This window comes from Neoarius graeffei, chromosome 2 (assembly GCF_027579695.1).
Source record: "Neoarius graeffei isolate fNeoGra1 chromosome 2, fNeoGra1.pri, whole genome shotgun sequence".
NCBI lineage: Eukaryota > Metazoa > Chordata > Actinopteri > Siluriformes > Ariidae > Neoarius > Neoarius graeffei.
The window spans coordinates 79,668,154-79,725,604 of record NC_083570.1 but is presented as its reverse complement, the minus strand read 5'-3'; the positions used below and the strand labels follow the sequence as shown (position 1 = coordinate 79,725,604).

Genomic DNA, 57,451 nt, shown 5'->3' with positions numbered 1-57,451 from the left:
TTATTAATCAATCAGATATGGTTCACTAGATATGTTCATTACAGTTAAAAAACAATTTTATCCTTTGTATTATGCAATTTAAACCTTGACCTTAGTGACCTTTGGTCTGGTGCACCAAGAAGCACGATCAAAAGAGGCATGTGGCATGGTCATCTCTGACATCATCCTGTTGACCTCCACATGCAAAGGTCATGAACTTTCATCCCACTCTGAGGCGACAGAGTCACTGATATTTATAGAAGAATTTTTAATAAACTGCTATGAAATACTAACCTTACCAGACTATTGTCTCCCAGCCTTTCAATAAATGGCTACAATATACCACATATGTTAATGTATAAGGGCGGCACGATGATGTAGTGGTTAGCACTGTCGCCTCACAGTAAGAAGGTCCTGGGTTTGAGCCCAGTGGCCGGCGAGGGCCTTTCTGCGTGGAGTTTGCATGTTCTCCCCGTGTCTGTGTGGGTTTCCTCCGGGTGCTCCGGTTTCCCCCAAAGACATGCAGGTTAGGCTAATTGGTGGCTCTAAACTGACCGTAGGTGTGAATGTGAGTGTGAATGGTTGTTTGTCTCTGTGTCAGCCCTGCGATAACCTGGCGATTTGTCCAGGGCGTACCCCACCTCTCACCCATACTCAGCTGGGATAGGCTCCAGCTTGCCCGTGACCCTGTAGAACAGGATAAGCAGCTACAGATAATGGATGGATGGATGTTAATGTATTATGTGCATGGTTAAACCATTAAGCATACCGTTTTCTCTAGCATTTTAAGAGCTTCCTGAAAGTACATATTTCTGTTGAAATATAAACATCTGTCCTTCGCTATTTAACTATACATTCTGCCTGCATAGATGATTTGCTTTGATATTACACTTAATCTAAAAAATACAATGAAATGAATGCATTTTTTCATAAACGATCTTCTCACTATTTTAAATATAATGGCAAATAAAAATTGACATCACATTTCAATAAGAACTTTTATTTATAAAACCATGGATATGAGTCAAGGCAGACGCAAACTGTACTTTGCTGTTAAGGAAAATGCTAGAGAAACAGATTTGTATGATTAAACTGAAATCAGTTTCATGATTAGAACATGAATAATATACTCAAAACAAATTGATTATAAATTAAAGTTAAAATTAAACTGATTATTCTTCACTGAATTATATACATCTTTTTTTTTAATAGGGAATGGAAATGTAAAGAAATTTCTGGTGTTGTAATTGCATCAATGTTTAGCCTTCGAAGAATATTTGGAGTGATGTAACGTCAGTTGTATAATTCTATTGCATTCTTTTAGCCTGGAATGTTTTCTATCCTGCTCTCATATGGGCAGGTACACAAGACTAGTCTAAAACTATAGTTTAAAAAGTTGGATACCTATTGATCTACTGAATTTCTTTTAAACTATCATTTGAAAGTTTGAATGATGGTTAGCTAGGTCAAACAAATTAGAGCTTTTCTGGTTTTGTAAGTCTAAATATATAAATGTATTTTATTTCAACATATCCATGGCTACTGTTTAATATACATGAAAAGAAATCTCACCGCTTGCTAAGCATTAAAAAGACAGTCAGATTCAACCCCTCAAAATCAATACCATGAAAAACAGAGACAGTATTTTAGTACAAACATTTGCAGTTTCTCTTAAAAACTGGTTAGTAAGAAGGAAAGTGAGAATGAAATACTGAAATGGGGCAACTCTTCCTTTTGGCTGTGACCCCCCTTCTGTGTAGGAAATAACATGTTAAAACACTTCCATTTCCAACACTGCTGCACGTCAGAGTTTGATGGGAAACTCTGGGTGTGATGCAAAACAAAAACCATATGAACAGAACAGGTGATTTACTGTAGGCTACACACACGTAATCTATGGTCAGTATAATAAAATGTTATTACAACAAATTACATAAATATCTATGCATAATGTTATTTGGAGAAAGAAAGCATGGTCACGGGATTCGCAGAGTCAAGGCTGATAGCTCGCTGCTCTTCCAGGATTAGCTCTGTTCCACAGTGAAGCGGGTTTCTATCCTGTGAAATGCAGACAAACTGTAGGTCGCTTTCCATAAGGAGCTCTGTCTAGTCACAGTGGTATTTTTGCGCCACCTTGTGACCATTAGCCTTTAGGCTACTACATACTAGGGCTTATTACACAAATTTTCTTAAATTAAAATTTTGTCAATCAGCTGATACTGGTGCACAACTTAGTCATAAACTTCTCATAAACATCTAAAAAAGTAAACAAATTTAAGTTACAGTTACACAGCTGTCATTATAAAAGGAGGAAACAAAACTCAACACAAAATTCATTTCATTTCAAGGCTTCAATAAAAAAAGTCAGACTTGTTTTTAGTAACCTAGTTTCATTGATATTGTGCAGAAAATGATTGCAGGGTTGTTTAGGTTTTTTTTTTTAATGACCATGACAGGTATGGAAATATACTTGAGTAATTGTACTTTTGTTGTTTGTTATTGTTTTGGTGTTATTATTATACTTAAGTATTATTTTGGTGCATTTATAGGCTATTTTTTGTGAGTGTTACTGAAATTGAATCCTTGGTCTCTTACTTACATTTCTTAGAAAAAAAAAAACCTCCCAAACATAACTTTTACTCCTTACACTTTTATTTAGACCTGCAAAGTAGACCTACGTTAGAAACCTCGATGGTCTGTTCCTCCCTTATCCAGCCAGTAACTTTAAAAAGAAATTAATGTTATAGCAGGTTTAGGTAAGTAAAAAAAAAAAAGAAAAGCTAATTTAAATGCGAAAACATGACATTACCATAACTTTATCACTTAAAAACATTTAACTTTTACTTTCTAATATTTGAGTACAATAAAAAGAAGCAACTTTTTAAACTTGAGCACATTTTTCACTGGATACTTCCACTTTTAATTAAGTAAGCTTTTGACACACTATCAATGCTTTCGACGGGAAACCACTACTGTAATGCTCCCTAGACACTTTGATGGCTGAAGCCGTCAGAGTGGCCATGTCACTGTAGTGATATGCCAAAATGGATGGATGGATCAATGCTTTCACTTAAGTAGAATTTCTCAGTACCTTTTCCACTTCTGCCCATGATGCCTTATTGGCCTCTCCAAAACCAGTCATAACTAATTGTGGTGTTGGAAATACGGGTGCTGTCTCAGCATTTTGCAGTATAAAGAAATATTATGCAATTATGCTTCTAAATAAGTTTTTTTTTTTTTATCTATCAAGCAAGCATAATAAAGAGAAGCTTAAGATAGGCGTTAAGACAACACAGGCTTTGGCACAGGATACTATTTTATGCTATCTTGACAAACTGGAATGCTTTTGCAATTGTTTTCCCCATTTAAAATTAAGATAATTAGCCTCATTTTATTTTTGTAATAGTTATTGTCTGAAATGAACCCGTCACTAAACGTTTCATTACTAAAGTGATAAGAACTTTGCATTTAAAATGATTCTGTACGATGTCCCCAGGAAAATGGACATTCTCAAACACTCTTTAGCTAACACATTTAATAAAATCATGTCCACATCTTCATTTTTTGCTTAATCTAACATTTTTTTTTTTTTTTTTAAACTCACACGTCTGCATTCTTGTTGGTTGTCATGTGTTTGTTATACTCTGGAACAGGAGGGACAGGTTCCTCCTCTTCAGGCACCTAAACATGATATAGAGATTAATTTAAACTAGTACAAATATTACAGACATACACGTAACTAAATGTGGCTTTGAGTTGTGTTCTCCCTCAGCTTCCTCACCCTCATGTTTCAAGGAATCATAGAGTTTAAACATGTTGATATTTCATAAGCAATTAAAAAAAAAAAGTAATATACATCAGACACATCTCATGAGAGCCATGTGGGTATGTACACAGATAAAACACTGAGCTAATGGCCCTTTTCCACTACCCTTTTTCAGCTCACTTCAGCTCACTTCAGCCCGACACAGCTCGCGTTTCGACTACCTCAGAACAGCACGACTCAGCTCGCTTCAGCCCTGCTCAGCCCCCAAAACTCGCACGGTTTTGGAGTAGGGCTGAAGCGAGCCAAACCGAGCCGAGTGGGGCTAGGGGCGTGAGGAGACACTCCCCTGTGCACTGATTGGTGAGGAGGAGTGTCCTCACATGCCCACACACGCCCCGCGAGCACGCTGGGATCTGTAAACACCGCAAACCCGGAAGAAGAAGAATTACGAATTATGAGAATTTCTGAAGCCTTATGAGCCTCACCTCATCTATACGCTCTTGCCAGTATCTGTTGGCATTGTCGGTGACAACAAGCCACAGCACCAAGACCAGCAACACGAACGACTCCATGTTTATTGTTTTACTATCTGGGTCGTGAGACTACCGCTTAAAAGGTCACTGATGTCACTGTTTGCGCCGCTTAACGACATCACGTGACGTCCACCCACTTTCGCTAACTCCACCCAATGTGTCCACCCACTTCCAGCCAGCACGGTTCAGCGCGGTTGTAATCGAAATGCAACTCCAACAGCCCCGCTCAGCTCGACTCAGCCCAACTCAGCACGGCACGGCTCAGCCCAACTCAGCCGCGTTTGTAGTGGAAAAGCGGCATAAGTTAACCTTCACTGTGGGTGCTGTTCATCACTATGGAAAGGTGAAAAGTGAGTTCCATTCAAGCAACGAATCACTGAAATCAAATTGCAAGTTCAGTAGATAATCTGTAATGTTTGACTTTTCCGGTGCAGTAGCATTTTTGTGGATGAATGACGTAAACTCTCACCTCCCAGTAGACTTCATCCTCAAAGCAGTTATCATCTGCCACAGACCCCCAGATAGGCAGCCTCAGGATCAGACCTGTAAAGAGAGGAAACCCTGTTCTCTCCTATGCACCATGCAAAAGATTCAGATCAGACATTTACGTTCAGATATATCTGGGTACTCAGAATGTTAAACTCAAGTGACTGGCAAATAAAATTAAGTGCAAAATAAAAGAAGACAAATGAAGGTAATTCATAGCAACAATACATTTAATACAAGTCCTTCCTCTGCACCTGTCTTTATCCATTTTTCTTGACATGATATCTATTTATTATAAACTCTGGAGACCAAGATGATCATTCTAAAAAACTATTTTCTAACCATGTTTTTGTCGAATCTGCCTTGTAGTTTGGATTGTTGTTTTTGTGCAAGATAAATTTCATGTTTTGCCTTTGTTGTTGATAAATTGTACAATAAATGAATATTTAACTTTCTATAAGAAGCGTTAATTGATGTCACCCCTCGTCATTTTTAGCCTTTACCCCCTTTACTCAAGAGGCTTTGCCTTTTGCCAGCTTGCTACTGTAAATCAGAATCTTCTTCTTAGTGACTTGCCTGGTTAAATAAAGGCTAAATAACTGTCTCCTAGAATATATAAAAAATGTAAACCGTTTCAGGCTGTAAGTGAAATCTCATCGCAAGTGTTCATTTCTTTAAAACATACACAATGGTTCATAAAGTCAGTCTCAACAAATTCAACCAGTTATAACCCTGGCACAGTTGCACATTTGTCTCTCTTGACCTTGATTCTACATAATGTTTAAGTTACATAATTCTGTTATACTTTGACATACCCACAAGTATTCCACCTCCTATTCCAAAGCACACAGCGACAAACATTGCAGCTGCCTGGTAGCCACCTTGGACAGCTGGAGATCTGTTTCTGAATGACCCCTCAAAATCAAATGTGTTTATCAACCTTTAAAAAAAAAAGGAAAAAGAGGGCTTTTAATGCAAAAAAAGAAGTCCTTGTGCTACAATAAAAAATAAAACATACCACAACCGTCAAAGAAACAAAGAAAATGGAGGAAAAGATACTTCAGTATGTATGCATGTATAGTTTAGTCAAATAAACATTGGAAGGAAATCTCACTACCAAAATTAAATAGTTAATCTGTTCATAAGGAAATGTATAATATACTCCATATAAAGTGTGTAATCTATTGGATCATGTGACCTGGACATACCCCTCTTTGCCATATACAGGTTCAGTAGCAGCAGCAGCTGTGATGGCTCCCACAATTCCCCCTATGACCCCAGGCATTGCATGCAGGTTATGGATACCACATGTGTCCTGGATCTTTAATGTTTTCTCCAGAAAGGGCTAGGAGATAACATGATAGAGTTAATCTCCATTTTGACTGTATGAGGCCAAGCTGACTTTGTAAAAGGAACACCACCATTCTTAATTAGATTCTTAAATATTTTTTTTCAACAGTGATTGCACATTGCTATATTAGTAGCACCATCAGTCATATTATTTTACTTTAAGTTATTTTAAAATGTGTAAGCAACTCTTACTGTGAGGTAAATGTAGCCCAGTGTGGAGATGAGGCCACAGCAGAATCCTACTATCAAAGAGCCATACGGCATTAGCATGAACTCAGCAGCTGTTCCTACAGCAACACCACCAGCCAAGGTAGAATTCTGGATGTGCACCTGGAGACAAAGCAAAACTACGGTGTAGATTTACTGTACAATGATATTACATTAGATTTTAAGATAGTAGACTGAGATCAAAACTGCCATTTCTGTATCAATGTTCAAAAACATAAAACATTTTCCAAAACAGTAGAATAAGTCAGTTCTTCTGCCAGGGTGGGCTCCCTTGGAAGAGTTGGGAGATTCTTGTGTGGTTTCTTAAGGCCAATTTATGCTGACAACCCAGTCCTCGCAGACGGCGCCGCAGATAGTGTCTGCGTAGCCCCCCCACCTTCGCAGACGCTCTGCGCGCACCTCCCAAAAATTGTGACCACCGCAGAAGCCTCGCAGACAGCGTCGCAGACAAGAGGGCTCTGATTGGTCCACTCTACATCCGCTGTACACGCACTTCCGCTTCCCTACTTTCCCGGTTTGTTTTGTTTTCACGACCGGCATTTTTAAAAACACGAGCGAAGATGGAGCAGCACGAAGAGCGGTTGATTGAGGAAGTACGTACATCTATACGACTCCAGTTCTAGTCATTATAAAAAAAAAAAGTTCTAGTCATTATAAGTAACCGGAGGATAAACACTCCACTAACCACACCCACCAACTACTCCTAGCGACTTCGCGCCCCCTTGCGTTGTGCCGGTGAATAACATCGCGCACACCTATTACTCCCCGCTCAACAATAAATTACAACTGTCTGCGAAAAGCTATCTGCGAAAGCCTTGTCGCAAGAGCATGCAGAGGCCTTTACAGAGTAAAAACTGAATTTGATGCCTAGTGAGAAGGGTGTAGGTCAGCTAATTGAGAAAACCTATGGAAGAATGGAAGTTGATTGGTTTGCAGACAGACAATTCACTGTCCAATATGGTTAACGATCTGCAAACTCCCTTGGTCATTTGGGTTAGCAAGAATAGCCAGAAGACCCACGTGGATCACCACTAGGCACTGATGACATTACTATTTGCACTTGGCAAGGAATCAAAGTCAGAGGAATCTCCATCTTTCCTACACTTAATTGTAGAACCATGGTTACATGCTGTATGTAATATTCTGTTTGTATGGAAGATCTCATCTCATCTCATTATCTCTAGCCGCTTCATCCTTCTACAGGGTCGCAGGCAAGCTGGAGCCTATCCCAGCTGACTACGGGCGAAAGGCGGGGTACACCCTGGACAAGTCGCCAGGTCTGTATGGAAGATGTTTTTTTAAATAGTTATTCATAATAACCCATCCATCCATCATCCATAACCACTTATCCTGTGCAGGGTTGCAGGCAAGTTGGAGCCTATCCCAGGTGACTATGGGCAAGAGGTGGGGTACACCCTGGACAAGTTGCCAGATCATTGCAGAGCTGACACAAAGACGAACAACAATTCACACTCAGTCAATTTAAAACTACCAATTAGCCTAACCTGCATGTCTTTGGACTGTAGGGGAAACCAGAGCACCCAGAGGAAACCCATGCAAACTCCACACAGAAAGGCCTCCATTGGCCACTGGGCTCGAACCCAGAACATTCTTGCTGTGAGGCGACAGTGCTAACCACTACACCACCGTACTGCCCATTTAGTCATAATAATGCATTTTCTAATGTTTTTGTACCGTATGCATGAAAATGGCACATTATTTGCATTGATGAACTTTCTCCAGGCCCTCCTCATCAAACTGGCACAGGTTCTGAATGACTGTAGTGCACAACGGCATCCTATCCCAGTGTGATGTCTACTGGGTGCTTGATCCTGTGTAGACAAATTGTGAATGGGCCCACCAAAGAGAAGTACTTGACCTTGTCCTGCCATGATCATTGATCTAGTTGACCTTCACTATGTTTTCTGAGTGGACCAATATGTGGCAATGTCTTACAATCAGCAAGAAGAGCTTCAAAGCTTGATGAACCACCATCAATTCTAGTTGGTTGATGTGCAATGACCATAGCCCTGTAGTACCACACCACTGCCCAGACTATAGAGGGCTACCGCATGACATCACCGCGCCGCGAGATTTTGTTAGGCGCCATATTGGAAGACCAAGTACATGCACTCAATATAAAACAAAGTACGAGCGAGAGTAAAGTGACACGATGGATGATAATTCGGGTTATGTGAGTACATTACCAGCTGCAGAAAGGGCACGGTATGTGGAGAAACTGGCTGTGATTGATGGGTTTGACCCATATGATAAGACTCGGGGCAAGGGAGAATGGAAACATAAGGAGGACCTGACACCAATTCTGCCATCTGTTTGCTACCCAGACATTGTAAACTATTTGTTGTTTACACCCAGTGCCTACACTCAGTGTTCGAACTATTCCGATATTTTCGGGGGGGTCCCCTTTTTTTCCCTTGGGGGGGGGGGGGGGGGGGGGGGGTGGTGCTTGCGCTTGTCTCAGAGCGCGGATCTCCAAACACATGAGAAGCCTATCTTACGCACATATCACGCGGACTCCACACACGCATCGCGTCTGAAGTCATAGCTTATCAGGGGATATCATGTCCGCATTGGCATGTTCAAAAAACAACCTCGCGTCAACAATGATACCACACGCAAGAAAAAAAAAACAAAACAACAGTCAGGCTACTCAACAACCAACCTGGCAGCAGCAGTCGTTGTCATATCGGTTTATTTTATCTTTGATGTAAACACAACACTTCGGATATGCAAATACTTCCCGTTACACACGATTGCTATGTCAATAAACATCATTTTGCCAATATTTTAGAGACCCCCCAACATTTCCCAAATCATGTTTTCAAGGGATCTCATGTCTGTTTCAGGGGATCTCGGATCCCCCGAGTACCCCCGTAGTTCGAACACTGCCTACACTGCTGATGACTTGAAAGCCTACAAAGGGCTACAGGCTTACAATTATGTTGTTAGTGGCTTGGTTCGTGATATTACAGCTGTTATTAAGAATAACCTACACATAGTTATGGCCAAGGTAATCTTGTTGATATTTATCTTTTAATAATATATCTTTTCAGTTGAAAAATTAATACTTTTTGTTACTATTAAGGTATCCATAATTTAGGTTAATTTATCCAAATTATACATATGTATTTATGATATATGCCTACACAATAACTATGCTTTATTTATATAATAGGAGGGAGAGCAAGCCCCAAACCATTCTAAATTATTATTATTATTATTAAATTGTAGAAGTCTGGGAGGCTTGCTCCTCATACAGTTATCAACTTGAGGCCAATTTAGCATGTTTTAAATCTGAATTTCTTGCGTTTGCTTACCTCAAAGTGTCCGCAGATCATGCACAGACTTATCCATTATATCCACAGTTTTTTGCCAAGTCTCACACAGGTTTCTTTCAAGTCTACTGCTGGGCCAATAAATCATAAATAAAACAGCTCAGATTTGTTTGTTTAAGTCGTTTGCCACTCTACTTTATTCTCGTGGGTTCACATATCGCTGCCGTTATTTCCCCCTAATCACAAGTTTGTTGGTCTTCCAAAATGGCGCAGGGTCTGTTTACTTCCGGTTTCGGGTGACGTCAGTGAAAGGGGTCTATAGGGGAGCTGTGTGTGGTGATTATCAATCTCTGCATGGGCACCACTCCCAGGAAGAATTCTCCAAGTCATGCCTTGTGATTGTGCTCCTTTCATGGAGACAAGGACATATTCCTGTCTGTGGCATTTGGGGTCCAGCCATAGGCAGATAACGCACTTCAGTTCCCAAAATGCCTCTTCTCTGAGCAAGGTTAATGGATGTATTCTGAATGGCCTGCTTCTTGGTGAGGGCACAGAGGTGTCTGTCCTCCAAACACAGCAGTATCATGATGTTCCTAGCCACCAGGCTAGACATGTCTGTCTACATACATTTTGAAAACATCCCCATGGTGCTAGGGAAAGGCAGAAGTGCAAGACTCTGAATTTGATTGCCTATCCTTAGAAGCCCAGCCTTGAAAACAACCATGTTATGGGGTTATGGGAACATGAAAAGAAGTGTCATACAAATCACCAGGAAAGAACCGGTCCTGTGGATGTATGGCTTAAAGCACTGTACATCTAGCATGATAAAATCTTTTTAACCAGTTCAACCTTATCAAATATAGAACTAGTGATCAAGGGATAAGATCAAGGGATAAGCTGATCATTGGTAAGTGCCATTCACTGAACAGGGAGTAAAACTGCACAGCACAGGTGATGCTCATAGGAACCAAGTCAGACACTATGGAGACAATATAACAGACATTATGGAGGTCCACAGTAGTCTATGAGAAATGCTCATAATATCGAAGAAAAACTCACAGGAGGTAGAAAGTAAGACAGGCCACCTGTAGCACCAACCTTGGTCACAAGCTACTCAATGGATAGCATATTCAGTGACCATCAAGTCACATGATTACAAAGAGTGAACAATTTTGTGTGCATTGGGTTCCTTTTCTTTCAGCTGCACCCATTAGGGGTTGCTACAGTGGATCATCATGATCCACATATTTGATTTGGCATAGGTTTACCCTTCCTGATGTAACCCTCTCTACTGTATCTGGGCTTGGGACCAGCATGAAGTATGCACTGGCTTGTGCAACCCCAGTGGCTGGGTATTTTCACCTAATCTGCATGTCTTTGAACTGTGGGAGTAAACCGATGCAGACATGAGGAGAACATGCAAACGCCACACAGAAAGGCCCCGGTCAACTGTGAGGTTCGAACCCAGTACCTTCTTGCTGTGAGGCGACAGTGCTAACCACCATGCCGCCCTTTGTGCATATTGGGTTGTTGATCGATATTAGATTTTAGCCCTGCTAAAAACATGATCAGCTGCCACAATTTATGAACATTAATCCACCTAAAATCTTGGTTAAAGGAACAGTCCACCGTATTTCCATAATGAAATATGCTCTTATCTGAATTGAGACGAGCTGCTCCGTACCTCTCCGAGCTTTGCGCGACCTCCCAGTCAGTCAGACGCGCTGTCACTCCTGTTAGCAATGTAGCTAGGCTCAGCATGGCCAATGGTATTTTTTGGGGCTGTAGTTAGATGCGACCAAACTCTTCCGCGTTTTTCCTGTTTACATAGGTTTATATGACCAGTGATATGAAACAAGTTCAGTTACACAAATTGAAACGTAGCGATTTTCTGTGCTATGGAAAGTCCGCACTATAATGACAGGCGTACTAACACCTTCTGCGCGCTTCGGCAGCGCACTGATACGGAGCTCAGGTATCAATGCGCTGTCGAAGCGCGCAGAAGGTGTTAGTACGCCTGTCATTATAGTGCGGACTTTCCATAGCACAGAAAATCGCTACGTTTCAATTTGTGTAACTGAACTTGTTTCATATCACTGGTCATATAAACCTATGTAAACAAGAAAAACGCGGAAGAGTTTGGTCGCATCTAACTACAGCCCCAAAAAATACCATTGGCCATGCTGAGGCTAGCTACATTGCTAACAGGAGTGACAGCGCGTCTGACTGACTGGGAGGTCGCGCAAAGCTCGGAGAGGTACGGAGCAGCTCGTCTCAATTCAGATAAGAGCATATTTCATTATGGAAGTACGGTGGACTGTTCCTTTAAGACCATGATTGCCACAGCTGTAGATACCAAAACACAAAAGGCCCATTACCATGTCCAATTTTCCATGCTTCTGAAACAGGCTGGAGATGGCAAAGGTGGTGAGGACAGTGGCAGCCAGAGACAGGTAGGTGTTAATGGCTGCTCTATGCTGACCATCTCCATGGTCACAAATGGCAGAATTAAAACTGGGCCAGAACATCCACAGAAACAGAGTTCCTATGGGAAAAGCATAAAGCATAAAACTTTAATGTCTATATACTGTAGTATACGAGTTGTTCCCAAGACATGGAAAGACATTAGGAGGTTGAGACTGGTACTCTGACACCCATTATCATGCGTGCTATAAAGGGAACTTACCAATCATTGCAAACAAGTCGGAGTGGTAGACTGAGCCATTCAAGTGACTGCTATCCTTCAAGTTTGGCCGATAGAGGACCCATGAGATAGCCAGTCCATAATAGCCTCCAAATGTATGGATCACCATAGAACCTCCAGCATCTCTGGCCTATTGGATAGAGTAGCTCATTTTGTAAGTCACAATCGAGATAGTTTAACCTCTTCAAAACACTGCTATTTACAGGGCATGCTTTTGTTGTTTTTGCTTTTTTGCATTTTGCCCTTACTATTCATTTGTCAAGCTATAATTGAATTAAATATTTATGTTATTTAACCATACAATACATTCTAATGAATAAATTTCTTAATATTCATTGCTGTGATTTGCTACATCTAATAGTGTTTCGTTTTGACACACATGCATTAAATAAATCTTTTTTTGTTCATTGCATAGACTCACATGAAGGAGGCTAATTATGATAAATTCTTCTACAGCAAACAGGGTAATGCCAAACAGGGTCAACACCATGAGCTGCACAGGACTGACTTTCCCTAGAAGTGCTCCATAGGCAATCAAACAGCCAGCCACACAAAAGTCTGCATTGATCATGCTGGACATCAAAAAAAAAAAAAAAGGCAAAAGGACATTTTAAATGTATGTTCCTACAGTTTAGAAATGTATATGTAATCGATTCATGTAGATAAAATTTGTAATTGCTCGATGTGCACAACTCATTTTAATATAGATTACACCTGTACTGTAATAAATGTTTCAATTTAACTTAAATAACTTTAACCTTGTATTCAGATGTCATGTAAGAAGCATAGTTACAATTTAGACAGCTACATTTCATCATAAAATTTATGATGCTAGAGTGATTATTGTACTGATGTAGAATATGGGATGATAGTAATTGGGTACAAATACTGCTGAACATTTCATAGTTAACTGTTAATTAAGAAGAAACACTGTAAAGCCACTTCTGCATGAAAGAAACATACACTATGAAAACTGATTCATCACTAAATCAAAAAATGTTTGACATAAGCCTACTTTTCCACGCCAATTTTGATAAGGCCGTCAGCTGGGTCCAGAGAGTGGAACCAGCCTTGCATTAACAGCGCCCACTGAAGTCCAAATGCCGCAATGATGAAGTTGAAACCAACAGCACCAAAACCATAGCGCTTCAAAAATGTCATGAGGAATCCAAAGCCCACAAAAATCATAACATGGACATCCTGAAAACCTAAGGGAACAGAGGAAACGTATAATTCATGAAGTGTAGATATTTGCTCATAATAAACGTTTTAACAAATCACAGTATTAAAAGGAAATTTTCAAAAATAGGAGTTAAGCTGGAAATTAGCATGTCAGTTACTCAGAATTTGTGTTATAATAATTAAAAAGAGAAACACTAAAATCATAAATGTCTGTCCTTGTATTGAAATCATTTAACCAGGGAAAAAATCTAAACATAAACTGTAAGGTTTGATGAACTGGATGAAGTGTGTTTCGGGTTAACAAGAAAGCAAGTTGGCAGTTACGTTTTACAGTCACTGTAACAAGAATGTTGGGTTGATATAAGAAGTTATATTTCACTACAGTCACCTGTATACCTTACTGTGCATGTACCTACACATGGTGAGACCATTCAACAAAGTCACAAGGTGGCATATGACAGTATTTGCTATAAATGCCACTGCCATAAAGCCATGTTGCCCTTTCATCTTCTTGCCTTTTAGACACATGTACACAGTATGGAACTCTGATTAAAAGCTTGTACACCTAGGAAAGTGGTGTCTACACCCAGAAGTTGTGTCCCAAATCTGGAAATGTTTGGAAAGACACAGGTTGATCTCTTTGCTGATGACAAATCAACTCATTGTCAATTGTGGTTCTCCCTAACAGAGTGGCAGAGGATGCAGAATCTCATATTACCCTCTACTATATACCTTTCTGCCTCTTTGTTACATCAACTCATAGCCTAATGGTTAGAGAAGCAGCTCTTAGGACCAAAAAGGTTGCCAGTTTGATTCCCTGGACCAGCAGGAATGACTGAAGTGCCTTTGAGCAAGGCACCTAACCCCCAACTGCTCTCCAGGCTACTCTGGGTATGTTGTATGATGCTCTGGATAGGAGTGTCTGCTAAATGACATTAATGTAATGTAACTCACTTATGCCCATACTATGAGCTTTATGAAAGAGGCACAGTGCCATCATCCACCACAACTCCACAAGGGCCTAGTTTGCGAGGCCCTACTGCTGGAGTCCCTGCACAAGCTTATGTAGGATGCTAAACTTTAATGTGTCTAAAATCTGCCTTTATGTTAAGGCCCGGTCCCACTGGCCGATGGACACAAAACGTATGCAAAAAGGACACAGCGGACGAGTAAAATTTCGGGGGTGGCTCTATCCGTTTTCATCCGCTCCAGAAATGGACAAAATTGGCGAAAATTTGTGAAAACAGAACGGAAAAGAACGGTCGTGGGTAGTATATAGCGGGGATGTTAAACGCATGTTCATAGGAAGCCTAGCGGATGAAAGCGGATGGAAGTGGATAACAGCTCCGAAGGGGTTACCGGTGATAACTGAGAAGCGGACGCATAGCAGAAAGAGCGGATGCATAGCGGAAGAAGGGGATGCATCACGTACGCCTAACGGAAACAAAGGGGATGTTGCGCGGATGTATATCGGATGCAGACCGATTGTCCGCTAGGTGTCCTTATACATACTCTAGACATACTCCAGACATCCTAAATATACGAGATACATCCCAGATATAAACGCTTTGTCCGTTTTGAATACTTTATATACGAGATGCATACGCTTACATCCTTTCTATTTCTGTGCTACTAACGATGAATAGACGTTTCATGTACCTTATCTTTCCTCCCTCTTTCCGTTTTCAGCTGCAGCGGATGTGAGTTGCGAGGATGCCCAGAGGATGCAGAGAGGATACAGCAGACGTTTAACGGATGATAACGGACATAGAACGTTTGTTGCTCGTATATGTCGCGGATTTACATCGTACATGGCGGAAAGTTCATCCGTTCTAAAAGTTTTGTGCAGCTCAAAACTTTTTGCGCGGATGAAATCACAGTGGACGGATGCTCGATGGATAGAGCGTATGAAGCACGTATGCAATGAGTACACAACGGATGCATAGCGTTTTCCAACGGATGGCAAAGATTTTTTTACGTTTTACATCCTCTTTGCATCCGTAAGTGCAGTGGGACCGGGCCTTTAGCCATCCCTTCAGAAAAAAAAAGTGGGAGAACTGCATGTTTTGGTAATAAGCTCAGGTTGTATGCATTGTCTGCTCATAACCTTGTGGCTAAGCCTGAGTTTTATGTCTAGGTCATATTAGCCAATTTTATTAGCCAGTTGACTGATTTTGTAGCATTCCATGAAGGTGAACCTGCAGAGTGTTCCTTGTTGTATTTTGACCTAATGGCAGCCATTTGATCCTCAAATCAACGTTTTGTCTCTCTCAGTGGAAAGATCTCATCTCATTATCTCTAGCCGCTTTATCCTGTTCTACAGGGTCGCAGGCAAGCTGGAGCCTATCCCAGCTGACTCCGGGCAAAAGGCAGGGTGCACCCTGGACAAGTCGCCAGGTCATCGCAGGGCTGACACAGACAACCATTCACACTCACATTCACACCTACGGTCAATTTAGAGTCACCAGTTAACCTAACCTGCATGTCTTTGGACTGTGGGGGAAACCGGAGCACCAGGAGGAAACCCACGCAGACACGGGGAGAACATGCAAACTCCGCACAGAAAGGCCCTCGCCGGCCACGGGGCTCGAACCCGGACCTTCTTGCTGTGAGGCGACAGCGCTAACCACTACACCACCGTGCCGCCTCAGTGGAACGATGTTCATCTAAATGAACACTGGCCTACTGGTTGGCAGATGTCATCACCATGGCCTATAGGCAGGTTGGACGCCCAACCCCTACCATGACATGCCACTTTACGAGGAGTGTTTCCGCCTCATTGCTTATATTACTAGAGGCATACCCAAGTCTGTGCTGCTGCTACCTGGGCATCACTCTGCTTTCTCCAGGTACGCCAAGGTTAATTTCACCCCTTCCAGTGTTGGGGGGGAGAAACGCACCTTTCTGGTTAGTCCTGAGGTGTGTCAGTTCCTTATCACACTGCTGGCATATCCAGGTGAAATACATGAGGAGTGAAAATGCTAGGATGCAACTGTGGTTCTGTGAACCCCACATGTTCACCAAGATCCCTTGCTATTCACAACCAGTGCCGATCCCATGAAAATTTGACAAGTGGTTTCAAGGCAAACATGGCTTTATGACAGTGGTTTTACTGTAAATACAGCATCAAATATCACTTTGTGACTTTCTTGGAAGGTCTCAGCATATATATATATATATATATATATATATATATATATATATATATATATATATATATATATGTGTGTGTGTGTGTGTGTGTGTGTGTGTGTGTGTGTGGACACACATACAAAAGATTATCAAGGTTCACAGTACCACAGTTACATATATACCTAGTGTACAAGCAGGTGCAGTAGAGCAGAAATTAACAGTGTAAGCTATGCATTCACTACCAGAACTAGAATTCAGTTTTAGTAAACAACCTCTTATCTAGGACTCATAATAGTGCTCCTGAATTCCCCTTCAACATCATCTTTCATTACAACTGAGTCAGGTGAATGAAGCCATTAATGTAGGTATCTCTGTGAAATACTCATTATTACATTTTCATGGTCATAAAGTGTCAGCATTTCCTTGAAATTTCTGCCATTGGACTGGATACATAACTCTTGCTACACAAGTCTCATGTCTGCACTTGTTTGCACTCAAGACTGCACTTCCCAGATTTCACAGCGGCCTTCAAATATGGCTGCCTTAGAATACACCATCCATGCTGCATTTCACCGCTTACAGTCTCCTGATTTCTAATTGCGCACACCTCGACTCAATCGCCACATCACATGTATAAGCATTCGCACAGCACTCAGTCTTTATGAAGTAAACGCTCAGTTCTGTGTCTGACTTTACCAAGCCTTTTGATCATTGTGCTGCTATGTTGGTTTGATCTTATTTTGAACTTTGCCTTTTTGATACTGCTTCTGATTTCCTGTTTGTGCCTAGGCCTGACCATTGCGTGTTTTTAACCCTTTGATGCAAAACATGGGTCAAAAGTGACCCGGCTGAGTTTTTATCTTCTATATCTTTGCAATAAATTAATTCCATCATTCAGTATTCAAGGTATTCCTCAATTAACTTGTTTTTGATCATCATACATCCTTATTTTACTTTTTCCTTTCTTACTTTTTGAATAAAAACCCTTTTTGTATCACTACACTTCTAATGCACAACATGGGTCAAAAACGACCTGCATTCATTTTCCAGGTTATTTCATGTATGGCTGAGTGTTTCTATGATATACTTTAGAAATAAATTCATTTTGTCATTTACTTTTCCAAATATGCAGTAAATATCTTGTTTTTGTTTAGCATAAATCATTATTTTTATTTTTCCTTTCTTAAGTTATGAACAAGCACAGCTTTTGTAATTCTACATCAAGTTTACACACATGGGTCAGAAACGACCCGCATGCATTTACCCCAGCGTTTGGTGGGAACTGTGAATTGTGCTTGTGGCAGACATTTCACAGCTCAGCACAGCGCCCTTTGCCCATCTCATACATGGAAGTAATGTTTTTCAATTGTTCTAACATTACCTTAGAAAAAAATTGATGATGTTTAGGTTACCTTGAGGGTGAGTAGATTACTTGTCAGAAAGTTACAAGTAATTACTATTAGCTACCGAGCTGTTGACATATTCTATTTTAGTTAGCTAATTTTATTGTAGTTGGCTTAGCTAACGACATAGTTAATAAATAAATAACTGGCCCCATTCACTGCTAAAGTAATTACTTGAAACAAATTATTATTATAGTATTAAGACATTTAATTTTAAATCACACTTGGATGACCCATGTGTAGTAATATAAAAAGTATTTTTGTTCATAAAGTAGGAAAGAAAAAAATAAGTTAATGATTTGTGGTAATTAAAAACAAGATATTTAAAGAATACTTGGAATATTCAATCATAAAATAAATTGATTTCAAAAGATAGAGCAAAGAAAAAAAACTCAGTCAGCATGAAATAACCTGGAAAATGAATGCGGGTCATTTTTGATCCATGTTGTGCATATGTTTTGCATCAAAGGGTTAATTCTGCTTCCTGCCTTACAATTTGGATTTGTCTCCCAGTTAGCCTGAATAAACTTTCTCTCAGCAATTACATCTGTCTGTCACGTGCATTCCTGACAGAGTCGTGTCAAGTTCTGATTAATGTATAAACTTGCGAACCTTAATCAGCAACAAAGAGCAAAATCTGCTCACCTCAAACTTTCCACAGTGTCACAGATTCAATTAAAATGACATAATTGGAACAATCAATAAAAAGTCAGGTTACAGAGTTTTAACCAAGTCTAATAAGATAACCTTTAAATAATGCCCACAGGACATACTTTAAGAACTCAGCTCAGCCATGTTGGCTATTTATATGTAGACAAAGACACATGTCTAGCATTACCAGAGACACTGTTGATATATAAACAGAAATAGTATATCTAAACAGTGGTGTTACTTCCAAAGTGCTATTAAATGTCAGTTTATGAATGCTTCTTTCCGGAAGAGGCTGCACTGTGCTCTTCACCAGCATGATGTGTTTATTAAACAGTCTCAGTGCCCTTGAGAACCCAGAGGAAACCCACACAGACAGCAACCCAAGCTCAGGACTGAACTAGGGGCCCTTTGAATAACTACAAACTATGAATAAACATAAGACCCAAGTTATTTTAAAATGAGCACATACACTGGTGCTTGAAAGTTTGTGAACCCTTTAGAATTTTCTATATTTCTGCATAAAATATAACCTAAAACAACATTAGAGTTTCACACAAGTCCTAAAAGTAGATAAAGAGAACCCAGTTAAACAAACGAGACAAAAATATTATACTTGATCATTTATTTATTGAGGAAAATGATCCAATATTACATATCTACACATCTGATCTGCTTTAATATCAACAGATCTTCATTTAAGGTACGTGAATCTTTTCATCATGGCACACCTTCAGCCTGTTCAGTGTGCTGAGTGCAGGATGTTTAGTCATTCTTCCTCCGTCACTAGCGATAGCTCTATTAGCTTTACTTGTGATAAGTGCAGATTAGTTAGCTCTCTGACGGAGAAGATTACAGTGCTAGAAGCGCGTGTCCAGGCTTTAGAGCAGGTTAGTGAGCGTGAGAACAGTGTAGTTTCTGTTAGGGAAAGTCTGGACGCCCTAGGTGGAGTTAGCAATCCCCCAACTCCGGCATTAGAGCCCTTACAGCGGGTCGAATGGGTGACGGCTCGGCGGCATAAGCGTAGAGCCAAAGCTACCGCTGAGGCTCGCCCACGGGAGCACCACTCCTCTCCGCGTCACGTGTCGAACAGGTTTGCTCTCCTTAGTGATGCACCCACTGAGAAACCTGAAAGAGCTGTGGTTATAGGGGACTCTATCATACGGCACGTGAAATCAGCTCAGCCTTTAGGGGCACCAGCAGCTTTAGTCAGGTTTATACCGGGAGCCAGGGTGCCAGACATAGCAGGTAATCTTAGGGTCCTAGGCAAGCACAGGTTCTCAAAGATAGTTATCCATGCAGGAGCTAATGATATACGCCTTCGTCAGTCTGAGGTTACTAAGAGTAACTTTGTAGAGGTGTTTAAATTAGCGAAGGCGATGTCCGATGCTGTAGTATGCTCTGGCCCCATCCCAATGCGGCGTGGCGATGTAGCTTACAGCAGGTTATGGTCGCTGAACTGCTGGCTGTCCAGGTGGTGCTCTGAAAACAGTGTGGGCTTTATAGATAATTGGGCTAATTTTGAGGGCACTGCTGGCCTGTTAGGGCGGGACGGTATCCATCCCACTCGGGAAGGTGCTGCTCTCATTTCCTGCAGCATAGGTCATAGTCTCAGAACAGGCCTAGTTAATTTCTGACAATCCAGAGCCAAGGCCAGGGAGCAGACGAACAGGCTAAACCGACTGTCTGCTAGCTGCACAGAGTCGTCACTCAGGGCCCACTACATCGAGACTGTGTCTGTTCCCCGAGCTCAACAAAAAGGTAGAAATTTTCAGAGAGTTTGTTCCAGTAACCTAATCAATATAAAATTAGATCATACTGACTGTACAGCTGCTGCCAGCACCTTTGATCTAAAGGTGGGGCTATTAAATATTAGATCTCTTACATCTAAAGCGCTAATGGTTAATGAACTCATTACTGATCAGGAGTTTAATGTACTGTGTTTAACAGAAACATGGATTAAGCCAAATGAATATATAGCATTAAATGAAGCGAGTCCTCCTGGATACAGTTATATATACCAGCCTCGTCTAACTGGCAGAGGAGGAGGCGTCGCGGTTATTTATAACGATTATCTAGGTGTAACACACAAACCTGGTTATAAATTTAATACATTTGAAGTTCTTCATACTCATATAATGTATGTAGCCTCGAAAAATAAGTCTACCCAGTTAATTCCATTGCTTCTTATTTACAGGCCCCCGGGGCCATATTCTGAGTTTCTTTCTGAATTTGCAGATTTTATCTCAGATCTGGTTATTTCCTTAGACAAAGCTTTAGTTGTCGGAGATTTTAATATTCACTTCGATAATCCAGAAGACCCTTTAAAAACAGCGTTTGTGTCTATCTTAGATTCAGTCGGGATTAAGCAGAATGTCATAGGACCGACCCATAATGGTGGTCACACCCTTGATCTAATACTAACATTCAGATTAAACATAGACAATATAGTCATACTTCCACAGTCTGAAGTTATCTCAGATCATTGTCTCATCTCATTCAAAATATGTCTGAGTAATAATATATGCACCTCACCACGCTACTGTATTAAACGTACTTTCACGTCAACTACTGCACAGAGCTTTATAAATGATCTCCCAGAGCTGTCAACTTTGATTGGGTCACTGTCAGCCCCTGCAGAACTTGATCAGGCAACTGAATGCTTAGAGTCAACATTCCGCCATACTTTAGATAATGTAGCTCCTCTAAAAAGGAAAATGGTCAGAGACAAAAAATTAGCACCCTGGTATAATGATGACACTCGCACATTAAAACAGACCACTCGAAAATTGGAACGTAAATGGCGTCAAACAAAATTGGTAGTGTTCAAATTAGCTTGGAAGGAGAGCTTCCTGAAGTATAGAAAAGCTCTTAGTGCTGCGAGATCAACATATTTCTCCTCCCTAATAGAAGATAACAAAAATAATCCTAGATTCCTATTTAATACTGTAGCAAAATTAACCAGGAATAAGTCCACTATCAACACATGCACACCTGCAGTATGTAGTAGCAACAACTTCATGAATTTTTTTAATGACAAAATTGAGACTATCCGACAAAATTAAAACTACTAATTTAAGGTTAGACAATGAAAGTGACCTTGTAGTTAACAATATAACTGTATCAGATCATCAGTTAGAATGTTTTACTCCCCTAAAAGAAACTGAATTACTTTCATTAATCTCTACATCAAAAGCCTCAACTTGTGTACTAGATCCCTTACCGACACATCTATTCAAACAGATAATGCCTGGAGTAATTGAACCGCTTCTAAAAATAATAAATTATTCTCTTATGATTGGCTATGTACCCAAATCCTTTAAACTAGCAGTTATCAAACCCCTGATTAAAAAACCTGACCTTGATCCCTGTCAGCTGTCCAATTATCGGCCAATATCAAACCTCCCCTTTATCTCCAAGATCCTTGAAAAAGCTGTGGCACAGCAGTTATGCTCATATTTACATAGGAATAACATCCATGAAATGTATCACTCAGGATTTAGACCCCATCATAGCACAGAGACAGCACTGGTTAAAGTAGTAAACGACCTACTGTTGGCGTCTGATCAGGGCTGTGTCTCGCTACTTGTGTTGCTTGACCTTAGTGCAGCATTTGATGCCATTGATCATTCCATTCTTCTGGATAGACTAGAAAATGTTGTGGGAGTTAAGGGAATGGCCCTCTCCTGGCTCAGGTCTTATCTAACTGATCGTTATCAGTATGCTGATATAAATGGTGATATTTCTAGACGTACCGAGGTAAAGTTTGGTGTTCCACAAGGTTCTGTCTTGGGTCCACTGCTTTTTTCTCTATATATGTTACCTCTGGGCGATATTATTCGTAAACATTGTATTAGTTTCCACTGTTATGCTGATGACACACAGTTGTATGTCTCTGCAAAACCTGATGAGAGACACCAGCTTAATAGAATTGAGGAATGTGTTAAGGACATTAGACACTGGATGCTTATAAATTTCCTTCTGCTTAACTCTGACAAGACTGAAGTACTTGTACTAGGACCACATACAGCTAGAAGTAAGTTTTCTGATTACACAGTAACTCTGGATGGCCTTTCTGTTTCTTCACGTGCAGCAGTAAAAGACCTCGGAGTGATTATTGACCCCAGTCTTTCATTCGAAACTCACATTGATAACATTACCCGGATAGCTTTCTTTCATCTCAGAAATATTGCAAAGATAAGAAATTTTATGTCATTGCATGATGCAGAAAAACTAGTCCATGCTTTCGTTACCTCCAGGTTGGATTATTGTAATGCCTTACTGTCTGGATGTTCCAATAAGTGCATAAACAAGCTCCAGTTAGTTCAAAATGCAGCAGCAAGAGTCCTTACTAGAACTAGAAAATATGACCACATCACGCCTGTCTTATCCACACTGCATTGGCTCCCAATCAAATTTCGTATTGATTATAAAATACTACTATTGACCTTTAAAGCACTAAATGGTCTCGCACCACAGTACCTGAGTGAACTTCTGCTCCTCTATGACCCACCACGCCTACTTAGATCAAAAGGTGCAGGCTATGTGCTGGTACCTCGTATAGTGAAGGCTACATCAGGGGGCAGAGCCTTTTCTTACAAAGCCCCACTGTTATGGAACAGCCTTCCAAGTAATGTTCGGGAATCAGACACAGTCTCAGCATTTAAGTCTAGGCTGAAAACATATCTGTTTAGTCAAGCCTTTTGTTAATGGTGTTTATGAGGTAAAGGAGTAGATCTGGAGGGTCCTCAGGCATAGAGTGTTTGGTAAACTGGGATGTATGGATGCTGTCAGTCCCCACTTGCTTGCTCACTCGAGTTTGTTGACGGTGTAGTGGCTGGCTGCTTTATGTCCCGGGGCTCCCTCATGCCTGTGTTACCTTCTGGCTCTCTCCTTTTAGTTATGCTGTCATAGTCAGTTGCCGGAGTCCCTGCTTGTACTCGGTGCAATATGTATACTGTTCCTACTTATTCAGGTGACATTGGGCATACCTAACCACCTGTGTTTTCTTTCCCTCCCCCCACCCCAAATCTGTCCCTCTGAGTTACATGGAGTCAACAGGAAATCTTTTGGTGGAGAGGGTGGAGACCTCGACTGGCTATCGTAGCCTGCAGGGAATCGGCCGTCAGACATTCTCTTGCATGTCCCAGACCCGGTGAAATGTAACTGAATTGTCTTGGCCAGCCCTAAGGGTCCCATCTGCATCTCATCATTGCTGAGGAGTGTGCTCCCATCACCCAATCAAACATCCAGCCAGAGCAGGTCATGATATATTTTACCATATTAATATGCCATTGTTGTGTGTTATGCCTGATGTAAAGACTCTCGTCTCTGCGAGTCTACCACACAGATTTAATACTTGTCATTTTTAGGGCATACCTAACAACGTGTTTTCTTTCTCTCCCTCTCTCCCCCCCCCAATCTGTCCCTCTGAGTTACATGTTGATCCTGGGATTGAGATGCTGGCCTCTTCTGCCCCTCGGACCTGCTTGATCCATCCTGGTGCCCTATGTCTGGTCGGAGTTTTATCGCACCGCTCCTGTGAAGGACGGCCCCATGAGGACAGTTGAGGGTTATACCTGTTAAAACTGTTAATATTATAGTCAGGCTGTCTGTTGTTGCCCAAATGAGGATGGGTTCCCTTTTGAGTCTGGTTCCTCTCGAGGTTTCTTCCTCATGTCGTCTGAGGGAGTTTTTCCTTGCCACCGTCGCCACAAGCTTGCTCATTGGGGATAGATTAGGGATAAAATTAGCTCATGTTTTAAGTCGTTCAAATTCTGTAAAGCTGCTTTGCGACAATGTTTATTGTTAAAAGCGCTATACAAATAAACTTGATTTGATATGATTTGATATCTGTGAGTGGCAAAAGTATGTGAACCTCTAGGATTAGCAGTTAATTTGAAGGTGAAATTAGAGTCAGGTGTTTTCAATCAATGGGATGACAATCAGATGTGAGTGGGCACCCTGTTTCATTTAAAGAACAGGGATCTATCAAAGTCTGATCTTCACAACACATGTTTGTGGAAGTGTATCATGGCACGAACAAAGGAGATTTCTGAGGACCTCAGAAAAAGCGTTGTTGATGCTCATCAGGCTGGAAAAGGTTACAAAACCATCTCTAAAGAGTTTGGACTCCACCAATCCACAGTCAGACAGATTGTGTACAAATGGACAAATGGAGGAAATTCAAGACCATGGTTACCCTCCCCAGGAGTGGTCGACCAACAGAGATCACTCCAAGAGCAAGGCGTGTAATAGTTGGCGAGGTCACAAAGGACCCCAGGGTAACTTCTAAGCAACTGAAGGCCTCTCTCACATTAACATTAGCCAATGTTCATGGGGCCACCATTAGGAGAACACTGAACAGCAATGGTGTGCATGGCAGGGTTGCAAGGAGAAAGCCACTGCTCTCCAAAAAGAACATTGCTGCTCACCTGCACTTTGCTAAAGATCACGTAGACAAGCCAGAAGGCTATTGGAAAAATGTTTTGTGGATAGATGAGACCAAAATAGAACTTCCTGGTTTAAACGAGAAGTGTTATGTTTGGAGAAAGGAAAACACTGCATTCCAGCATAAGAACCTTATCCCATCTGTGAAACATGGTGGTGGTAGTATCATGGTTTTGGGCCTGTTTTGCTGCATCTGGGCCAGGACGGCTTGCCATCATTGATGAAACAATGAATTCTGAATTGTACCAGCGAATTCTAAAGGAAAATATGTCAGGACATCCGTCCATGACCTGAATCTCAAGAGAAGGTGGGTCATGCAGCAAGACAACGACCCTAAGCACACAAGTTGCTCTACCAAAGAATGGTTAAAGAAGAATAAAGTTAATGTTTTGGAATGGCCAAGTCAATGTCCTGACCTTAATCCAATCGAAATGTTGTGGAAGGACCTGAAGCGAGCAGTTCATGTGAGGAAACCCACCAACATCCCAGAGTTGAAGCTGTTCTGTACGGAGGAATGGGCTAAAATTCTTCCAAGCCGGTGTGCAGGACTGATCAACAGTTACCGGAAATGTTTAGTTGCAGTTATTGCTGCACAAGGGGGTCACACCAGATACTCAAAGCAAAGGTTCACATACTTTTGCCACTCACAGATATGTAATATTGGATCATTTTCCTCAATAAATAAATGGCCAAGTATAATATTTTTGTCTCGTTTGTTTAACTGGGTTCTCTTTATCTACTTTTAGTACTTGTGTGAAAATCTGATGATGTTTTAGGTCATATTTATGCAAAAATATAAACAATTCTAAAGAGTTCACAAACTTTCAAGCACCAATGTGATCACATAAATACATAAACAAACAGAAACTTACAAAGTGTCCTGTGTACACTGGTACAATTACTGTATATGCATAACAATGAAAGACATTTGAAAAATGAGTTTGTGTATGTGAGAGAAACACACACAATTCTCTCGTGTGTTACATAATGATTATACTATTAGGAAGTAGACCTAATCTGCAATAGTAAAAAGGATAATGCAGAGCTGGGGGTGGGTTCTTTATTTCAGCTGGTTCTTTTGTCCTATATTATTTGCATCTGCAGGCAACACGGTGGTGTAGTGGTTAGCACTGTTACCTCACAGCAAGAAGGTTCTGGGATTGAGCACAGTGGCCAACAGGGCCTTTCTGTGTGGAGTTTGCATGTTCTCCCTGTGTCTGCGTGGGTTTCTTCCAGGTACTGTGGTATCCCCCACGGTTCAAAGACATGCAGTTAGGTTAACTGGCTACTCTAATGCCGCTTTTCCACTACAAACGCGGCTGAGTCGGGCTGAGCCGTGCCGTGCTGAGTCGGGCTGAGCGGGGCTGTTGGAGTTGCATTTCGACTACAACCGCGCTGAACCGTGCTGGCTGGAAGTGGGTGGACACATTGGGTGGAGTTAGCGAAAGTGGGTGGACGTCACGTGATGTCGTTAAGCAGCGCAAACAGTGACATCAGTGAGCTTTTAAGCGGTAGTCTCACAACCCGGAGAGTAAACAATAAACATGGAGGACATGGAGTCGTTAGTGTTGCTGGTCTTGGTGCTGTGGCTTGTTGTCACCGACAACGCGGACAGATACTGGCAAGAGCGTATAGATGAGGCGAGGCGCATAAGGCTTCAGAAATTCTCGTAATTCGTAATTCTTCTCCTTCCGGGTTTGCGGTGTTTACAGATCCCAGCGCGCTCGCGGGGCGTGTGTGGGCATGTGAGGACACTCCTCCTCACCAATCAGTGCACAGGGGAGTGTCTGCTCACGCCCCCAACCTCACTCGGCACGGTTTGGCTCGCTTCAGCCCCACTCCAAAACGGTGCGAGTTTTAGGGGCTAAGCAGGGCTGAAGCGAGCCGAGTCGTGCTGGTTTTTGGTAGTCGAAACGCGAGCCGTGTCGGGCTGAAGTGAGCTGAAGCGAGCTGAAGTGAGCTGAAAAAGGGTAGTGGAAAAGGGCCATTTATTGCCCATAGGGATGTGTGTGAGTGAGCAGAACGGAACTGGCCACCCTACTGCTGCAATTCTGGCCAAGTTAACCAAATGGCTCAGGTGGATAAGGCACCATACCATAAATCCGGGGACCCGGGTTCGATTCTAACCCGAGGTCATTTCCCAATCCCTCCCTGTCTCTCTTCTGCTCATTTCCTATCTCTACACTGGCCTATCCAATAAAAGGTGAAAAAAGCCCAAAAAAAATCTTTAAAAAAAAAAAAAAGTCCATTGGTGTAAATGGGTGTGTGCATAGTGCCCTGTGATGCACAGGAGCAGGGTGTAATCACACCCATACTTGCCAACTTTTCAAAATTCTCATGGGGGAGAAAAGCGCGTGAATGACATTTTCAATTGGCCGAGAGTATGATGCGTGGTTGAAACGATAAAAACAGTGGATCCCAATTAATTGCAAACCATTTGAAATGTATACAATTAAAGAGTTTTTGAATTGTTGATATTGTTCTATCAGTTATTATAGGTTATGGGATTCATGTATCAGGCATGAGAGAGCTCAGAGTGAAAAATCTGAAATAATACTCTTGTCTTGAATTTTAATATAATAACAATGAAAGGGAAGTCTTAAATCAGATTTTTAGCTGAAAAATCTCATACCTGAATATTGTATACATACAGAGACCCACAGAAAATAACATAAGTGATGCTTTAGAAGAATGGTTATCATTTCTTAAAATAGTCACAGTGAATGAAAGTATTATTGGATTGCATTAAATGTGTTTTCCTTCTGTAAGCTCATGTAAAAATACAGAGAACTATAATATCATCTCATCTCATTATCTGTAGCCACTTTATCCTGTTCTACAGGGTCGCAGGCAAGCTGGAGCCTATCCCAGCTGACTACGGGTGAAAGGCGGGGTACACCCTGGACAAGTCGCCAGGTCATCACAGGGCTGACACATAGACACAGACAACCATTCACACTCACATTCACACCTACGCTCAATTTAGAGTCACCAGTTAACCTAACCTGCATGTCTTTGGACTGTGGGGGAAACCGGAGCACCCGGAGGAAACCCACCCGGACACGGGGAGAACATGCAAACTCTGCACAGAAAGGCCCTCGCCGGCCACAGGGCTCGAACCCAGACCTTCTTGCTGTGAGGCGACAGCGCTAACCACTACACCACCGTGCCGCCCCCTATAATATCATATATAAATTAAATAAAATTTTCATAAGATTTAACCAAAATAGTAACAACTCAAATAAATACTGCACTGTCTTAGTACTACTAAAACGCATCTCTCTCACTAAACACTTTCCAACAGAATGTTTAAAAAGCACTAGAAATCCTATCAAAATCCTATCGGAATGCATCAAAGGAATTTGCTCATTTGCAAACTTTGACTGAAAGTTTTCAAACAAAATTTAAAAATGGCACTATAAATACTACCATACTATCAAAATGTACTCCACAAAGAAATTCACTCAAATGCAAAATTTTAGTACGACCAAAATACACTCACTAGTAATCTTTCACTTAAAACCTCAAAACTCTATCAAAATCAATCACTTTCCAGATAATTCACTTCTAAACTTTCACTTAAAACTTTCAAACATGAATTCAAAATAGCACTAAGACACTACCACACTATTCAAATACACTCATCAAACAAATTCTCTGCATGCAAAATTTCACTAAACACTTTAGAAGTTGTACAGTTTGTTTCTGAAAGGGTATGGAAGACTATAAGCCCGATTCCAAAAAAGTTGGGACAAAGTACAAATTGTAAATAAAAACAGAATGCAATAATTTACAAATCTCAAAAACTGATATTGTATTCACAATAGAACATAGGCAACATATCAAATGTCGAAAGTGAGACATTTTGAAATTTCATGCCAAATATTGGCTCATTTGAAATTTCATGACAGCAACACATCTCAAAAAAGTTGGGACAGGGGCAATAAGAGGCTGGAAAAGTTAAAGGTACAAAAAAGGAACAGCTGGAGGACCAAATTGCAACTCATTAGGTCAACTGGCAATAGGTCATTAACATGACTGGGTATAAAAAGAGCATCTTGGAGTGGCAGCGGCTCTCAGAAGTAAAGATGGGAAGAGGATCACCAATCCCCCTAATTCTGCACCGACAAATAGTGGAGCAATATCAGAAAGGAGTTCGACAGTGTAAAATTGCAAAGAGTTTGAACATATCATCTGCAGTGCATAATATCATCAAACGATTCAGAGAATCTGGAAGAATCTCTGTGCTTAAGGGTCAAGGCCGGAAAACCATACTGGGTGCCCGTGATCTTCGGGCCCTTAGACGGCACTGCATCACATACAGGCATGCTTCTGTATTGGAAATCACAAAATGGGCTCAGGGATATTTCCAGAGAACATTATCTGTGAACACAATTCACCGTGCCATCCGCCGTTGCCAGCTAAAACTCTATAGTTCAAAGAAGCCGTATCTAAACATGATCCAGAAGCGCAGACGTCTTCTCTGGGCCAAGGCTCATTTAAACTGGACTATGGCAAAGTGGAAAACTGTTCTGTGGTCAGACGAATCAAAATTTGAAGTTCTTTATGGAAATCAGGGACGCCGTGTCATTCGGACTAAAGAGGAGAAGGACGACCCAAGTTGTTATCAGCACTCAGTTCAGAAGCCTGCATCTCTGATGGTATGGGGTTGCATTAGTGCGTGTGGCATGGGCAGCTTACACATCTGGAAAGACACCATCAATGCTGAAAGGTATATCCAGGCTCTAGAGCAACGTATGCTCCCATCCAGACGACGTCTCTTTCAGGGAGGACCTTGCATTTTCCAACATGACAATGCCAAACCACATGCTGCATCAATTACAGCATCATGGCTGCGTAGAAGAAGGGTCCGGGTACTGAACTGGCCAGCCTGCAGTCCAGATCTTTCACCCATAGAAAACATTTGGCGCATCATAAAATGGAAGATACAACAAAAAAGACCTAAGACAGTTGAGCAACTAGAATCCTACATTAGACAAGAATGGGTTAACATTCCTCTCCCTAAACTTGAGCAACTTGTCTCCTCAGTCCCCAGACGTTTACAGACTGTTGTAAAGAGAAAAGGGGATGTCTCACAGTGGTAAACATGGCCTTGTCCCAACTTTTTTGAGATGTGTTGTTGTCATGAAATTTAAAATCACCTAATTTTTCTCTTTAAATGATACATTTTCTCAGTTTAAACATTTGATATGTCATCTATGTTCTATTCTGAATAAAAATGGAATTTTGAAACTTCCACATCATTGCATTCCATTTTTATTTACAATTTGTACTTTGTCCCAACTTTTTTGGAATCTGGGTTGTAGTTTAATTTCACACTCAAATGTCCATTATATTCTGGTATCTTTACCTTAAAATGTGTAACTGGCTGGTCGAACATTTGCTTATCCACGGAAATTCATTCTCCCATGCAACCTGGTATTTGCATTCATATTTTTGCCGTTTGGTATTTGGTTAAGTGGCCATGATGAATGACTGCTTGTAAAAAATGTTGGACAGGCTGGGTGAATCGTACATTACAGAAGTGACTGTCGTTCTGTTCGTTGATTGGTTAAAAATCAATTGACATCAGCAGTGTTTCTTATACGATTCTGATTGGACATAATCAGGAGTATTTTTAACTTGGCGGTAGGGATTTCCCAAAACCGGGAGATTATCCAGTTTTTAACAAATACGATCGGGAGGCGGGAGACGGAGGCTAACATCGGGAGCCTCCCGCCGAAATTGGGAGGGTTGGCAAGTACGCACACCCATTGTTCCAGGGACATGCTCCAAATACACCGTAACCCTGGCATAAAGTAGTGACTGATGTATGAAAGAATGAAATAATAAGCAATTATTGGACGAGGTTGAACAAAATATTGTGATTTGTTAGTGGTGAGCAAGCAATTAATTATTTGCCGATGCTGAAGGCATTGACAAATAATTGCTTGTGAGACACTAACCCATCCATCCATTATCTATAGCCACTTATCCTGCTCCACAGGGTCGCAGGGTACACCCTGGACAAGTCTCCAGGTCATCGCAGGGCTGACACGGAGACAAACAACCATTCCTACTCACATTCACACCCACGGTCAATTTAGAGCCACCAATTAGCTTAACCTGCATGCCTTTGGACTGTGGGGGAAACCAGAGCACCCGGAGGAAACCCACACGGACACGGGGAGAACATGCAAACTCCGCACAGAAAGGCCCTCGCCGGCTGCTGGGCTCGAACCCAGGACCTTCTTGCTGTGAGGTGATAATGCTAACCACTACACCACCGTGCTGCCCACGTGAGACACTAAAATCACAATATTTTGTGAAAACCGAGTTCAATAATTGTTAGCATTCAAATTATTTTTTGAAATATTGATTATAAACTTTGCATGATGAGTCAAACGATAAAGAAACTAAGCCTATATTGACAAAAGTTTGAAGTAACTGTGCATGAGCAAACCATTATTTGTGGGCAGTTACAGCAGCTCGCTTAGCCAATCAAAACGGCGTAAAATGAATGATAATGTATGTTATCGGGTAGTTATTCATGCCTTAAAATATAAATCCCACATAGCCTATATAGGGCCGCATTCTATGAATGACCGTGTTTAGCCATGGGCATGTTACATGACTACATGACTTTTTCCAGTATGCATCCTTAATGTCACAATTCAAGGAGACAGTATACACAAGACTGAAACTGTACATATACCAGATAGCCACCAGAAATTGTAAAGAAAAAGTTTTTCAGTGACACTGTAATAAGATAATTTCAAGCTATCAGGTGCGCAGCAAAAGAAACTGACCAGGATGCTGTTTCACTGCAAACAGATGACGCAATTATTTTCTGTTTAAGCTAGCCTTAGTTACAGAAACCATCACCTGGAAATAATATGCATAGGTGGCCATGGGATCAATTCAATTAGTGAGAAAGAAAAGGAAGTGAGAAAGAAAATGGCATTGGAGGAGATATTTAGATAAATAAAATTGAGAATGTAAATCCCCCCCCCCCCCAAAAAAAAAAATATATATATATATATATATATATATATATATATATATATATATATATATATATATACATAATACATTTCCCTCCATACAGGGAAAATGTAAAATTCAATTTGACTTCCCGTTCTTTTAAAATCTAATTACTACAATAATCTAAAATTTGAAGAACAATTGTAGACTGTTCATTAAGACCAAGTCACTCGCTAGATAAGGTGGATTAGTTATCTTATTTACTTTAATGCCTCATAGCTGTTTGTGAACTAACACCTCAGGGGTATATCTCTGCACCAATGACATTGTAAGCCGACTGAATCCCCAGAGACCCTTCCTGTATAGCAGTGGTTTTCAACCAGGGCTCTATGATGGCACTACAGAGGGTGGTTGATATTGTTGTCAAAATCACTGTGAGAAATTATATTTTCAGCAACATTTAAATAACTATGAATTAAATCCTTCCTTCATTTTTCTGCATTTTTTAAAGTTTCTTCATTTTTCTAAAATTCTGTATTCTTACAAAATAGCTTACTAACTATTTGATTCAGAAAGATTTAAGATAACTTTAGTTAAAAGATTTCTTGAGTTATATTCATGAATAGAGAGATAAATCCCTGAGTCAAACACACACCTCATTTTGTGAAGTGCTACTTGGACAGCACGATCAAAGTGAGGTCACTGAGAAAGATCTTACACTGTAGTTCATGAAGGCTTTATTTGTCTGGATACCGGTGTCCAGGGTCGTGTTACAACGAAATGCATTTTAACAGTTGGAGTGATTTTTGAGCTGGCGTCCTGGTTAGACATTAGGTACAGTATTTATTGTGCAAGTGTGGACTTATGGCTCTGTTCTGATTGATGTCATGACAAGATTCACTATCTAATCGGGGATGATTTTGAATATCTGCTGTGGTGTGAATGACGAGTGGAAAAAACACCACAGACAAATGTTATTCAAGATGAGTCTGTTATTAGAGAACCAGGTCATTTGATAAAGTTTGACAGATAAAGCTTCACAATGTCCCAAAAGTTTGGTGCATGTGAAATGCAGCCTGTACATCAGAGCATACAAGAGGTGAACAGAAGATATGCTGTTTCTCTCTTTTTCACCTGAAAATAATTAGATAGGCAATCCTTTTCTGCCAGCCACTTTGGGTAACGTTAGTAGTGGATTAGTTATATGACTTTTTTCATAGCTAAAAATCTACCTATGTCTCATCTCATTATCTGTAGCCGCTTTATCCTTCTACAGGGTCGCAGGCAAGCTGGAGCCTATCCCAGCTGACTACGGGCGAAAGGCGGGGTACACCCTGGACAAGTCGCCAGGTCATCACAGGGCTGACACATAGACACAGACAACCATTCACACTCACATTCACACCTACGGTCAATTTAGAGTCACCAGTTAACCTAACCTACATGTCTTTGGACTGTGGGGGAAACCGGAGCACCCGGAGGAAACCCACGTGGACACGGGGAGAACATGCAAACTCCGCACAGAAAGGCCCTCGCCGGCCACGGGGCTCGAACCCGAACCTTCTTGCTGTGAGGCGACAGCGCTAACCACTACACCACCGTGCCGCCCTCTACCTATGTTAACTGGAAAAATTCTTTTGAGACTCTGTTTTACATGGCAATAACACATACGGTACTTCTGTATTTCTATACTATAAAACACTGAGTATCAGGAGTGAAGAAAAGAAAGGCATAATGGGAAATAGTAATTATGGAAAAAATACTAATGTGTTCATCATTGAAATATGAGTATACAACCCTGATTCCAAAAAAGTTGGGACAAAGTACAAATTGTAAATAAAAAAGTAATGCAATGATGTGGAAGTTTCAAAATTCCATATTTTATTCAGAATAGAACATAAATGACATATCAAATATTTAAACTGAGAAAATGTATCATTTAAAGAGAAAAATTAGGCGATTTTAAATTTCATGACAACAACACATCTCAAAAAAGTTGGGACAAGGCCATGTTTACCACTGTGAGACATCCCCTTTTCTCTTTATAACAGTCTGTACATTTCTGGTCTATCTGAGAAACTCAGGAGGATCTTCTACAAACACAACATTCCAGTACATTTCAGACCCAGTAACACTCTGAAGCAGAAACTGGTCCACCCTAAGGACAGAATACCCAGACACAAACAGGACAACGTAGTGTATGCCATTCAGTGTAGTGACGAATGCACAGACTCATATACTGGGGGGACAAAACAACTGCTTCAGAGGTGCATGGCTCAACACAGGAGAGCCAGTTCCTCAGGCCAGGACTCTGCGGTCTACCTTCATCTTAACAACAAAGGACACTCATTTCAGGATTGCAACATACGCATTTTAGCCAGAGAGGATTGGTGGTATGAGCGAGGAGTTAAAGAAGCCATTTTTGTCAACCTGGAACGACCATCACTGAACAGAGGTGGTGGTCTAAGACATCATTTATCAGCCACCTACAATGCAGTCCTTGGCACACTTCCCAGACAACTGAATGCACACCAAAACCCAGCTGTTTTCAGTGACTCACAGGAGGACAGAGAGAATCAGCATTCCATTGATCACCCTAACGGGCAATCCATTGATCATCCTAACGACTCTCGAGGCCGTTCACAACCAGCCCCCAGTGACCCACACCAACAGGATGACTCCATGACACCTAAGATGAGCTTTTCATCCATGAGAGGATAAATACCTGATGCTCCTTACCAGTCAGACAGAACTGAAGAAGCCTTTCGGATGAGAGGTGAAACGTCTTCAAGAATCTTCAAGCAAGTCCAGTTGCTCTCTTTTACCACCCACAGATGCAGTATGTGGTTTGGCATTGTCATGTTGGAAAATGCAAGGTCTTCCCTGAAAGAGACGTCGTCTGGATGGGAGCATATGTTGCTCTAGAACCTGGATATACCTTTCAGCATTGATGGTGTCTTTCCAGATGTGTAAGCTGCCCATGCCACATGCACTAATGCAACCCCATACCATCAGAGATGCAGGCTTCTGAACTGAGCGCTGATAACTTGGGTCGTCCTTCTCCTCTTTAATCTGAATGACATGGCGTCCATGATTTCCATAAAGAACTTCAATTTTGATTTGTCTGGCCACAGAACAGTTTTCCACTTTGCCACAGTCCATTTTAAATGAGCCTTGGCCCAGAGAAGACGTCTGCGCTTCTGGATCATGTTTAGATACGCCTTCTTCTTTGAATTATAGAGTTTTAGCTGGCAACGGCGGATGGCACGGTGAATTGTGTTCACAGATAATGTTGTCTGGAAATATCCCTGAGCCCATTTTGTGATTTCCAATACAGAAGCATGCCTGTATGTGATGCAGTGCCGTCTAAGGGCCCGAAGATCACGGGCACCCAGTATGGTTTTCCGGCCTTGACCCTTACACACAGAGATTCTTCCAGATTCTCTGAATCTTTTGGTGATATTATGCACTGTAGATGATGATATGTTCAAACTCTTTGCAATTTTACACTGTCGAACTCCTTTCTGATATTGCTCCACTATTTGTTGGCGCAGAATTAGGGGGATTGGTGATCCTCTTCCCACCTTTACTTCTGAGAGCCGCTGCCACTCCAAGATGCTCTTTTTATACCCAGTCATGTTAATGACCTATTGGCAATTGACCTAATGAGTTGCAATTTGGTCCTCCAGCTGTTCCTTTTTTGTACCTTTAACTTTTCCAGCCTCTTATTGCCCCTGTCCCAACTTTTTTGAGATGTGTTGCTGTCATGAAATTTCAAATGAGCCAATATTTGGCACGAAATTTCAAAATGTCTGACTTTCGACATTTGATATGTTGTCTATGTTCTATTGTGAATACAATATCAGTTTTTGAGATTTGTAAATTATTGCATTCTGTTTTTACTTACAATTTGTACTTTGTCCCAACTTTTTTGGAATCGGGGTTGTACAAGATACAGTAGCAGCATGTATGCTAGACATCTATAAATCTGCATTATTCAGTCCTCACAAAACTTGCTTCACTGAGGTGTTTGAACGGCACCGAAATCTCCCACTCATCAGTATTACATGGATAATCTAAACAGAGTCAAAATGTGGAAACAGGTCACCTCATTAAATGATCAAAGGAAAGAAGTTTTTGGGACCTTTAAGATGTAGGCCTAATCTTCAATAGCAAAAAAGGATAATGCTGAGCTGGGGTACTCATCTCATCTCATTATCTCTAGCTGCTTTATCCTTCTATAGGGTCGCAGGCAAGCTGGAGCCTATCCCAGCTGACTATGGGCAAAAGGCAGGGTACACCCTGGACAAATCGCCTGGTCATCACAGGGCTGACACATAGACACAGACAACCATTCACACCTACAGTCAATTTAGAGTCACCAGTTAACCTAACCTGCATGTCTTTGGACTGTGGGGGAAACTGGAGCACCTTGACACGGGGAGAATATGCAAACTCTGCACAGAAACCCTCGTCGGCCACAGGGCTCGAACCCAGACCTTCTTGCTGTGAGGTGACCGTGCTAACCACTACATCACCATGCCGCCCACTGGGGTACTCCTGGTAGAATTTCCATAGGTGTGAATGGGTGTGTGCATAGTGCCTTGTGATGGACATACAAGCTCAACCTGCCCAGACACAGTAGACTCTCGCCCATGTTTCACAAATCATGTCTGAAACCTGCCATTCTAGGTCCTCTAGTCACCCATGTGCCCTCCACTTCACTCTGCACCACTCAGCCTTGACAGTCAACGAGTTTATATTGTGCACTACATTCTCAACTCTCGCCACAAGGAAGGTAAATTGGAATATCTGATTGAGTGGGAGGCCTACAGCCCTGAGGAGCACTGCTTGATCCCTGCTAGGGACATCTTAAGGCCCGGTCCCACTGGCCGATGGACACAAAACGTATGCAAAAAGGACACAGCGGACGAGTAAAATTTCGGGGGTGGCTCTATCCGTTTTCATCCGCTCCAGAAATGGACAAAATTGGCGAAAACAGAACGGAAAAGAACGGATGTGGGTAGTATATAGCGGGGATGTTAAACGCATGTTCATAGGAAGCCTAGCGGATGAAAGCGGATGGAAGTGGATGACAGCTCCGAAGGGGTTACCGGTGATAACTGAGAAGCGGACGCATAGCAGAAAGAGTGGATGCATAGCGGATGAAGGGGCTGCATCACGTACGCCTAACGGAAACAAAGGGGCTGTTGCGCGGATGTATATCGGATGCAGACCGTTCACTGCGCTAGGTGTCCTTCTACATACTCTAGACATACTCCAGACATCCTAAATATACGAGATACATCCCAGATATAAACGCTTTGTCCGTTTTGAATACTTTATATACGAGATGCATACGCTTACATCCTTTCTATTTCCATGCTACTAACGATGAATAGACGTTTCATGTACCTTATCTTTCCTCCCTCTTTCCGTTTTCAGCTGCAGCGGATGTGAGTTGCGAGGATGCCCAGAGGATGCAGAGAGGATACAGCAGACGTTTAACGGATGATAATGGACATAGAACGTTTGTTGCTCGTATATGTCGCGGATTTACATCGTACACGGCGGAAAGTTCATCCGTTCTAAAAGTTTTGTGCAGCTCAAAACTTTTTGCGCGGATGAAATCACAGTGGACGGATGCTCGATGGATAGAGCGTATGAAGCACGTATGCAATGAGTACACAACGGATGCATAGCGTTTTCCAACGGATGGCAAAGATTTTTTTACGTTTTACATCCTCTTTGCATCCATAAGTGCAGTGGGACCGGGCCTTTAGACCCAGTCCTATGCCAAGAATTCCATGCCAAGCACCTGATAAATCAGGCTTTCACCCCTGGGGCTGCTCAAGAAAAAGTATCACTGCCAGAGTGAGCTCTTCATGGGGGGGGGTTCTGTCACGTCTGCATCTGCTCTCATTCAAGACTGCACTTCCCAGAATTCACAGCAGCCTTCAAATATAGCCATCTCAGACTACACCATCCATCCTGCACTTCACTGCTCACAGTCTCCTGATTTCTAATTGCACACACCTCGATTCAGTCACCACAACACACATAAGCACTTGCACAGCACTCAGTCTTTATGAAGTGAAAGCTCAGTTCTGTGTCTGACTTTACTAAGCCTTTTGATTATTGTACTGCTTTTCTGGTTTGACTTTGTTTTGTACTTTGTACTTTACCTTTTTGATATTGCCTCTGATTTCCTGTTTGTGCCTTGCCTGACCATTGCGTGTTTTTATTTTCTGCTTCCTGCCTTAAGATATGGATTTGTCTGCCAGTTTGCCTGAATAAACTCTCTCTCAGCTATTACATCCGTCTGTCACATGCATTCCTGACAAAGTCGTGTCAAGTTCTGATTAAAGGATATACTAATGAATCTTAATCAGCAACAAAGAGCAAAGTCTGTTCACCTCAAACTTTCCACAGTGTCAAAGATTACACGTCTGTGTTACACGTCTATTCAAACAGAAAATACCTGAAGTAATTGAACTGCTTCTAAAAATAATAAATTATTCTCTTAGGATTGGCTATGTACCCAAATCCTTTAAACTAGCAGTTATCAAACACCTGATTAAAAAAATCTGACCTTGATCCTTATCAGCTGTCCAATTATCGGCCAATATCAAACCTCCCCTTTATCTCCAAGATCCTTGAAAAAGCTGTGGCACAGCAGTTATGCTCATATTTACATAGGCATAACATCCATGAAATGTATCACTCAGGATTTAGACCCCATCATAGCACAGAGACAGCACTGGTTAAAGTAGTAAACGACCTACTGTTGGCGTCTGATCAGGGCCGTGTCTCGCTGCTTGTGTTGCTTGACCTTAGTGCAGCATTTGATACCATTGATCATTCCATTCTTCTGGATAGACTAGAAAATGTTGTGGGAGTTAAGGGAACAGCCCTCTCCTGGCTCAGGTCTTATTTAACTGATCGCCATCAATATGTTGATGTAAATGGTGATTTTTCTAGACATACTGAGGTAAAGTTTGGTGTTCCACAAGGTTCTGTCTTGGGTCCACTGCATGGGCGTCGCCACCATTGAATGTGAAGGGGACGTGTCCCCCTCACATTTCATAATTCTTCATTTGGACCCCCACACACACACATTTAACATAAAATATTAGTTCACCCAGCGCCGTTTCTATTGCTTCGTGAAAGAATCCATTCCACTTGATCGATAAGAGAATACACATCCCACTGAAAATCCACTCCGGGTTTTCCGGGCGTTACCGACAACAGCTCACCACGCACGAGTGAATCTCAGCGCGAGCGGAGACATTTTTGGTGCAGCTGCTCGAAAGTGGAGGAGGTGACGTCAGCCCCATTGCCATCTCACAATGTCTTGCTTTTGCTAAAACCTTATTCTTTTATGATATGCCCTCAAAATTAACCCTAGGCCACGTTAAATTAATGTTCAACTAAACAATGAAATAAGCTTAGCCTAATGGGGTATTCTTGATTGATGATGAATTGTTTGCAGTATTTGCTCCCTCCCCAGATACAATGGACATAAGGAAATTCTTTACAAAGAAGTGGAAAGTAAGTCAAAATTTCCCCACAGTGGAAATGTTAGTTCAGTTAGCTGGTTAGTCAATGTTAGGAGATGTATCAGCTAGCTTATTGTTAGCTATCATTTAATTCAACCCCAGTATGCCTACCTTATTGTAATGCCAAGAATGAGGTCAAGTCTGCTCTGATGATATTTATTGATTCCCTGTTGTGATTTAAAGAACTTGTTTTGTCTGGTCTTTGCCAGTTTTCTGGAAACTAACATGGGAAATCAGTGTATGGGGAAGGAACAGTAGAAAGGAAAGCAATGAAGAGAGATGGATGTTATTCCAGGTGGATTGTGAAGGAAAGGGGGATAAAAGTTATGAAGTGGTAGAAATTGTGGTGGCACCAATGCAAGAAGGAGTTATATCTATAAATCTATTTGTTATACTCATCTGTAAATGTTACTGTAGTACCACCATTGCATGTAGGTTGACAAAACTGCACTTGTTCATTGTGTGAAGTTCTCTTTTGTGTGTCATTGCTTGACAGTGTGATTTTGTGTGAAAAAAGTAAAACGCACCCACTAAAGTCACTGCTGGTGGTGAACAAAATTGCACCTGTTCGTTGTGTGAAGTTATTTTTTATGCGTCACCGTTGCTTGACACAGTGTGATTTTGTGTTATGAAGTTTGCATGATGCCATGTCATGCCTGTTCATTGTGTGAAATTATGAATATTCTTATTTTTAAACATACAGCTGAGTGTCACTATTGCTTGGCACAGTGGCATGTTGCGTTACATCTAAAACTAAATAAAAAAGGAAACACAAAATAAAAAGTAAAATGCACCCATAAAGTCATTCTCTAGCCACTTTATCCTATTCTATAGGGTCGCAGGCAAGTCACTGTTGATGATAAATTGTGTCACATTCATCTCATTATCTTAGGCACAGCAGGTGGTTTAAAAACAGGCTGATGAATATATGGACTAGTTGAATGAGGACTTATTGTTGAGTCTCGAAAATAGTCATTGAATTAAGTGACTTTTGAAGGTAAAATTACGTGTTTAACAACCTGTTAAAAATACACCAGAATGCAGGAAATGGCATCTAATTAATTAAAAATTTTCTGGGGGAGGACCCCTGCCAGTGTGTCCTCCCCACATTAAAAATGCTTCTGACGCCCCTGGTCCACTGCTTTTTTCTTATATATATATATATATATATATATATATATATATATATATATATATATATATATATATATGTTATGTTACCTCTGGGTGATTATTGACCCCAGTCTTTCATTCGAAACTCACATTGATAACATTACCCGGATAGCTTTCTTTCATCTCAGAAATATTGCTAAGATAATAAATTTAATGTCACTACATGACGCGGAAAAACTAGTTCATGCTTTCGTTACCTCCAGGTTGGATTATTGTAATGCCTTACTGTCTGGATGTTCCAATAAGTGCATAAACAAGCTTCAGCTAGTTCAAAATGCAGCAGCAAGAGTCCTTACTAGAACTAGAAAATATGACCACATCACGCCTGTCTTATCCACACTGCATTGGCTCCCAATCAAATTTCTTATTGATTATAAAATACTACTATTGACCTTTAAAGCACTGAATGGTCTCGCACCACAGTACCTGAGTGAACTTCTGCTCCTCTATGACCCGCCACGCCTACTTAGATCAAAAGGTGCAGGCTATCTGCTGGTACCTCGTATAGTGAAGGCTACATCAGGGGGCAGAGCCTTTTCTTACAAAGCCCCACTGTTATGGAACAGCCTTCCAAGTAATGTTCGGGAATTGGACACAGTCTCAGCATTTAAGTCTAGGCTGAAAACATATCTGCTCAGTCAAGCCTTTTGTTAATGGTGTTTATGAGGTAAAGGTGTAGATCTGGAGGGTCCTCAGGCATAGAGTGTTTGGTAAACTGGGATGTATGGATGCTGTCAGTCCCCACTTGTTTGCTCACTCAAGTTTGCTGATGGTGTAGTGGGTGGCTGCTTTATGTCCTGGGGCTCCCTCATGCCTGTGTTACTTTCTGGCTCTCCCCTTTTAGTTATGCTGTCATAAGGGGTGTTCACACGGCAACTTTTACTCCGGTGTAGCACCGGGGCTGCCCCGGTAGAGCGTTCACACGGTACAAAGTTATACCGGTGTAGCCCCTGAAAGCTGCTTAAACCGGTGCAGATCTAACCCTGCTCGGGAGGTGGTTTAAGAAATTTACTCCGGAGTAAATGCTAGTTTGCGGGGCAGCACCGATATAAAATGGGACGTCTGAACGCTACAGGGGTAGACTCGCTACGCGTGAGGAGAGTTGATTACATACGGGCATTGCATAATTTTGCATCCTGGTATTTTGCGCTTCCAAAATGGCGAATATCAACAACAACAGAACTGCGTGTCTTCCAGTGTTGCCAGATTGTCAGTTTTAAGTGCATTTTGGTGGATTTGAACATATTTTGGGCTGGAAAAAGTCAGCAATATCTGGCAACACTGGTGTCTTCATCCACGTTGTTTTCCCGGCGCTTGATGATGCCATGACAACCGGGAAAAGGAAGTACATTTTCACGCATGCGCATATTTCATTTCCGCATTATTACTATCGGAAATGATAGTAATAACGATAGGAAATGATAATAATAAAAGGAAATGATATCAAAACTTTATTACTATCAAAGGAAATGATAGTAATAAAGTTTTTGCTACTATAGCACGGTCGCAGAAACTGCCGTGTGACCGCAAGTGGGGCTGCACCGGTGCTGACACGCTTCTCTCTAGTAAGCAGGGTTGTGACGTGTGAACGCTCCACAAAATTTACACCGGTGTAAGATATATCGCAACAAAATACATCGGTGCAGCATCGATGCAAATATGTGCCGTGTGAACAGGGCTATAGTTAGTTGCCGGAGTCCCTGCTTGTACTCAGTGCAATATGTATACTGTTCCTACTTATTGAGGTGACACTGGGCATACCTAACAACCTGTGTTTTCTCTCTCTCTCTCTCTCTCTCTCTCTCTCTTCTCCCTCCCAAAAAAAAAATCTGTCCCTCTGAGTTACATGTCGGTCCTGGGATCGAGATGCTGACCTCTTCTGCTCCTCGGACCTGCCTGATCCATCCTGGTGCCCTGTGTCTGGTTGGAGTCTCATCGCATCACTCCTGTGGAGGACGGCCGCATGTGGACAGTTGAAAGTCACACCTGGAGGACGTTCTGGACTCTTACAGTAATGCTTTTATGGCTGAGGACTACAGTTGACTTGCTAACTTTAGGACTGCAGTTGTCATGAGCAGTTTTGCACTCAAGTTTCCATCAATGAAGAGTTATAACATCAACGAAACTGACTTCATGTTAAAACTGTTAATGTTATAGTCATGTTGTCTCTTGTTGCCCAAATGAGGATGGGTTCCCTTTTGAGTCTGGTTCCTCTCGAGGTTTCTTCCTCATGTCATCTGAGGGAGTTTTTCCTTGCCACCATCGCCACAGGCTTGCTCATTGGGGATAGATTAGGGATAAAATTAGCTCATGTTTTAAGTCATTCAAATTCTGAAAAGCTGCTTTGTGACAATGCTTACTGTTAAAAGCGCTATACAAATAAACTTGACTTGAGAGATTCAATTAAATGACAGAATTGGAACAGTCAATAACAAGTGTTGCCAGGCAAAACAAACCTCGCCTGGCAGCACTTATTTTATACCTATATGTTGATAATGGTAATATTTCTCAATCATCAACTGTCAGGTTATAGTCCTATGAAAATCCATGACCTTGAGTTTGACATTTCAGAGTCATTCAAGATCAAAGGTCATGGTGCCAAATGAAAGCCCATATGGCACTTCCTATAAGTTGATAATGGTAAATATCTGTCTACCATCAACTGTTCAAGTTACAGCCCTCCGAAAATCTGTGACCTTGAGTTTGACCTTTCAAGGTCACTCAAGGTCAAAGATCATGGTGCCAAATGAAAGGCCATATGGGAGTTCCTATATGCTCATAATAGTAAACATCTATCTATTGGTAACCGTTTTTTTAGTTATAATGGAAAATGTTATTTTGACCAAAAGGTTGACCTTTCCGGTGACCTTAACCTTCACCTTGACCTCCTTACCCCCAAAAATTAATCAGGTAATCTACGGACCATTGCCCACCTACCCTGAAAATTTGAAGTCAATCGGTGCGACCGTCTAGACGCTAGATTGTTAACAGACAGACATACACACAAACAAACTAAAGTTTGAAAGAAAACTATGAGAGATACCCAATCATGCATCATATCAGTGGAAGCAGAATTGAAAGATGAACATTTTGGAATTGGATTGAAGTAAATATGATGAATATAAAGGAAGATATTGAAAAAAAAGACTTTTGGTGACCTTGACCGGATGACCCTCAAAATGTTGGAGGTTCTATTTGAGACCAATGCCCATCTATCCTGAAAGTTTCATGAAGATTGGTCCAAACGTTTTCCAGTAATCACACATCACATTATCTCTAGCCGCTTTATCCTTCTACAGGGTCGCAGGCAAGCTGGAGCCTATCCCAGCTGACTATGGGCGAAAGGCGGGGTACACCCTGGACAAGTCGCCAGGTCATCACAGGGCTGACACATAGACACAGACAACCATTCACACTCACATTCACACCTACGGTCAATTTAGAGTCACCAGTTAACCTAACCTGCATGTCTTTGGACTGTGGGGGAAACCGGAGCACCCGGAAGAAACCCACGCGGACACGGGGAGAACATGCAAACTCCGCACAGAAAGGCCCTCGCCGGCCCCGGGGCTCGAACCCAGGACCTTCTTGCTGTGAGGCGACAGCGGTTTTCCAGTAATGTTGCTAACAAAAAACAAACAAAGAAACCCCACCAAAAACAATACCTCGCCCCCTGGTGGACTTTGTCCCAGGCCAGGTAAAAAGCCAGGTTTCAGAGTTTTAACCAAGTCTAATAAGATAACCTTTAAATAATGCCCACAGGACATACTTTAAGAACTCAGCTCAGCCATGTTGGCTATTTATATGTAGACAAAGACACATGTCTAGCATTACCAGAGACACTGTTGATGTATAAACAGAAATAGTATATTTAAACAGCAGTGTTACTTGCTATTAAATGTCAGTTTATGAATGCTTCTTTCCGGAAGAGGCTGCATTGTGCTCTTCACCAGTATGATGTGTTTATTAAACAGTCTCGGTGCCCTTGAGAACCCAGAGGAAACCCACACAGACAGCAACCCAAGCTCAGGACTGAACTAGGGGCCCTTTGAATAACTACAAACTATGAATAAACATAAGACCCAAGTTTTTTTAAAATGGGCCCATAATCCCATAAACAAACAAAAAACATGTACAATTATTTTATACGTATAACAAGGAAATCAAGACCTTTGAATAATTAGTTTATTCATGTAAAACTCACCCACCCACACTTATAATTCTATGTTGTGTGTTACATAATTAAAATAATATTAAGTAGGCCTAATCTGCAATAGCAAAAAGGACAATGCAGAGCTGGGGGTGGGTTCTTTATTTCAGCCAGTTCTTTTGTCCCATATTATTGCATCTGAAGTATCTCTGCTTAACTTTTCATTTAAGTTGAAACCGATGATTCCTGTCTCTGTTCTGACCTACAACCCCATGCTAACCATTTTATCATGATACCCACTCAATTTTGAAAGTAGGCTATGTTACGTCTTCAATCTGCATCATCCTACAATAAGCCTGCATCATAAAAAGCAGCAGTGCGGTGCTCATTTTCTGTAGGCTAGGCAAATGTCAGATGAATGTCTCACCAGCTTTGCCTCTGTATTTATAAGCTGTACATCCATCCATTATCCGTAACCGCTTATCCTGTACAGGGTTGCAGGCAAGCTGGAGCCTATCCCAGCTGACTATGGGTCAGAGGTGGGGTACACCCTGGACAAGTCGCCTAATCATTGCAGGTCTGACACACAGACAAACAACCATTCACACTCACATTCACACCTATGGTCAATTTGGAGCCACCAATCAGCCTAACCTGCATGACTTTGGGGGAAACCAGAGCACCTGGAGGAAACCCACGCTGACATGGGGAGAACATGCAAACTCCACAAAAAAAAGACCCCCCATGAGCCACTGGGTTTGAACCCAGAACCTTCGTGCTGTGAGGCGACAGTGCTAACTACTACACCACTGTAAGCTGTACAATAGTTGGAAAAAGTATCCAGTGGTTTTTTTTAAGGGTTCTTGTGATAGTTAAGCATTCTTGGCTGATTAAAAAGTTTCTGTTTGCAACTTTTCTCCTAAGGAAATATTCAGTTGTAGAGTTAGAACCTTGAACTACAATCTCATTTCCAAAGAAATTGGGATGCTGTGTAAAATGTAAATAAAAATAGAATGTGATGATTTGCAAATCATGGAAACCCTATATTTCATTGAAAATAATACAAAGACAACATATCAAATGTTGAAACAGAAATTGTATTGTTTATGCTCATTTTGAATTTAGTACCAGCAATATGTTTTTAAAACAAAGCTGTGACAGGGGTACCAAAAGACTGGAAAAGTTGTGCAATGTTAAAAAAAAAAAAACTGATTTGGTTAATTGGCAACAGGTCAGTACCATGACTGGGTATAAAAATAGCATCCCAGAAAGGCTGAGTCTCTCAGAAGTAAAGATGGGCAGGGGTTCACCGCTCTGTGAAAGACTGCGTAGGCAAACAGTGCAACAAATTAAGAATAATGTCCCTCAATGTAAAATTGCGAAAAGAATTTGGGGCTCACATCATCTATGGTACATAACATCATTAAAAGATTCAGAGAATCTGGAGAAATCTCTGTAAGCAAGGGAGAAGGTGCAAAAACCAACACTGGATGCCTGTGATCTTTGGGCCCTCAGGTGACATGGCATTAAAAACAGACATTCTGTAGTGGAACTCACTGCATGGACTCAGGAACACTTCAGAAAACCATCGTCTGTGAACACAGTTCATCACTGCATCCACAAATGCAAGTCAAAACCAGATATAAACAATATCCAGAAACACTGCTGCTTTCTCTGGGTCAGAGCTCAGTTATGCACTGAGGCAAAGTGGACACTGCATCCTCTGGGCTAAAGAGGAGAGGGACCATCCGGTTTGCCATCAGTGCACAGTTCAAAAGCCAGCATCTGTGATGACATGGGGGTGCATTCATGCACAAGCCATGGGTAGCTTGCACATCTGGGAATGCACCATTAATGCTGAATGATATGTACAAGTTTGGAGAAACATGCTGCCATCAAGATGAATCTTTTTCAGGGAGGGCCTTTCTTCTTTCAGCAAGACAATGCCAAACTGCATTGTGCACAATGTACATCTGCATGGTTCCGTAGTAAAAGAGTCCGGGTGCTAAACTGGCCTGCCTGCAGTCCAGACCTGTCTCCCATTGAAAGCATTTGGTGCATTATGAAACATGAAATACGACAAAGGACACTCTGAACTGCTGAGAAACAGAAACTGCATATCAGACAGGAATGGGATAACATTTCACTTTCAAAACTACAGCAATTGGTCACCTCAGTTAATTTAGAGAGTGTTGTTTAAAGTAGAGGTGATGCAACACAGTGGTAAACATGACCCTGTCCCAACTTTTTTTAAAAAGATGTTGCTGGCATCAAATTCAACATGAGCGTGCATATATATATATATATATATATATGGTAAGCACTGTCGCCTCACAGCAAGAAGTTCCGGGTTTGACCTGGTGTGATGACCTGGTGACTTGTCCAGGGTGTACCCTGCCTCTCACCCATAGTCAGCTAGGATAGGCTCCTGCGACCCTGTAGAACAGGATAAAGCGGCTAGAGATAATGAGATGAGAGACATCATCAGATTTTCACACAAGTCCTAAAAGTAGATAAAGAGAACCCAGTTCAACAAATGAGACAAAAATATTATACTTGGTCATTTATTTATTGAGGAAAATTATCCAATATTACATATCTGTGAGTCGCAAAAGTATGTGAACCTTTGCTTTCCGTATCTGGTGTGGCCCCCTTGTGCAGCAATGACTGCAACTAAATGTTTCCAGTAACTGTTGATCAGTCCTGCACACCGGCTTGGAAGAATTTTAGTCCATTCCTCCGTACAAAACAGCTTCAACTCTGGGATGTTGGTGGGTTTCCTCACATGAACTGCTCGCTTCAGGTCCTTCCACAACATTTCGATTGGATTAAGGTCAAGACTTTGACTTGGCCATTCCAACACATTAACTTTATTCTTCTTTAACCATTCTTTGGTAGAATGACTTGTGTGCTTAGGGTCGTTGTCTTGCTACATGACCCACCTTCTCTTGAGATTCAGTTCATGGACAGATGTCCTGACATTTTCCTTTAGAATTCACTGGTATAATTCAGAATTCATTGTTCCATCAATGATGGCAAGCTGTCCTTGCCCAGATGCAGCAAAACAGGCCCAAACCATGATACTACCACCACCATGTTTCACAGATGGGATAAGGTTCTTATGCTGGAATGCAGTGTTTTCCTTTCTCCAAACATAATGCTTCTCATTTAAACCAAAAAGGTCTATTTTGGTCTCATCCATCCACAAAACCTTTTTCCAATAGTGTTCTGGCTTGTCCACATGATCTTTAGCAAACTGCAGATGAGCAGCAATGTTCTTTTTGGAGAGCAATGGCTTTCTCCTTGCAACCCTGCCATGCACACCATTGTTGTTCAGTGTTCTCCTGATGGTGGACTCATGAACATTAGCCAATGTGAGAGAGGCCTTCAGTTGCTTAGAAGTTACCCTGTGGTCCTCTGTGACCTCGCCGACTATTACACACCTTGCTCTTGGAGTGATCTTTGTTGGTCGACCACTCCTGGGGAGGGTAACAATGGTCTTGAATTTCCTCCATTTGTACACAATGTCTGACTGTGGATTGGTGGAGTCCAAACTCTTTAGAGATGGTTTTGTAACCTTTTCCAGCCTGATGAGCATCAACAACGCTTTTTCTGAGGTCTTCAGAAATCTCCTTTGTTCGTGCCATGATACACTTCCACAAACGTGTTGTGAAGATCAGACTTTGATAGATCCCTGTTCTTTAAATAAAACAGGGTGCCCACTCACACCTGATTGTCATCCCATTGATTGAAAACACCTGACTAATTTCACCTTCAAATTAACTGCTAATCCTAGAGGTTCACATACTTTTCCCACTCACAGATATGTAATATTGGATCATTTTCCTCAATAAATAAATGACCAAGTATAATATTTTTGTCTCATTTGTTTGACTGGGTTCTCTTTATCTACTTTTAGGACTTGTGTGAAAATCTGATGATGTTTCAGGTCATATTTATGCAGAAATAAATATAGAAAATTCTAAAGGGTTCACAAACTTTCAAGCACCACTGTATGTGTGTAAAAAAGCCAGAAACAAGAAATTTTCTAAGTTTCAAGTTTTGATATGTTGTCTTTGTACTATTATCAATGATTTGCAAATCATCAAATTCTGTTTTTATTTACATTTTGCACAGCGTTCCAACTGTTTTGGAAACAGGGTTGTGCATAGAACCTCATCTCATCTCATCTCATTATCTCTAGCCGCTTTATCCTTCTACAGGGTCGCAGACAAGCTGGAGCCTATCCCAGCTGACTACGGGCGAAAGGCGGGGTACACCCTGGACAAGTCGCCAGGTCATCACAGGGCTGACACATAGACACAGACAACCATTCACACTCACATTCACACCTACGGTCAATTTAGAGTCACCAGTTAACCTAACCTGCATGTCTTTGGACTGTGGGGGAAACCGGAGCACCCGGAGGAAACCCACGCGGACACGGGGAGAACATGCAAACTCCACACAGAAAGGCCCTTGCCGGCCCCAGGGCTCGAACCCAGGACCTTCTTGCTGTGAGGCGACAGCGCTAACCACTACACCACCGTGCCGCCCGCATAGAACCTTAAAGGTATAAAATTTAGAAACTCATGTCAGATTTTGAGAGGAAATTAAATCAATAGCCAGTTGGTGCTACTCTTTTTCTACACCTTTCTGCAGTGTCATTAACTTGTGGTGGTTTCCTTGTGACCAATAGATAAATCAATTCTGTTTAAATCTATTGCTGATGCTGAGGTTCATTTTTCTTGTCCCTTCTATCTGTCCTAAGTTTAAATAAATACAACTAACATCTTGCTTAAATATAAAAATAGAGGCTGAGCAGTTTTGCCTCAGAGTGTTGACTTTAAATAAAATTATTAAAAACAGCACATGCAATATAAAGTGGTCTTTATCTTACTCTTCAGATGAGATAACATCATAAAACCTTTTCCCTGATATCTTAGAAAAGAATAAAAACACAAACACTTCTCTCACACAGTTATGGGTTGTTTTACAATCAGGGTACAAAGTTTGTGTCACAGGGGTCCAAAATTCAAATTGATTCAAACTGGTTCTTGTACCAGTTTTTAAGTGAAGGACAAGTTAAAGAACAGATTTCAGGTAATTTTTTGACATATGTGTATGGTAGTTTTGTGTAATCTGCTATAAGATAAAGAAGATTAAGTGTAGCTTTAAGCAGGGCTGGGAGAAACAAATGAAGTGATTCTCGGAGACGACTTTTTTTTTTTGACAATTCAGAATCCACTACTTCCATAGTGCTTTTAAATATAAGGCTGTAAGCTTTGTGTTAGTTGTCTCTAATATTTATGTCCCAATATTTTGACCACATTTTAGGATGAAAATAATCATTTTAAATATATGTTATTTTATATTGAAAAATTAGCTGTCTCGGAGAGGACATTTTTTTGACACAATTACATACTAATTTGATCAAAATAGTCTGAAAACTTACTGGCATTCAACATTAAAACTTAACTATGTTTCCAATGATATGGAACCAAATATGTGTTTTATGGTATAAAGAATGATTTAAGTGCATCCCTTTTGGAGCTACCTGTGGTCAAAAAAGCACTTTTTCTAAACAACACGAGTAATTTTGCTAAATATGACATATATTGCCATACATTCACCAAAAATAACGTTATCACCAAATTTTTTTTTTGCATGGTAAATAGAGCTATCACAGGGCTACAATAAACAACCAAGTTTATTTAGTCAAGCCTTTTGATATTGAAGATAATAAGTGTGATTTTTAGTTTGCGTACCCTGATTGTAAAGCAACCCTTATGAAAAATGAGAGCTACACTACCGTTCAAAAGTTTGGGGTCACCCAGACAATTTTGTGTTTTCCATGAAAAGTCACACTTTTATTTCCCACCATAAGTTGTAAAATGAATAGAAAATATAGTCAAGACATTTTTCTGGCCATTTTGAGCATTTAATCGACCCCACAAATGTGATGCTCCAGAAACTCAATCTGCTCAAAGGAAAGTGAGTTTTATAGCTTCTCTAAAGAGCTCAACTGTTTTCAGCTGTGCTAACATGATTGTACAAGGGTTTTCTAATCATCCATTAGCCTTCTGAGGCAATGAGCAAACACATTGTACCATTAGAACACTGGAGTGAGAGTTGCTGGAAATGGGCCTCTATACACCTATGGAGATATTGCACCAAAAACCAGCAGCTAGAATAGTCATTTACCACATTAGCAATGTATAGAGTGGATTTCTGATTAGTTTAAAGTGAGCTTCATTGGAAAGAACAGTGCTTTTCTTTCAAAAATAAGGCCATTTCAAAGTGACCCCAAACTTTTGAACGGTAGTGTATATAACGCATACATACAGTAGGAAGAATGTCATGACATTCACGCTTAAGGAAAACAGAAACAAAATTCAACACATATCCCGAATATTAACACTTAAATAATTCTAAGGATGACTTACTTGGATATCTTAAGTAGAAGTCGTTCTCAATGTTTGTTAAGTTTTCTTCAGTTTTAAATTCAACCCAGTGCGTGTCTGCTTCTTCATTATAGCGCACAAACACCCCGAAGAGGATGATCATGGCGGTCTGCCACACAAAGCACACAGCCGGCAGAGAAAACCGGATGTTGGTGCTTTGGGGCCCATCACAGTAAGGCACGATACAGTTGCCCATGTTCTCTGCGCGTGCACAGGGAGATCCACACGTGCGTGCGCACCTGCCAGCCCCGCTTCTTTTAAGGCGCGAGCGTGGGGTGTTTCCGCGCGCGCAGTGCGTCACAGACAACGGCTTCTCCAGCCACCTCGCGCGTCAGAGAGAGAGAGAGAGAGAGAGAGAGAGAGCTGTTTCATCACAGAACAGGTATATGAGTACTTTCACAAATGTGGATCTCATCTCATCTCATTATCTGTAGCCGCTTTATCCTGTTCTACAGGGTCGCAGGCAAGCTGGAGCCTATCCCAGCTGACTACAGGCGAAAGGCGGGGTACACCCTGGACAAGTCGCCAGGTCATCACAGGGCTGACACATAGACACAGACAACCATTCACACTCACATTCACACCTACGGTCAATTTAGAGTCACCAGTTAACCTAACCTGCATGTCTTTGGACTGTGGGGGAAACCGGAGCACCCGGAGGAAACCCACGGGAGAACGTGCAAACTCCACACAGAAAGGCCCTTGTCAGCCACTTGGCTCGAACCCGGGACCTTCTTGCTGTGAGGCGACAGCGCTAACCACTAACCACTACACCACCGTGCCGCCCCCCCAACTTTTAAAAAAATGTGTCTATGTTTAAGCTGACATAAGTTCTTCTTCCGGGGCGGCACGGTGGTGTAGTGGTTAGCACTGTTGCTTCACAGCAAGAAGGTCCTGGGTTTGAGCCAAGTGGCCGGTGAGGGCCTTTTTGTGTGGAGTTTGCATGTTCTCCCCGTATGTGCGTGGGTTTCCCCCACAGTCTAAAGACATGCAGGTTAGGTTAACTGGTGACTCTAAATTGACCGTAGGTGTGAATGGTTGTCTGTGTCTATGTGTCAGCCCTGTGATGACCTGGCGACTTGTCTAGGGTGTACCCCGCCTTTCACCCGTAGTCAGCTGGGATAGGCTCCAGCTTGGCTGCGACTCTGTAGAACAGGATAAAGCAGCTAGAGATAATGAGATGAGATGAGTGTCTATGTTTAAGCTGACTTAAGTTCTTCTTCCGGGCGGCACAGTGGTGTAGTGGTTAGCACTGTTGCTTCACAGCAAGAAGGTCCTGGGTTTGAGCCAAGTGGCCGGTGAGGACCTTTCTGTGTGGAGTTTGCATGTTCTCCCTGTATGTGCGTGGGTTTCCTCTGGGTGCTCTAGTTTCCCCCACAGTCCAAAGACATGCAGGTTAGGTTAACTGGTGGCTCTAAATTGACCGTAGGTGTGAATGTGAGTGTGAATGGTTGTTTGTGTCTAATACCCTGTCCACACTAGGGATTTTGTACCGATACGATACTACTTTCGTACCGCAACACCTGTCCACACTAGCAACTATACCCGTACTGTAGCGGTATAACTGTATCGGTACGAAACCCACAAATGTATGGGTTTCGTACTGGTATAGTATCGGTACTGTAGCGCTTCGCTGTAGTGTGGACAGATGAAGCGGTTCTATATCAATACATATAATGCGCATGCGCAATGAACCATTCCTACTTCTTCCGGGTTATTCATACAATACAATACGCACATGCTTTCCAGCTGTAAATAAAACGTCAAAATGGCTCAAAACAACCGTGGAGCTATATGGAGCAAAGACGAAGTTATGTGTTTGTTGGAGCTTTGGGGAGACGAGCGATGCCAGGAACAGTTGAGTGAAGAACGGAGATTCGTTTTCTTTGTTTCTTTCTCAACTGCCTCGCGCGTTTTATACAATTCAACTGAATAAATGACCACCAGAAATACAGACTGTACATTGACAACAAAAAGCGCACACACGTTGTTTCATCCGCCATATTCTTGGAAGGAAGTTACTCGGTAACCACAGAAACATTTCACGCACGCACATTTCAACTACCGTGAAAGAAAACCACAAACATTTCTCGCTAGTGTGGACAGATGCACTAAACTGTACCAGTATACTTTGTATCGATACAGTTATACCACTATCGGACCGGTATATATGTGAACACAGCTTATGTGTCAGCCCTGCGATGACCCTGCCTCTTGCCCGTAGTCAGCTGAGATAGACTCCAGCTTGCCTGCGACCCTGTAGAACAGGATAAGTGGCTACAGATAATGGATGGATGGATGGATGGATGGATGGATGGAAGTTCTTCTTCCCACCGCCTACAAGGGCCGTAGGGGCACAACTGATGACATTAACCTTCCATCACTGGTGTGTCTAGGGCATTTAAGCTTGGTGGAGCCCATCCCACTCCAAGCTTGTTCAATAGACAATTGAGAGTTAACCTAACTGCATGTATTTGCACTGTGGGGGAAACCAGAACACCCAGAGGATACCCACAAAAACACAGGGAGAACATGCAAACTCCACACAGAAAGGCCCCTGTCAGTTTGAACCCAGAACCATCTTGCTGTGAGGTGACCATGCTAACCACTGCACCACCGTGCCACCCTACATAAGTTCTACTTGGTTTTAAATTACTGAGATTTGAATAATACCCATTCAGTTCAAGTAATCAGTTAACAAAGTTGACGGTGGAGTGACTGGCTGCTTTATGTCCAAGGGCTTCCTCATGTCTGTGTTAACTTCTGGCTCTCTCTTTATGCTGTCATAGTTAGTCTTGCTGGAGTCCCTGCTTGCACTCGACTCACAGTGTACATTGTTCTTAACCATTATGGCATACCTAACAATCTATGATCTCTTTCTCTCTCTGTCTCTCTCTCTCTGTATCTCTCTCTGTCTCTGCCTCTGTCTGTCACTGTCTGTTGAGTTACACCAGGGGTGGGCAAACTTTTTGGCTCAGGGGCCACATTGACTTTTGAAATTTGCCAGGCGGGCCGGGCCAACACCAAATTCATACATATCGAACATAAACCGGAAAAGCTTTAGTGTTATTGTAAGGCCTTCACTGACAGAGACCCAAATGCAGATCAGATTGACATTTATTTTAGTTCTCAGTCAACAAAGGCAGAGCAGAAAAATGCTTGCAGTTCAATAGATTGGCACTGGATCCATCCAGAAAAGTAATACACACACACACACACACACACACACACACACACACACACACACACACACACACACACACACACACATGTGACAGTAAGAAAAGTAGCACACTTAATTCTTAAATTACATCTTTGAGCTGCCAGGATGAGTAGGATGCCAGTGTATTTGTATATTTGTATCATTTTATACATACAACTAAATTGCATATCATTAAATTGAACTAAATTACATATCAGTACATATCATTTTTGTACATTTCACTGAACTCGTAGATTTACACCTGAGTGTTTTTTTTTAACCATCCACTTCCAGCCTGCCAGTACAACCAACCACCATTAGTAGGAGAGGTACCACACCATTCCAAAATGTTTGCAGTTCAACAGTTTGGGTACCACACCATGCCAACATGTTTGCAGTTCAACAGTTTGGGTACCACACCATGCCAACATGTTTGCAGTTCAACAGTTTGGGTACCACACCATGCCAACATGTTTGCAGTTCAGTGGTTTGGCACTGGATCCATCCAGCCCACAAAATCAAACAAAACAGCTCAAGAAAGCAAAAAAACTCCAAACTGGTTTTCAGGTTCAAAGTCACTCACTGAAATATTTCCAGTCCTCAAAAAATCAAAACACAGGTTCCAAACAGGTTTTCATATTCCAAAAGGCCACTCATAGATCAGAATAACCTCCACAGGCAAAAGTCCAGGAACAGGTATAAGCAGAAGCAAGGTCAGCTGCTCATAATACACCTATAATAGCAGACAGGGACATAAATGAGGGGCGGAGCAGACACCCAAAAGCACATGGTACTTAAAAACAAACACCAGCACTACAGCAGCCACCCACGACAACCAAAATTACTAAGAGTTATACTTTTTATATTACGTCTGTAAACATGTGACTACCATCTTATTACAGCTCCAACATAGTTTTAAAAAGAGAAAGTGTTAATACTCACATTCATTCAGCAACGGCTGAGCTGTATTTGTCCGTGCTTGCGCTGACTGGTTGTTAGCATAATTAGCATGCTTGGAGGAAAAGTGCGGTTTGATGTTATATTCCTTTAAAACTGCAACGGTTTCTTTGCAAATAAGGCATACAGCCTTTGATCGGACTTCAGCAAAAAAATATTTAGTTGTCCATTCTTTATTGAACACCCTGCACTCACGGTCCACTTTTCTTTTTTTAGGACCACTCATTGTAAAGTTTTATCCTGTGTTCTCGAGATCATCAGTGGCACAGGTGCCAGAATGACTTCCATGGCACGCGCTGCACCACTCTGCAAATGTAATCTCGCATGAATACGACTGACTGGAAAGACAGATCTCTAGAACACCTGTCTACGTGATAACACTGATGCTTATAGTTTATAGATCTGCTCAATCGTGTTTATATGATTGTCTTCCGCGGGCCGGATTAAAAACGCCAATGGGCCGGATGTGGCCCGCGGGCCGTAGTTTGCCCACCTCTGAGTTACACGTTAGTCCTGAGATAACAGTGATGCTGGCCTCTCTTACTCTTCGGGCCTGCCTGATCCATCCTAATGCCCTACTGGAGTCTCATCACATCGCTCCTGTGGAGGACAGCCCCATATGCACAGTAGAAAGACACACTTAGAAGATGGCTCTAGACACTTACAGTTTTACTACGATGGTTTAGGACTACAACTGACATGATAATTTTAGGACTGCAGTTGTCATGAACAGCTTTGCACTCGACTTAATAGCTATAACAGCTTTGGTTGTAACTAATTGTGATTGTCACAGACCTCAGTGCATCCTCGCCCCACTTTGAGAAGCATGTCTTTCATGTTAACTCACAGGAAACTTTACACTGGATGGGCACTGCAAAATATTTTCCCTCCAAGCTTAGAAAACATCATGGTCACGAAATAGTTTAATAAACTCAGTTCAGATAATAATGATAATACTGATAACACAAACAACGACTTAATAATGTCAAATAATAGCTGCTGAGAAGGAAAGCCTCACAGTTCCAGGGTCCCTATTTTACTGAGCTTAGGTTACTGTCTGTGTGAAGTTTTGCATGTTCTCCCTGTATATGTGGATTTTATTAGGTTCTTTGGTTTCCCCCCACCTCCTAAAAACATCCCCAGTGTAGGCTGTGTATGTTAAAATGTCCATTGGTGTGAATGAGTGTGTGCATAGTGCCCTGTGATGGAATGGAGCAGGTTGTAATCCCACCTCACACCCATTGTTCCAGGAATATGCTCCGAATGCACCGTAACCCTGACATAAAGTGGTGACTGATGATGGATGTATGAATGAAATAATGTCTGTTATCGGGTAGTTATTCATGCTTTAAAACATAAAACCCACATAGCCTATATAGGCCCACATTCTATGAATGACTGTGTTTAGCCATGGGCATGTTACATGACTACATGACTTTTTCCAGTATGCATCCTTAATGTCACAATTCAAGGAGGCAGTATACACAAGACTGAAAGTGTAAATATACCAGATGAAATTGTAAAGAAAAAGAAACAAGTTTTTTTCAGTAACACTCTAATAAGATAATTGCAAGCTATCAGGTGCGCAGCAAAAGAAACTGACCAGGATGCTTTTTCACTTCAAACAGATGACGCAATTATTTTCTGTTTTAGCTAGCCTTAGTTACAGAAACCATCACCTGGAAATAATACGCATAGGTGGCCATGGGATCAATTCAATTAGTGAGAAAGAAAAGGAAGTGAGAAAGAAAATGGCATTGGAGGAGATATTTAGATAAATAAAATTGAGAATGTAAATGCAAAAA

General features: G+C 41.5%; 1 protein-coding gene across 2 annotated transcripts; it reads right to left on the bottom strand.

Moving 5' to 3' along the window:
* Nucleotides 1-1,153: 1,153 nt before the first annotated feature.
* On the bottom strand, nt 1,154-51,844 carry rhcgb (Rh family, C glycoprotein b). 2 transcript variants are annotated; one of them, XM_060915009.1, is made up of 11 exons: nt 51,470-51,844; nt 13,358-13,550; nt 12,764-12,914; nt 12,325-12,472; nt 12,017-12,183; nt 6,307-6,444; nt 5,973-6,109; nt 5,580-5,704; nt 4,748-4,821; nt 3,584-3,660; nt 1,154-2,032 (listed from the first exon to the last, which is right to left on the bottom strand). In XM_060915009.1, exons 1-11 carry the CDS (start codon nt 51,681-51,683, stop codon nt 1,933-1,935), a joined length of 1,524 nt encoding a protein of 507 aa, XP_060770992.1. In that variant the 5' UTR covers nt 51,684-51,844; the 3' UTR covers nt 1,154-1,932. The 2 variants fall into 2 exon arrangements, with proteins under 2 accessions (XP_060770992.1, XP_060770993.1); XM_060915010.1 differs by having other exon boundaries at nt 1,154-2,037; nt 51,470-51,843.
* Nucleotides 51,845-57,451: the final 5,607 nt, after the last annotated feature.

Bases quoted from the DNA above. Each gene is read 5' to 3' on its own strand.
- rhcgb (XM_060915009.1), bottom strand. From the start codon at position 51,683: ATGGGCAACTGTATCGTGCCTTACTGTGATGGGCCCCAAAGCACCAAC. The intron at 12,473-12,763 runs GTGAGTCTATGC...TCTATCCAATAG, and splicing joins TCATAATTAGCCTCCTTCAT to GCCAGAGATGCTGGAGGTTC. The intron at 3,661-4,747 runs GTGAGAGTTTAC...TATCATGTTTAG, and splicing joins AGGATGAAGTCTACTGGGAG to GTGCCTGAAGAGGAGGAACC.